This window comes from Nicotiana tomentosiformis, chromosome 10, assembly GCF_000390325.3.
Source record: "Nicotiana tomentosiformis chromosome 10, ASM39032v3, whole genome shotgun sequence".
NCBI classification, from domain to species: domain Eukaryota; kingdom Viridiplantae; phylum Streptophyta; class Magnoliopsida; order Solanales; family Solanaceae; genus Nicotiana; species Nicotiana tomentosiformis.
The window spans coordinates 51,230,954-51,303,042 of NC_090821.1; the positions used below are offsets into that span (position 1 = coordinate 51,230,954).

Sequence of the window (72,089 nt, forward strand, 5' to 3'; positions counted from 1 at the left end):
AGGTCCGATCAAGACCCTACACAAAAAGATCAAAACTGAAAACCCCTAAGGTTCCTGATTATCTCTAGGGGCAGTCTCTTCTCCATTGAGCTCCTCCCCGCTCTCAAACCCACTATTGCTCTCATCGTCATCATCATCATCATCATCTTAAGCCAAGGCTCCAGCATCAGCTTCAAGCTCTTTAGCCTTTATTATCTCTTCGGTAAGATCGAAACCTTGAGCATGGATCTCCTTGAGGGTTTCCCTCCGAGAATGGCATTTGGCAAGTTCAACAACCCAATGTGCTCGAGTTTGAGAGATCTCGGCTGCCTCTCTTGCTTGTACTTGAACGGCTTTTGCATCAGCCCGGTAGATGGCCACGACTACATCTGCCTAGGCTTTAGCCTTTGCAGCTTCAGATTTAGCCTTTTCAAGTTCGGAAGCCAACCGAGCTTCGAGCTCCACTATTTTGTTTTCCTGAGTCGAGCTCTTCTCTTTCATGCCTCGAAGCTGACTTTCGACCGATGATAATTGGGATAATGCAATATCGTTTTCTGCAGCAAAGCGGTCCATACCTTCTTTCCAACCCAAGGTCTCTGCCTTCATCGTATCGACCTCCTCGCGGAGCTGCCCGATCACCTCGATCTTCTGCTGCAGCTATGAGAGTGAAATGTTAGCCACCATTCCCGAATCGAGCCCGTGAACTTTTAAGATTTTTATTACCTACTCGATCAGGTCGAACTGATCTTGGTAAGCCTTGGCCAACTCGGCTCGGAGGTCCTTGATTTCCTTCTCTTTGCCTGTAGAGGAGTTTAAGGGTGTTTCTCTCCTCCGTAAGCCTTTGGAGGTTGGCCTTGTACCGACTCAGCTCAGGTCAAGACCGAGAACATGCTTCCCGATGAACTGCTAAGACCTACGCATAAAGAAGAAAAGAAGTTAGAAAATAAAAACAAACATAAAGGTAATACCAACAAAGGGATTTAAGGCTTACCCGATTCAGAGCTTGCTGCACTTCGTTGAAATGACTCGACGCCTCACCTGAGTCCTTCCTCGAGACCTCCAAATCGCTCAGGACAGTAGCATCTTCGACCCCAGTAAAATAATCACGGAAGGAATCTTCCCTTCCGTAGCCTCCTTCGATGGAAATGGTCTTCATGGACCGAGCCTCTCGAATCATCTCCTCGGAAAACGAGGGGAGCAGCAGGGAGCCTCCAATTTCTATTACCCCAAGTGAATCACTTGGTACGTTCTCTCCATCTCGAGGGACCTCGAGATCAGCCCCCGCAGCCGTACCCATAATTGGCTCATTATGGTGGGAGGTAGCCTCGATCCTTGACGACTCAAGGACTTCGACCAATTCTCTTCCCGGGACTCCCTCATCACGGGATGGAATCTCTGCAACCTTCATCGATTTAGTAGCCTTTGGGGCCTCGGTGCTCATTTTTACTTGGGCCACCAGCCCGGAGTCATCATCTTCATCCCTAAGATGCCGAACAGAGTCCTCGATCATGAGGGTAATATTCTTCCTCGACTTATGAACCGCCTTCTTCTTAGGTTTCGGATCCTCGGAGGTCGAGATATTTTTTCTCTTTTTGTCCATCGGTTTCGGTGCCAGGATCGAGGTATCCTCCTCACCAGATAAAGGCCTCATAACAGCATCTTTTCCAAGGCCTGCATAAAAAGAAAAATAAGTAAGAAATGCCTTACAAAGTCAACAAAGATGTGGGAAAGAAGCTTACCATGAGTTTTGGCCTCCCATCGGCCCTTTGATAAATCGCGCCAAGAGCGATTTTGCATACATAGAGGTCGAGGCAAGGTCCCGTACCCAACTCTTATGGTTAGGAATTTCACCAGGCATCCAAGCAAGCGCTACATCATGGAAAAGGATATCGGTGAGTAAGAAATGAAAGATCAAAACAATAAGAGCTAACAGTAGGATTGTACTTACATTTCATGTTCCGTTTCTCGGGAAATGGCATCTTCTCAACTGGGATAAGGTCGTAAGTCTTTATTCGAACGAAACGACTCATCCAACCTCGGTTCTTATCCTCATCTATACTCGAGAATAATACTTTGGTAGCTCGGCATTGGAGTTTTATTAGCCCACCTCGATAGAGACGGGGGTTGTATAACCTTATACGGTGGTCGAGGGTGAAAGGCATCCCCTTAACTTTGCTCATGAAAAATCGGAGCAGAATAATGATTCACCAAAAGAAAGGGTGGATTTGGCCTTGGTTATGTGGTACTGGCGGCAAAAGTCAACGACAATGGGGTCGAGGGTGCCCAACGTCAAAGGATAAGTATAAACACTTAAAAACGCTTCCACTTAGGTGGTGATAGCTTCTTTGGGAGCCGGGATCACCACTTCTTTGTTCCCCCAGTTGCAATCTTTCCTTACCTGCTTAAGGTATCTCTCAGTTATCGAGCATATATACCTCGATACTGGCTCGAATCGAATGGGAACCGACGAAGCTTTATCGGTCTTAAAATCAGAAGTGAGAACACACACCACGGGAATGCACTCCTCAGTTCGTGGCTCCATCGGTGTTTTGTCGCTGGCAGGCCGCGAAGAAGAAGTATTTTCTTTTTTAGGAATGGTTTTTGACCTTTTTGCCATTTGGGTTTGAAGATTGAAAATAGAGGGAGATGACAAGATTTGGTGTCCTAAAGAGAGATTTTGCAATGAAAATCACAGATTTGCAGTTGAAGAACTCAGAAGATACAAAAAAGAACTTAGAAGATTTGGTGATTGGAGATCTGAAAGTAAAAAATGGTGAAGAGGGGCTATTTATAGATTTAGCTATGACGGTTCAAAACCAGCAGTGGCCGACCATCGTCTGACACGCATTTAATTCGTTGGTAACTGAACCGACGGGACATCTATCATGTATGTCATGGTCGGGCTCGATGCAAACGTCAGTATTTATCTAGTCATGCCATTGGAAAATCATATCGTTTCTCGCCACATCCTTCCCGAGAAATGAAGGGACTATCTATATACGGTCAAAACCTATTTCGACCTTCGTATGATTAGTCAAGATTAGAACATAATGGACCGAGGTGGTCTTCATAATATCGAGATGAGATCTGAAGTCAGGTTATCGAGCTCGGGTCCAAATCGAACTATGCTATGAAGTGGTGTTATCAAGCTCAAGAGCCAGAGACCGACCAATACCGAGTCCGAGTCAATACCGGGCCCCGAGTCAATATCGAGCTCTAAATCTGGAGATCGATCAATACCAAGTCCGATCAAGATCGAGCTAAGGGACAAGAGCCGTTATCGCCGCACTAAGGGAGAGAATCTCGACGGAAATTAAGGAAAAGCCAATTAACTAATCTATTATGGGATCCCCACTATATATTTTTTATATCTAAAGTAGGGTTTTTTCCACTATAAGAAGAATGGCTATCATTTATGTAAAGGGCAGACATTAAGGCATCTACACACTCCCATATTGAAAAGATTATCGATATTCACAGAGAATACAGTAGAGGTTATCCTTTGTGGACTTTGTACAGTGATCCATCTTGTTTGTTTATAAATCTTTCTCCACCCAATTTGGTTGGTATTTCATTCTGTTTACAGTCAATATCCTATATATTTCTACATATTTTTTCGATTTGTGTCAAGTTATACCACGTATCCTTAGAACTACGTATAAATTAAACTCTATCCATTTTTCGGGTGAACAATAAATGACAAGCCTCAAGTCCTTTCTGTGTGTAATTTTATCTACTCGTACTAAGAAGGTAATTAGTTTGGGTTTGGTTTTTCCTATTTTACTCTTTCGGTCGTCAAATTTTTCTGCTAGTTTTTGTCTGTAAAAGCAGGCTAGATTTCTTTTTCCTAGAAGCTTCGTTCTTATTAAAAAGAAGCTTGCAGTGAAAAAGCAAAAGATTTTGTGTTTGTAAACACAGCACTACTACTATTACTGTTACTACTTTTGTTCTCTCTACAGATATTTCCCTTTAGGTATTTTCAGTTATGATTGTGTTTTTAAGATTTGAGCCAAAATGGCAATCATATAAACTTCTTGCGCTCCAAGACTTTAGAGCACAAATGTGTTGCAATTTTGATAATAAAACTTTTTACGTAATATCAGCACTTTATTTTGATTATTTATAATTTTCATTTAGAAGTTGTATTTGTTTTATCAGGGATTGGAAAATCGGAAAAGGAAATAATCGTAGAGATCTGAAAGATGGATTCCAATAATTCAACAAAACAGGGTTGCGTTTCAATTATGGCTGGGGTAGGCAATTTGCGACGTCAAAATAGGAAGGAGAACTGTCCATCTGTATCTATCCGAAATGAAGGAAAGATATTCAACGATCCTTCACGTTTGCCTAGGAGCAATAAACCATCTACAGACCGCGTTGCATCAAATCGAAGTAATAAACGAAGAAATAATTATAATGACCGATCACCAAACCAAATTCGTCAGGGTCCACCAATCCCGCCTCCATCATTTAGCAATTATAATTCATATTCAAATGATGAGGTGACACCGACACGTTCGGCAGGTGATCCTCCGGTATCAGGTGTTGCGGAAGCCAAATGTATATAGTGTGAATGAGTCGCAACTACTATACCAAAAATTATGACAACCACTAAATAATAAACAAGACAATAAGACAACAATAAAAGAACACTAGAATTTACGAGGTTCGACTAATTATGCCTACTTCCTCGGACACAATCAATATTTTATTCCACTCTAAAATTACAAGCGAAATAACACTAAAGAGAGAAGATACAAATGCCTTAAGAAGATAAAAAAGGTAAATGAGAGGCGTGCTTCAATCCTAAATATTAGGCCTTCTTTTATAGGGTGAAATTCCCATTCAAAATTGTCATCCACCGATGTGGGACTTTTGACAATTTCAACAAATCTCTACCTTGGCAAAATTTCACATCTTCAATTTTCTCTCAATAACAAATTTTGGTTGTGTCTTCATCTTCAATCTTTAGTGTTCAACAATGTTGATCAAATCCAAACAATGTTGAAACTTGACCGCAGTCACCACTTTTGTCAGCATATCAGCAGGGTTCTCCGTAGTATGAATTTTCTTCACCGTGACTCCACCTTCTTCTATGATTTCTCGTACGAAATGATACCGAACATCAATGTGCTTCGTCCTTGCATGATAAACTTGGTTCTTCGCTAATTGAATAGCACTTTGACTATCACAAAAAATTGTAATATTTTTTTGTTCAATACCAAGCTCCTTTAGCAACCCCTGAAGCCAAATTGCCTCCTTCACAGCCTCCGTAATAGCCATGTACTCTGCCTCTGTTGTAGACAAAGCAACTGTTGACTGCAAAGTAGACTTCCAACTAACTGGTGCCTTTGCAAAAGTAAACACATAACCAGTAGTTGACCTTCGTTTGTCCAGATCACTCGTAAAATCTGAGTCACAATATCCAACTACAGACCGATTGCCTTCCTGCTCAAAAACTAACCCAACATCTACAGTACTATGAATATACCGTAGAATCCATTTTACAGCTTGCCAATGCTCCTTTCCTGGATTATGCATATATCTGCTAATAACTCCAACGGCTTGTGAAATTTCAGGTCTCGTACAAACCATTGCATACATCAAGCTACCAACAGCATTTGCGTATGGTACCTTTGACATATACTCATGTTCAGTTTTATCCTTTGGCGACATAGTAGTACTTAGCTTAAAATGGAGAGCAAGTGGGGTACTAATTGGCTTAGTCTTCTTATCTATGCCAAAACGCTGTAGTACTCTCTTCAAATATTCTTTCTGAGATAAACAGAGTTTCTTTGAACGTCTATCTCTTATTATCTCCATGCCAAGAATTTTCTTTGCCTCACCCGGATCCTTCATCTCGAACTCCTCCTTCAGTTGAATCTTCAACTTATCAATTTCTTCCGAATTCTTGGAAGTTATCAACATATCATCAACATATAGGAGAAGATATACAAAGGAACCATCATTAAGTTTGTGCAAATACACACAATGATCGTATTTGCTTCTCTTGTACCCTTGTCGCAACATAAACTTGTCAAATCAATGTACCATAGTCTAGAAGATTGTTTCAATCCGTACAACGATTTTTCAAGTTTGCATACCATATTTTCTTTTCCAGCAACTTTGAATTCTTCTGGCTGAGTCATGTAGATTTTCTCCTCCAAGTTTCCATGTAAAAACGCAGTTTTTACATCCATCTGAACTAGTTCCAAATCTAACTGTGCTACCAAAGCCAACATAATTCTAATGGAGGAATGTTTTACAACTGGAGAAAATACTTCATTGTAATCAATTCCCTCCTTTTGAGCATATCCTTTGGCTACCAATCTTGCTTTGTAGCGAACATCTTCTTGGTTAGGAAATCCTTCTTTCTTTGCAAATACCCATTTGCACCCAATTGCTTTCTTTCCCTTCGGGAGATTGGCCAATTTCCATGTATGATTCTGATGAAGGGATTGCATTTCTTCATTCATGGCAATCCTCCACTTATCTTCTTCTGAACTTTGGATTGCGTCTTTATAAGTGGTAGGAACACCATCAGCTACAATTGAGGTTGCACAAGCAACCGTCTCTATGAGACGAACAGGTTTCGTTATTGTCCTTTTTGGCCTGCTGATTGCTATTGATTCAAGTTGTCGAGGTTCCTGAGTTGGAATCTCCCTCTCTACTGGCTCTTCTTCCAGAGGGTAATCTTCATGAGTTTCCTCCTCTGCTTCTTGTGTAGGAAAAATAAATTTTCCCTCAAACTCCACCTACTTTGATGCACCACAAGTTTGTTTGACATCTTCAACTGTCACTTTATCTGTTATGGCAGATTCATCAAAGGTAACATCTCTGCTGAATATAATATTCCTTGTCTCTGGACACCATAAGCGGTATCCTTTGACTCCAGAAGTAATCCCCATAAATATAGCCTTCTTTGCTCTCAGATCCAATTTTGACTCTTTCACATGATAGTATGCAATTGAGCCAAACACGTGCAAAGAGTCATAATCTATAGCAGGTTTTCCATACCATTTTTCAAATGGTGTCTTGCCATAAATAGCAGCAGATGGTAGACGATTAATAAGGTGGCATGCATATGTAATTACCTCAGCCCAAAATTCTTTTCCCAAGCCAGCATTGGACAACATACACCGTACCTTCTCCAGTAAAGTCCGGTTTATACGTTCTGCCACTCCATTCTGTTGTGGTGTATGTCTGACAGTGAAGTGTCGGACGATGCCATCATTTTCACAGACCTTATTGAAATGATCATTTTTGTATTCACCTCCATTGTCTGTGTGAATACACTTGATCCTCCTGCCTGTTTGATTCTTCACCATCGTCTTCCATTTGAGAAAAATTCCCAACACTTCATCTTTCCTCTTCATTGTATACACCCACACTCTTCGGGAAAAATCATCAACAAAGGTTACAAAATAGTGATTCCCACCCAATGAAGGTGTTTTAGAAGAACTCCAAACATCAGAGTGTACATAATCCAAAATGCCTTTAGTATTATGGATCGCTGTACCAAATTTAACCCTTGTCTGTTTCTCTTTGACACAATGCTCGCAAAACTCCAAGTTGTAAGTCTTTACACCTTTTAACAATCCTTGATTAGATAGAGCTTTCAAGGATTTCCCTCCAGCATGTCCCAAGCGCATGTGCCATAGTCTGGTTGCTTCTGCCTCTTTGTCATCACTGGATGTCACTGTTGCTGTCCCAATAATTGTACTACCACAATAGCGGTACATGTTATTGTTCTTTCGATTGGCCTTCATTACTACTAGTGCACCGGAGCATATTCTCATCACTCCATTTTCTGCAATAATTTTGAACCCTTTTGATTCTAGGGCTCCCACAGAGATGAGATTCTTCTTCAAACCCGGTACATATCAAACATCTGTTAATGTTCTGATCATTCCATCATGGCTCCTTAATCTTATTGAACCAATGCCATATGAGGTAAGAGGGTTGTTATCCACTATGTGGATGACTCCATATTCTCCTTCTTGAAAATTCACGAACCAGTCCTTGTTGGGACACATATGATAGCTACAAGCCGAGTCCATCAACCATATGTCTGATGATGTTGATAACTCTGTTGTAACTAATGAGAAGTCTGAATCATCACAATCAGCTACATTTGAATCCATAATGGCCTTTCCATTGTTATGTTTGGCCTTATTCTTCAACTTCGGACAGTCTTTCTTCCAATGCCCCTTTTCTCGACAAAAGGCACATTCATCTTTACTGGGTCTAGATCTCGACTTGGATCTTCCCTTCTTAGTCCTCGTTTGATTTTGAGGACGACCCCTCACAATTAGTGCTTCTCCTTCTCCGCCCTTCTATTTTTCTCCCTTTCTTTGTTCATAGCTGTACAAAGCCGAACAAACTTCTCTGAGAGAAATTTCATCATTTCCATGGAGTAGAGTAGTTTCAAGGTGCTCGTACTCATTAGGAAGTGACCCCAACAACATCAAGGCCAAGTCACCATCATCAAAAGTTGCATTCATATTTTGCAAATCTGTGACCAACTTATTGAAACTGGTGATATGTTCATTCATTGTGGTACCAGGAACATAGGTGAAGCGAAATAGTCTCTTCTTCATGTACAATTTATTTTGACTGTTTTTCTGCAAAAATTTATCCTCCAGTGCTTTCCATAATTTACTTGCAGAAGTTCCTTTGTGTATGGATATTTCTGCTCTCTAGCAAGGTAGGATCGAATGGTACCGCAAGCAACACGATTGATAATTTTCCAATCTTCTTCTCCAATAACATCTGGCTTCTTTTCTTCAATGGCAAGATCTAGCCCTTGTTGTAAAAGAACATCTAGAACCTCGCCTTGCCATATCCCAAAATGTCCTGACCCGTCAAAAATTTCTACCGCAAATTTCGCATTTGACACAATTCTTGTCATAAGCGAAGATGCCAACGATGACGTATTATTGACATTTGATGTAGATTCTTCTTGTTTATTGTCTTCCATTTTGACACAAATATTATTTAATAGCTGATGACACAAATCAAGATTATTTCCTTTCTGGTGTGGAAGATCAGACTAAGCTGCAACCACAGAGCATACTCAGACAGAAGCTTGACTCAGTTACCAAGATAGATCTTTTCTGATGTGGAAGATCAGACTATGCTACAACCACAGAGCATACTTAGACGGTACCTTGGCTCTGATACCAATTATTGCGGAAGCCAAATGTATATAGTGTGAATGAGTCACAACTACTATACCAAAAATTATGACAACCACTAAATAATAAACAAGACAATAAGACAACAATAAAAGAACACCAGAATTTATGAGGTTCGGCCAATTATGCCTACTTCCTCGGACACAATCAATATTTTATTCTACTCCAAAATTACAAGTGAAATAATACTAAAGAGAGAAGATACAAATGCCTTAAGAAGATAAAAAAAAGGCAAATAAGAGGTGTGCTTCAATCCTAAACATTAGGCCTCATTTTATAGGGTGAAATTCCCATTCCAAATTGTCATCCACCGATGTGGGACTTTTGACAATTTCAACATCAGGGTCCAAAAATTTCTATTCCGTGATTCCTTTTATCATTGTCTTCTTTTTTATCGTCTTCAAGTTCTTTATGTAGAAATTAACATTTTACTTTTCGCACGAATTGTTGCTTTTATTTAGAAATAAATAAAATATTGTAGCCCCACACTAGAGGAAGAGGGCAGTTGTCCATGGTGCAATAGCTTACTGGTCAAGTTTTTCATTTCGAAGTATGGTGTTTAATTATGTTTTGAATTATTACTCTTGCGCAAATTTATTTTTAAATAAACCACCCATGCACCTCTAAAGGAAAAGCAAAACGGTCGTTGCAATAATAATCCAACTAAGAACCCATGTCTAACCACAAGAAATTAAAATAGATGTTATGGTAGATATCTAAGAATGAGACTAAGTATACCTTAAATTAGCTTTCAGAGTGACTAAATCTAAGAATTATGCTAACTAATAGGCAGAATAGCCTAGGAGACACCCGCACTTATTCCGGTTTGACATCCCGACCCCTGTACTCCACAAAGTTTTATCCAAACACCTCAACTCGACCAAAACTAATATTTTAAACGCTTTTTACCATTGACCAAGCTTATGTGGCATTAAATCTGCTGAGTTGGACGAAATGTGTGAAATATACGCGTATAAAGCGAGTGAAAACAATGAATTTGATTTTAAAAAATGATTAAATAAAAAAAATTAAGAAATTATTATTTTTATTATTTATGTTCGGCCAAAATGCTATAATTTTAATACATTACTCGCCCTATATTTTGTTGGTTTACTGATTAATTGTGCGACATTTGAGCTAAATTATGTTATTTTATGTGTAGGAGCACCAGAAGAAAGAGTCAGATGAAAGTTGCACAAAAAGAGGACAAAAATACAAGAAAAGAGCACAAAAGCATCAAGTACCCAAATCGTGCTACATACCAAATACAGTCAGCTCTATAGCCTGCTTTACCATGCTATAGACTAAGTAAAGCCAGCTCTATAGCCAGCATGACCGTGCTACAAGCCAGCTTTGTAACCAGGCTGACCGCGCTATAAGCCTTTCCTCGCGAGGTTTATAACCCAGTAATTAAAAGTTGCGAGTTAAAAGATTCTAACCCGGATTTAGAAAAAGGGATTTCGGCCCTAAAAGAAAAATACTCCCTTAATGAGTTGAGAAAGTGTTGGACACTATTTTGGAGAAGAAAAAGGCTACGGAGCACCGTGGAGCGAGAATCAAACGAGTTTTCCCTCTGTTTATCTCCTTCTTTGTAGTTTAATGTCTTTGAACATCATGATGATTGTTGATACATTTATGAGTAGCTAAACTTTCTAATCTAGGGTTTGATGGAACCTATTGGAGGATAAGTTTCTACTACCTTTAATATAGATTTGTGTTTGATGTTTCTCTACTTGTTCAACTACGTTTACATTGTGGTTGATTGAATAGCTCTCAATTGGTTGTGCCTATTTAGTGTATATTGCTTGAAAAAGGATACATATTTTGGTAGTTGTTGAACAACATCACTCCTAACGTATGTGAGGAATCAATACGGAGGGTTTAAAAGTGGGATTAGGTATAACGAAACCTTGGTGCGCTCTTAGTGAACGGTGAATTAGTGTCAGCTAGTGTAGTTCGGAAGAATACATCTAGTAAATTGTGGTAGTTACTTGTAAGAGAATTACGACACCTAAAGTACTCACGATCAGTAGAGAATACTTAGGCAAATTGATAGGAAATGTAGCGGAGAGGACAATAGGGGAAATCATAACCCTAGACTTTTCCAAATCATGTCCACGGCGTTTTCTACGTTAGTTATAAATTATTACATTTTAATTACTTTGATATTAGTTAGTAAACATTCAAATCGTTGTTTAATATTTCTGAAAGTTGATTACTTGAATTCGTGCGAAACTAGTGGTTGTAATTAGTAGGTTAATTCCATATGGGATTCGAATCCGGACTCGTAAACCGAATTATATTTGCAATGACTGCTAGAACTCTTAGGAGGCATAGTTGGGCAGGATCAAATGTTGGCGCCTTTGCAGGGGAATTAATGTGTTATTAATTACGCCTAAAAGAATTGTTAGAATTCTTAGTTTAGTCAGCTTTCTTATCTTGAAATTCATTATATTTAAACTCTAATGTTTGTAGTCTTGTGTGTTACATGTGCATGTCTAGAAACTCCTGAAGAACTGGTGAATTGTATGAAGCATTACTGGACCCTGAGAAAGCTTTCACGGCACTAAATCGAGCAAATTAGAAAGACAAACGATAACAGAACTCAACAGAACGAATCAAACTAGACATAAGTGACGTAATAGACAACCAAAACAATGTGAATGAGTCGAGAAATCAGGGTGTGACACCTCTTGTGCCAGAAACAACCTTGTATGATTGGGCACAACCCACCGATGAAACCTGACAATCGCAATTGGAGTCCCTTCGATACAAGCAGAATCATTTTATATTACAAATAGCATGCTACATTTGTTGCATAACAAGGGACTGCTCTCGGGGTCTAACATTAAAGATCCACAACTACATCTGAAAACTTTCTGGTCAATTTGTGTCACGCAAAGGAAACTGAATGTGACATTGGAAGCAATAAGACTGTTGTTTTTTCCATTCTCAATGACATGAGAGGCTCAGGCTTGGCTCAATTCTCTCCCCATAAACTCCATAACTACTTGGGAGGAATTAGTTAAGTAGCGTGATGACCCAAAAGGTCTTCTTATGTTTTAAAACTTGAATTTACGCTCTTAAGCCTTAAAAAATCTCATGTTTACCATCCTCGATTTGCGTGCACAGTACGGGCAGGTTTCCAGAAAGCTTTTATGTTGAAAACTAATGAAAATAAGAATTTTGGCCTTAAAAGTTAATTTTAATTGACTTCGGTCAATATTTTTGGTAAACGGGCCCGAATCCATGATTTAACGGTCCTGGTAGGTCCATATCAAATTATGGGATCTGGGCGTATGCCCGAAATCGAATTTGGAGGTCCCTAGCTTGAGTTGTGAATTTTTAATGAAAATTAAAAGTTTGGAAATTATTTATTTTTAAGAATTGATTGATATTTGGCATTGTTAGTGTCAGGTCCGTATTTTGATTCCGAAGTCCGGTACATGTTTGTTATGATATTTAAGACCTGTCTGTGAAATTTGGTGAAAAATGGAGATGATTTGACGTGATTCGGACGTCCAGTTGAGAAAATAGAAATTTTAAAGTGTTCTTGCGAAATTCATTTGATTTGGTGCTAAATTCATAGTTATAGGTATTATTTTGGCGATTTGATCACGCGAGCAAGTTTGTATGATGTTTTTAGACTTGTGTGCATGTTTGGTTTGGAGCCCCGAGGGCTCGGGTGAGTTTCAGATAGGCCACGGGATATTTTGGACTTGGGAAAAATCTGGTTTTCTGCAGATTCTGGTGTCTGGCATATCCTTCTTCGCGTTCACGAAGGTCTCTCGCAAACGCAAAGCGATGGGGGCGTTACCCTTGCTAACGCGACAAGCCCATCACGAATGCGTAGTGTTAGGCATTGGGGTGGGGGAGGCTGTCGTTCCTTCATCGCAAACGTGAGCAATGCCTCGCGAACGCGAAGGCCAGGGGGGAGTAACCATCGCGAACGCGAGCAGTATCTCGCTAACGTGAAGGCTTGGCAGCCAGTACCTTTTGTGAATGCGACAGTGGCCTCGCGAACGCGATGCACACTGTCGCCCAGTGCATAAAACAGAATCAAACACGAGCTTAAGCCATTTCTTCAATATTTTTCAAGAACCAAACGGGTAGAGGCGATTTTCATGAGTCATTTTCTTCCCCAAATTGTTGGTAACTGATTCTAAACCATTTTATTTCAATTACCCATTACATTCCTTGATTTATCAACCAAAAATCGAGAGTTTTCATAGTAGAATTAGGAGTTAGGGTAGGAACTAGGAATTTCAGAAATTTTAGGATTTAGACCCCAATTTGAGGTCGGATTCCAAAACTAATTACATATTCGGGTCGGGGGTGAATGGGTAAAAGGATTTTGGTCCGAACCTCGGGTTTTGACCAAGCAGGCCCGAGGTCGATTTTTTGACTTTTTGGAGAAAAATTTGAGAAATTTAATTTATAAAATATAATTGATTCCTTTAGCAATATTTGATATTATTGAGTCATTTTTGAATAGATACGAGTGGTTTGGAGGTGAATTCCAAAGAAAAAGTTGTGATTGAGAATTAAGTGGCCTTCGGAGCAAGGTAAGCGTCGTGTCTAACTTTGGCTTGGGGGAATAGGTATTATGTGTTCATTTGCTACGTGTTTGGTTGTTAAATACGATGTATAGGTGAGGTGACGAGCATCTATGCGTCGTTGTCGAGTCATAGCATGCGAGTGAAATTCTATTCTTGTCTATTTTGTAGCCTTAAATTCTACTATCCATGCTTAGCGGGTTATTCGAAATGTTGGGTGACTCATATCTTGTTTCACTGAGATTTGGTAACTTTTGAATATTGATTCATGGTTGAGATTACATTGTGCTATTGATTATGGGTAAAATACTAGTTTCTTTGTGATACTCTTATCTATCCGTTGTTATTGATTTTGTGATTGGTGGGGAGGAGTGTAAAAGCACAAAGGGTGATGTCGTGCAGTTTTCTTTGCTGTTTTAATTGCTCAATTCATTTAAGTATTTTCGGTTTAATTCTATATTTTGATTATTCTTACTCTTATGTTGTATTCCCCTACTGTATGTCCCCTTCCATTATTTCTGCGTTATTTTTTTATTTACTGTTGTTGCCACTAGTATGATTATACTGTTCAGGTCATATATGGGTGTCTTATCCTAGCCTCGTCACTACTTCGCCGAGGTTAGGCTCGACACTTACCAGTACATGGGGTCGATTGTACTGATGTTGCACTCTGCACTTTCTGTGGAGACTTTGGTACCGGCTCAGGTTGATCAAGATTTTGTTATTGGTCCGCTATCCGGTGACTCAAGGTAGATCTGTCGGCGTTCACAGACCTTGAAATCCCCGTCTATCTTTTATGCCATACTATTTTCTTTCATTTAGATAATTGTATTTCTTTCAGACTACTACTTGTAGTAAATTCTAGATTATTTGTGAATTATGACTCCATATCCGGGTGGTAATAATCAATACAATTTTATAATACTTCGTACTTATTATATTTCATCTTAGTTAATTATTGATATTTACTGAATGGAAATAAGGAGTTGATTTAACGATTTTCTAACGTTGACTTGCCTAGCAAGTAAAATGTTAGGTGCCATCACAATCCCGTATGTGGGAAATTTTGGGTCGTGACAGTTGGTATCAGAGCACTAAGTTGCCTAGGTCTCACGATTCATGAGCAAGCTTAGTAGAGTCTGGAGTATCGGTACAGAGAGATCTGTGTTTATCTTCTAGAGGCTATAAAGTTTAGGAACAAGTTTCACTTCTATTCTTCTCAATCGTGCGATTTTTCTTTCTCAATACTGATTGAACTCTTATACTCATATCCTGTCGCAGATGGCGAGAACACGTATCGCTTCCTCAGCTGAACAGCAGCCAGAGCCTCCAGTGGCAGCTCCTACGCGGGGCAGAGGTCGAGGCCGAGGCAGGGGCAGGGCTCAGCCTAGAGCCCGAGCAGCAGCCCCAGTAGTGGAGCCCCAGATAGATCTTGACGAGGGGGTTCCAGCCCAGACTGTTCCTGCCGGACCAGCTCAGGTTCCGGAGGGGTTCATTGCTAGCCCAGTACTTCAGGACACTTTGGTCCGTTTGGTGGGCCTTATAGAGAGTGTGGCCCAAACCGGCGCATTTCTCACGGCACCAGCAGTCTCTCAGGCTGGAGGAGGAGCCCAGACTCCTACCACTCCCTCTCCGGAGCAGATAACTCCCCAGTATAAGGCTCCAGCAGCTCAGCTAGTCGGATTAGTTCAGGCAGTTATTATGGCACACGTCGGAGATGGGCCAGCTATTTCTTCTGAGGCTTTATGGAGATTGGACAGGTTTGTCAAGCTCTTTCCTGTTCACTTTAGTGGTGCTCCTTCATAGGATCCCCAGGAGTATCTTGACAGTTGTCACGAGGTTCTACGGAACATGGGTATAGTAGAGACCAATGGGGTCGATTTTGCTACATTTCAGATGACTGGTTCTGCCAAGAAATGATGGAGAGATTACTTGTTGACCAGACCAGCTGGGTCACCTGCTCTTACGTGGGACCAGTTCTCTCAGCTCTTCATATAGAAGTTTTTGCCTATAACATTGAAAGAGGAGCGTCGCCATCAGATTGAGCGTCTCCAGCAGGGCAATATGACTGTTACTTAGTATGAGACCCATTTTGTGGATTTATCCTGTCATGCTATTCTTCTACATCCCACCGAGAGAGAGAGAGGGTGAGGAGGTTTATTGATGGACTTGCTCAGCCTATCAGATTGCAGATGGCTAAGGAGACTGGGAGTGAGATTTCTTTTAAGGCGGCTGCTAATGTTTCCAGACGAGTCAGAATGGTTCTTACTCAGGGAGGTCAGGGCTCTAACAAGAGACCTCGTCATTTTAGTGAGTTCAACGGTGCCTCATCTAGAGGTAGGAGTACTTTTGGTAGAGGCCATCCTCCTAGGCCGTTTAATTCAGAGCTCCAGGCATCCCACGATGCCTCAGGTGGTCGTGGCCCTCAGATGAATTATTCCGATCAGCTAACCTACAGTGCACCACCAACCCCTATTAGTGCACCTCCACTCCAGAGTCAACAGGGTAGTTATTCAGGTCGACATGGTCAGTTTCAAGGTCAACAGTCACAGCAGCCGAGGTTATGTTATACTTGTGATGATTCGAGGTATATTGCTAGATTTTGCCCTCGGGCAACGGGCAGCTCGCAGCATCAGAGTTCTCATGCTATGGTTCCGGTATCAGTTGCTGCACCACCTGCTCAGCCAGCTAGAGGCAGGGGTCAGGCAGCCAGAGGTAGGGGCCAGACAGTTAGAGGTGGAGGTCAGGCCGTTAGAGGTGGAGACCAGCCAGCTAGAGGCTATCCCAGGGACGTAGTTCAGGGTGGTGGGGACCAACCCCGGTGTTATGCTTTCCCATCCAGGCCTGAGACTGAGTCGTCTGACGTTGTTATCATTTGTACTGTTTCACTTTGCAGTAGAGATGCTTCAGTTCTATTTGATCCGAAATCTACTTACTCCTATGTGTCATCCTATTTTGCTTCCTATTTGGTTGTGCCCCGTGATTCTTTGAGTGCTCCTGTGTATGTGTCCACACCAGTGGGAGACGCTATTGTTGTAGATCATATTTATCGTTCGTGTGTGGTCACTATTGGGAGTCTTGAGACTCGTGTAGATCTCCTACTTCTAGACATGGTTGATTTTGATGTCATACTAGGTATGGATTGGTTGTTACCTTATCATGCTATATTAGATTATCACGCCAAGACAGTGACCTTAGATTTGTAGGGGTTGCCTCGATTAGAGTGGAGAAGGAATCTTGGCCATTTTACCAGCAGGGTTATCTCTTATATGAAGGCTCGACATATGGTCGAGAAGGGGTGTCTAGCTTATTTGGCTTAGGTCCGCGATTCTAGTGTGGAGGTTCCTTCCATTGATTTGGTGCCGGTTGTTCGTGAGTTTCCAGAGGTGTTTCCTATAGACCTGCCGGGGATGCCACCCAACAGGGATATTGATTTCTGCATTGATTTGGCTCCGAGCACTCAGCCTATTTCCATTCTGCCATATTGCATGGCCCTGCCAAAGTTGAAAGAATTGAAGGAGCAGTTGCAAGATTTGCTTGATAAGGGCTATGTTAGACCTAGTGTCTTGCCCTGGGGTGCACCTGTGTTGTTTGTGAAGAAGAAAGATGAATCGATGAGGATGTGTATAGATTATCGGCAGTTGAATAAAGTCATCATCAAGAACAAATATCCATTGCCGAGGATTGATGATTTATTTGATCAGCTTCAGGGTGCCAAGGTGTTTTCAAAGATTGATTTGAGATCTGGCTACCATCAGTTGAGGATTATGGCATCCGATGTTCCTAAGACATCTTTTCAGACTCGGTATGGGCAATATAAGTTTCTAGTGATGTCATTTAGGCTAACAAATGCCCCAGCAGCATTCATGGATTTGATGAACCGGGTGTTCAAACCCTATTTAGATTCCTTTGTAGTTGTGTTTATTGATGATATCTTGGTCTACTCCCACAGTCGAGAGGAGCATGAGAAGCACCTTCAGATCGTTCTTCAGACTCTGAAAGTCAGCCAGTTATATGCTAAGTTCTCAAAATGCGAGTTTTGGTTGAGTTCAATTGCTTTCTTGGGTCACGTTGTATTAGCAGAGGATATTCAGCTGGATCCTAAGAAGATTGATGCAGTCTAGAACTAGCCTAGACCCACATCAGCTACAGAGATCTATAGTTTCCTAGGTTTGGCGGGCTATTACCATCGATTTGTGGAGGGGTTTTTATCCATAGCAGCCCCGTTGACTAGATTGACCCAGAAGGGTGCCCCGTTCAGGTGGTCAGCCGAGTGTGAAGAGAGCTTTCACAAGCTCAAGACAGCTTTGACTACGGCACCGGTATTGGTGTTACCCACAGGTTCAGGATCTTATACAGTATATTGTGACACATCTCGTATTGGTCTGGGTGCGATATTGATGCAGGGTGGAAAGGTTATTGCATATGCTTCACGACAACTGAAGGTTCACGAGAAGAATTACCTTGTTCATGATCTAGAGCTAGTAGTCATTGTTCACGTGCTGAAGATTTGGAGGCACTATTTTTACGGCATGCCATGTGAGGTATTCATTGATCGTTAGAGCTTGTAGTATTTGTTCAGGCAGAAGGAACTCAATTTGAGGCAGAGGAGGTGGCTGGAGCTATTGAAAGACTATGATATCACCGTATTGTATCATCCTGAGAAGGACAACATGGTGGCCGGCGCTTTGAGTAGAAAGTCAGTCAGTATGGGTAGCCTTGCATATATTCCAGTTGGTGAGAGACCGCTTGCATTCGATGTTCAAGCATTGGCCAACCAGTTCGTGAGGTTCGATGTTTTTGAGCCCAGCCGTGTTCTAGCTTGTACAGTTGCTCGGTCTTCTTTGTTTGAGCGCATCAGAGATCGGCAGGATGACGATCCTCATATACTTGTCCTTAGAGACACAGTGCGGCATGGTGGTGCCAAGCAGGTTACTGTTGGAGATGATAGAGTTTTGAGGATGCAGGGTCGTATTTGTGTGCCTAATGTGGATGGACTTCGTGAGTTGATCCTTGAGGAGTCCCACAGTTCCCAGCATTCTATTCATCCGGGTGCCGCCAAGATGTACCAGGACTTGAGGCAGCATTATTTGTGGAGGAGAATGAAGAAGGACATAGTTGCCTATGTAGCTCGGTGCCTAAATTGTTAGCAGATGAAATACGAGCATCAAGGACCCGATGATTTGCTTCAGCAGATGGAGATTCCTGAGTAGAAGTGGGAGCGTATCACTATGGACATTGTTGTTGGACTCTTACGGACTTAGAGCAAGTTTGACGCCATGCGGGTTATTATGGATAGGCTGACTAAGTCAGCGCACTACGTTCATGTGGCAGTTACCTATTCCTAGGAACGATTAGCAGAGATTTATATTCGTGAGATCGTCCGCCTTCACGGTGTGTGTCTATCATTTCTGATCGAGGTACGTAGTTTACCTCGCACTTTTGGAGGGCAGTTCAGCGTGATTTAGGTACGCGGGTTGAGTTGAGCACAACATTTCATTCTCAGACAGACGGGCAGTCTGAGCGTACTATTCAGATCTTGGAGGATATGCTTCGCGCTTGTGTTATAGATTTCTGAGGATCATGGTATCAATTCTTGACCCTTGCAGAGTTCGCCTACAACAACAACTACCAGTCGAGCATTCAGATGGCTCCCTATAAGGCATTATATGGTAGGCGGTGTCGGTCGCCAGTTGGGTGGTTCGAGCCTGGAAGGCTTGGTTGTTGGGCATATACTTAGTACAAGATGCCTTGGATAAGGTCAAGATTATTCAGGATCAACTTCACACAGCTCAGTCCAGTCAGAAGAGTTATGTCGACCGTAGAGATCGTAATGTTGCATTCATGGCCGGAGAGAGTGTGTTACTTCGGGTATCACCCATGAAGGGTGTAATGAGGTTCAGAAAGAAGGAAAAGTTGAGCCCTAGGTATATCGGACGTTTTGAGATTCTGGAGATAGCGGGATAGATGGTTTACAGGCTTGCGTTGCCACCTAGTTTAGCAGTTGTTCATCCGGTATTCCATGTGTCCATGCTTCGAAAGTATCACGACGATCCGTCCTATATGTTAGATTTCAGCTCTGTCCAGTTGGACAAGGATTTGACTTACGAGGAGGAGCCGGTGGCAATTCTAGCCCGGCAAGTTCGCCAGTTGAGATCAAAGAGTTACCCTTCAGTTTGAGTGTAGTGGAGAGGTCAGCCTATTGAGGCAGCTACTTCCGATTCCGATATGCAGAGTAAATATCCCCACCTTTCACCAGCCTAGGTACTTTTCTATGTCCATTTGAGAACGAACGGTTGTTTTAGAGGTGGAGAATGTGATGACCCAAAAGGTCATTTTATGTTTTAGAACTCGAATCTGCGCTCTTAAGCCTTAAAAATCTCATTTTTATCCTCCTCGATTTGCGTGCATAGTCCGGGCAGGTTTTCGGAAAGCTTTTATGTTGAAAAGTAATGAAAATAATTATTTTTACCTTAAAAGTTGATTTAAATTGATTTTGGTCAATATTTTTGGTAAACGGGCCGGATCCGTGCTTTGACGGTCCCGGTAGGTCCTTATCAAATTATGGGGCTTGGGCGTATGTCCGTAATCAAATTCGGAGGTCCCTAGCTTGAGTTATGAATTTTTGATGAAAATTAAAAGTTTTGAAATTATTTGTTTTTAAGAATTGATTGATATTTGACATTGTTAGTATCGGGTCCCTATTTTGGTTCCGGAGACTGGTACAGGTTCGTAATGATATTTAAGACCTGTCTATGAAATTTGGTGAGAAACAGAGCTGATTTGACGTGATTCGGACGTCCAGTTGTGAAAATATAAATTTTAAAGTGTTCTTGAGAATTTCATTTAATTTGGTGCAAAATTCATAGTTCTAGGTGTTATTTTGACGATTTGATCGCGCGAGCAAGTTTGTATAATATTTTTATACTTGTGCGCATGTTTGGTTTGGATCCCAGAGGGCTCGGATGGGTTTCGGATAGGCCATGGGATGTTTTGGACTTGGGAAATATCTGGTTTTCTGCAAATTCTGGTGTCTAGCATATCCTTATTCACGTTCGCGAAGGTCCTCTTGCGAACGCGAAGAGTAAACTGATGAGGCAGGGATTTCTTCTTCGCGAACGCGAAGGCTTGGTAGCGAATGCGAAGCGATGTGGGCGTTACCCTTCGCGAACGCGACAAGCCCATCGCGAACGCGTAGTGTTAGGCATTGGAGAGAGGGAGTCAGCCATTCCTTCATCGCAAACGCGAGCAAAGCCTCGCGAACGCGAAGTCCAGGGGGAGTCACCATCACGAACACGAGCAGTTTCTTGCGAACGCGAAGGCTTGGCAGCCAGTACCCTTCGCGAACGCGACAGTGGCCTCGCGAATGCGATGCACACTGTCGCTCAGTTCATAAAACAGAATCAAACACGAGCTTAAGCCATTTCTTCAACATTTTTCAAGAACCAAACGGGTAGAGGCGATTTTCAAGAGTCATTCTCTTCCCCAAAGTGTTGGTAAGTGATTCTAACCCATTTTCTTTCAATTATCCATTACATTCCTTGAATTATCAACCAAAAATCTAGAGTTTTCATGGTAGAATTAGGGGTTAGGGTAGAAACTAGAAATTTCGGAAATTTGAGGATTTAGACCCCAATTTGAAGTCGGATTCCAAAACTAATTATATATTCGGGATCGGGGGTGAATGGGTAAAAGGATTTTGGTCCGAACCTCGGGGTTTGAGAAATTTAATTTATGAAATATAATTGATTTCTTTAGCAATATTTGATATTATTCAGTCATTTTTGAATAGATACGAGTGGTTTGGGGGTGAATTCCAAAGTAGAAGTTGTGATTGAGAATTAAGCGGCCTTCAGAGCATGGTAAGTGTCCTATCTAACTTTGGCTTGAGGGAATAGGTATTATGTGTTCATTTTCTACGTGTTTGGTTGTTAAATACGATGTATAGGTGAGGTGACGAGTATCTATGCGTCGTTGTCGAGTCATAGCATGCGGGTGAAATTCTATTCTTGTCTATTTTGTAGCCTTAAATTCTACTATCTATGCTTAGCGAGTTAAGCATGAAGGGTGATGTCGTGCATGCATTATTTATATCGCGAGGAAGAGTGTAAAGCACGAAGGGTGATGCCGTGTATATTATGAGATGTTTAAAGAATGAATGGTGATGCCGTGTATATTATGAGAGGTTTAAAGCACGAAGAGTAATGCCATGTATATTATGAGAGTGTAAAGCATGAAGGTTGATTCCGTACAGTTTTCTTGCTCTTTTAATTGCTCAATTCGTTTAAGGATTTTCAGTTTAATTCTGTATTTTCATTATTCTCACTCTTACGTTGTATTCCCCCACTGTATGTCCCCTTCCCATTATTTCTGTGTTATTTCTTTATTTACTGTTATTTCCACTAGCATGATTATACTGTTCAGGTCATATGTGGGTATCTTGTCCTAGCCTCGTCACTATTTTGCCGAGGTTAGGCTCGACACTTACCAGTAAATAGGGTCGGGTATTTCTTTCAGACTACTACTTGTAGTAAATTCTAGAATGCTTGTAAATTGTGACTCCAGATCTAGGTGGTAGTAATTAATACAGTTTTATAATATTCCATACTTATTATATTTCATCTTAGTTAATTATTGATATTTACTGAATGGAAATAAGGAATTGGTTTAACGATTTTCTAACGTTGGCTTGCCTAGCAATTGAAATGTTAGGCGCCATCACGGTCCTATCGATGGGAAATTTCGAGTCGTGACAAGCAGTTTTTGAACAAATTCTACCCACCCAGTAAGACTTCTAAGCAAGTTGACAAGATATTAAGGTTCACGCATAAACCAGCTAAAACACTACAAGAAATATGGGAGAGGTTCAAGGGGATGCTGGTCAAGTGTCAACACCATGGTATTTCTGATCAGATATTGGGGCAAAGGTTCTACATAGGTTTGGCAAACAGCTTGAAGGCCAATGTTGATGCTTCAACAAGTGCAGCATTTTTGAGCAAATCATTCAGAGAATGTAAATTCTTACTTGATAAAATGGAACAAAACTTGGAATGGATAACAAGAGAATCTACAATCACTCATTTAGTTCACTTAGTAGCTCTAGATGTACTCATAATAATTCATTACAATTCATTACTTTTTTAGCTACCTATTTTCTCCCCCTATTGTTGGGATCACCAACACATATCCCTAACCTTATTTAGGGATCCATCTTTGCGTATTGTAGTGAAACAATTAAATCATATAGCACATTCATATTTCTAGATGGAAATTATTTGGTTCCTGACCCTGAACCGATTGTGATAGAGAGAACTTATCATAACTTGGCTAGATGCGTACAAGTGCTGCTGTATATTAAATAATACATCACATACTAAATTTTATTTTGGCAGTTTTGTTCTCATAACCAATGATTTAGCTATAATTGGAGGCATACAATTTCTACTAAACCAACTTAGATTTAAACCAGTATTATCAAGATAAATCATCATAATTTATATTCTGGAACTGTGCTCTAATAATTTGAGCAATCAATCTTGCAAAAGTCAAACTGCAAGTTGATAGCAAATGCACATGTGACTATAGAATAGATCCATCTATTAAAATTATATAATAGTAAACGGTCCACATGGCAGGTGACTGGACCCATATATTTATCACCTTTTATTTATTTCAGAAATCAAGGGATCCATCCCAACCTTAACTGGTATATCATGAGAATAAGCAGCACAAGCGAATTTATGAAGAATCTTCTATTTTTTCAATGTATGCCAATGTAATTCTCAATTAATTTTTTGCATTATAATTGAACCGCGATGGTCAACCGGTCATGCCAACTAATATTTGTTTCAGTAAACCTCTAGTTTACTTGTGACATATGAGTCCATCATCATGCTTATATTTGTGTAGTATAGATAGAAAGAAAATCGGGTAACCTTTCATATTTACCCGTTATGACTATAAAAATATGAAGATATTCAATATTCCTTTCATTTATAGTCTCAATATGCCAACAACTTTGACTTATACATTTGAAATTCAAAAAGTTTCTTTTGAGACTTTACGATATCAATGTCGTAAATAATTTTATTCATCCGGGTAGTAATAAATTAATTTTTCCAGAGCTCTTAAAAACTTTTGTAATACAAGATCTTTTGTCACACCATTCATATGGTAAATGTCTCCTTCACAGATAAAAGTATATCATAATAAATTGTCATGGTCAAAATCATCATAAGCAAAATCATTTCTTGCTTTAATTTTTTCTTTAGTAACCTTTTATAAGGCATAATAAAATATATTTTGGCGTATCACATGTACGCGACCAATGCCATATTCATGTAACCACGCAATAATATTTATTCTCTTTATTTCACTCAAACCTCCCTTAGAGGTGAGTTGTGTGGTATTCATCTAATCATGCATTGCATGTCTTTATTCATTACTTTTATCACATATTGCCACAATCACCTTTAGGAATGGGTATGCATTCTCAATACTTATCACAAGTCACATTCTCTTAACGGAATGGATCATAATTATCGACGTGCTTTATTATTTTTCATACCAATTTTATGGTAAACATTGCCTTCACATTTTGAAGGACTATTTTGAGAATCCTTATTGTTCTCCTTTTATAATCATATTGATTATTATTATTATTTTGATTTTTGGAACACCCACGTTCATTGTTCAACCACTTCTTTTCATTTATACTTACTATGCGCTGCTACCACATTCACTTCAAGAATGAAGCAAATCAAGTGGTACAATATTCATACCTTTTCATAAAAAATATATTATTTTTCTTTAGTCATCATTATATTATCAATATGGTACATTGTGACTCAAACCCAGTGTCTTACTAATATAAATGCATGTTAGGCCATAATGAATTTGGGACTCAAACCCAACTTTTATCATCATGGAGCTTCAGGACTTGATCATGATGTCTTACCCTCATGGTGCATTACGAGTTAAATCCGATATCTTATTCTCATAGTGCATTGGGATTTGAACCCACCGTCTTACCCTTAACCAATGTCATAATAGACCAAAATGCAGTATGACTCACCCTTGATCCTTTAAAAAATATTACCACTCTGATTGGTCCATAATGATGTAGATGTAGATCTCTACCCGATCTTGTGTCCTGATATTCTTGATTTTATTTACAATGATGTAAGTATGTAGTAATCTACATGCACTAGATTAATATTAATAAGAATATGCCACAGCTATATAGCATAATAATTTCACGAATGAAATAAAGGTTCATTGGTTGCTTACTTATAAAGAATAAACTTTGACCATAGTCAAATGTATATATATAACAAGCAGAATTAAAAATGTGCATGTAAACTCTTATTTCTAAGATTGATTTGAGTATAAATGAGCAAATCTCAATCCTAACCAATACTTTCATTTTTATTTTGTCAGATCTCTCCTTCTCAGGCATTAATTACCAATTTTAAAGCCATGTTAGTAAGAGACTTACTTAAAGATACTTACAACATATCTTTAGCTTGAAATTATAACTAAAGAGAAAATTTCTTCCTGTGTTTTCGTTAATTATTTCTAGTAAATTTTCTCTTTAGAAAGCTAAAATATAACTTCCAAATATGATGATGTCGCACTACAAAATTCTGAAAATTTTAACCACAATACCTACTATTAAAAATAGATGTATGTATTTCAAACTAAAGTAGAAAAACATGCGATATCATTTTCTAAGGTGTCTTGGCAAGAATTTATGAACAAAATTCAAAATTAATTTACTTGCCAACAAGAGAGATGAACAATAACTTACAAAGAGGTTCCTGAATAGATTGGCAATTCATGCAATGACAACGAACATAGGCATCAATTAGCAAAAGAAAGTATCTACTTATCTTTTATTTTCCTTGGATATCACGTGCTCCTGCACTACTAGAAATCAGAAAAAAATCGACCAAAAAAACGGCCCAAAAAAACCGATCAAAGTTGATCGGTAATGGCCAATAACCGACCAAAATATGATCATTTACGTGTTGACGGTATTTTAGGAGTCGGAAAGGAATACCGACCAAAGTTGGTCGGAAATTACCGACCAACTTTGGTCGGTCAACTAAATTCAAAAACAAAATATTGCAAAACAAAACCGACCAAAGTTGGTCGGTATTTTAATTATGTAATCAAAAGATTCACCATCTGAGAATCGAACTAGGGTCTGTACTGTGGCAGGTTACTATTCTACCACTAGACTATTGGGGCATTTTGTTTTAAGACTGTCTTTTATTTGATTTATACTCTTTAATTGTATTTTCGCACGAAAATAACCGACCAAAGTTGGTCGGTTTTATTAAAAAGTAAAATTACCGACCAAAGTTGGTCAGTTTTTTTAAATGACCGGCCGAATTAACCGACCAATTTTGGTCTGTTTTTTTAATATTAATTTTTATTTATTTTATTTGAAAAACCGACCAAAATTGGTCGGTTTCTTGAAAAATAAATTTCATGGGACTCAAAGAAGACCGACCAAAGTTGGTCGGTCGACCTTGGTCGGTTTTTGCCGAATTTCTAGTAGTGATAGTTGAGACTAAAGTTTTATTACTTATGCAAAGTAAACTAGGAATTGGTGAGTTAGTAAGATTAGCGTGTTATGAAATATAGCTCAAAGTAACAATATAGAACAAGGAAAAACAAGCTAATAGATATAGATAGAAAGAGAGGAAGAGAGATTCTTATTTATTCTTCAATTGTGTGTATTTTCTTATTTATTACAAGTCTTTTATATAGACATGAAAAGTGAAGAAACATATATCATTGGATATGTCATTAAGCATAGAAATATGTCATTGAATATGTGCATTTGAGAAGATCATGGAGGAAAAGTAGATATTCACCATAATTTGATTTTTCTTATAACAATGTTAATATTATAAAGGTTAACATAGGTATTTTAAAAAAGTCAACTGAGAAATGGGGGAGAATGATAATTATTATTTAAAGTAGAAGGTGAAGTTTGATTTTTAAAACAAGGTTGGGTGTAGATGCTTTTCGCCCTTCGTGGAAATTTCCCAAAACATAAAAACATCTATTTGCACCATAAACGTAGGACCATTTTGTTTTTTTTTTAAGGGAATAACTCGGACTTCAAACAAGGATGGCGGAAATTTTTCGCACTCCTTATTCCGTATCTCGTCCTTTTTTTCCCTTTTGTTTTCGGTCAAGTCTTTCGTTGTTTCGTAAAGCCAGATCTGACACTATAAATGCCAAGCCTCAAGTCCTTTCTGTGTTAATTTTGTTGACTACTCATACTAAGAAGGTAATTAGTTTGGGTTTGGTTTTTCCTATTTTCTTCTTTCGGTCCTCAAATTTTTCTGCTAGTTTTTGGCTGTAAAAGTTGGGTTTGGTTTTTCCTATTTTCTTCTTTCGGTCCTCAAATTTTTCTGCTAGTTTTTGGCTGTAAAAGCAAGCTAGATTTATTTTTCCTAAAAGCTTCGTTCTTATTAAAAAGAAGCTTGTAGTGAAAAAGCAAAAGATTTTGTGTTTGTAAACACAGTACTTACTGCTACTACTTTTGTTCTCTCTACAAATATTTCCCTTTAGGTATTTTCAGTTATGATTGTGTTTTTAAGATTTCAGCCAAAATGGCAATCATATAAACTTCTTGAGCTCCAAGACTTTAGAGCACAAATGTGTTGCAATTTTGATAATAAACTTTTTACGTAATATCAGCACTTTATTTTGATGATTTATAATTTTCATTTAGAAGCTGTATTTGTTTTATCAGGGATTGGAAAACCGGAAAAGGAAATAATCACAGAGATCTGAAAGATGGATTCCAATAATTCAACAACACAGCTTCCCCAATCAATTATGGCTGGGGTTGGCAATTTGCGACATCAAAACAGGAGGGAGAACTGTCCATCTGTATTTTCCCAAAATGCAGGAAAGATATTCAACGATCCTTCACGTTTGCCTAGGAGCAATAAACCATCTACAGACCGCGTTGCATCAAATCGAAGTAATAAACGAAGAAATAATTATAATGACCGATCACCAAACCAAATTCGTCAGGGTCCACCAATCCCGCCTCCATCATTTAGCAATTATAATTCATATTCAAATGATGAGGTGACACCGACACGTTCGGCAGGTGATCCTCCGGTATCAGGTGTTGCGGAAGCCAAATGTATATAGTGTGAATGAGTCACAACTACTATACCAAAAATTATGACAACCACTAAATAATAAACAAGACAATAAGACAATAATAAAAGAACACTAGAATTTACGAAGTTCGACTAATTATGCCTACTTCCTCGGACACAATCAATATTTTATTCCACTCTAAAATTACAAGCGAATTAATACTAAAGAGAGAAGATACAAATGCCTTAAGAAGATAAAAAAAGGTAAATGAGAGGCGTGCTTCAATCCTAAATATTAGGCCTTCTTTTATAGGGTGAAATTCCCATTCAAAATTGTCATCCACCGATGTGAGACTTTTGACAATTTCAACAAATCTCCACCTTGGCAAAATTTCACATCTTCAATTTTCTCTCAATAACAAATTTTGGTTGTGTCTTCATCTTCAATTTTTAGTGTTCAACAATGTTGATCAAATCCAAACAATGTTGAAACTTGACCGCAGTCACCACTTTTGTCAGCATATCAGCAGGGTTCTCCGTAGTATGAATTTTCTTTACCGTGACTCCACCTTCTTCTATGATTTCTCGTACGAAATGATACCGAACATCAATATGCTTCGTCCTTGCATGATAAACTTAGTTCTTCGCTAATTAAATAGCACTTTGACTATCACAAAAAATTGTAATATTTTTTTGTTCAATACCAAGCTCCTTTAGCAACCCCTGAAGCCAAATTGCCTCCTTCACAGCCTCTGTAATAGCCATGTACTCTGCCTTTGTTGTAGACAAAGCAACTGTTGACTGCAAAGTAGACTTCCAACTAACTGGTGCCTTTGTAAAAGTAAACACATAACCAGTAGTTGACCTTTGTTTGTCCAGATCACTCGTAAAATCTGAGTCACAATATCCAACTACAGACTGATTGCCTTCCTGCTCAAAAACTAACCCAACATCTACAGTACTATGAATATACCGTAGAATCCATTTTACAGCTTGCCAATGCTCCTTTCCTGGATTATGCATATATCTGCTAATAACTCCAACGGCTTGTGAAATTTCAGGTCTCGTACAAACCATTGCATACATCAAGCTACCAACAGCATTTGCGTATGGTACCTTTGACATATACTCATGTTCAGTTTCATCCTCCGGTATCAGGGTCCGAAAATTTCTATTCCGTGATTCCTTTTATCATTGTCTTCTTTTTTATCGTCTTCAAGTTCTTTATCTAGAAATTAATATTTTACTTTTCGCACTAATTGTTGCTTTTATTTAGAAATAAATAAAATATTGTAGCCCCACACTAGAGGAAGAGGGCAGTTGTCCATGGTGCAATAGCTTACTGGTCAAGTTTTTCATTTCGAAGTATGGTGTTTAATTATGTTTTGAATTTTTACTCTTGCGCAAATTTATTTTTAAATAAACCACCCATGCACCTCTAAAGGAAAAGTAAAACGATTGTTGCAATAATAATCCAACTAAGAATCCACATCTAACCACAAGAAATTAAAATAGATGTTATGGTAGATATCTAAAAATGAGACTAAATATACCTTAAATTAGCTTTCGGAGTGACTAAATCTAAGAATTACGCTAACTAATAGGCAGAATAGCCTAGGAGACACCCGTACTTATTCCGGTTTGACATCCCGACCCCTGTACTCTATAAAGTTTCATCCAAACACCTCAACTCGACCAAAACTAATATTTTAAATGCTTCTTACCATTGACCAAGCTTATGTGGCATTAAATCTGCTGAGTTGGACGAAATGTGTGAAATATACGCGTATAAAGCGAGTGAAAACAATGAATTTGATTTTAAAAATAATTAAATAAAAAACAAATTAAGAAATTATTATTTTTATTATTTATGTTCGGCCAAAATGCTATACTTTTAATACATTACTCGCCCTATATTTTGTTGGTTTACTGATTAATTGTGCGACATTTGAGCTAAATTGTGTTGTTTTATGTGTAGGAGCACCAGAAGAAAGAGTCACATGAAAGTTGCACTAAAAGAGGACAAAAATGCAAGAAAAGAGCACCAAAGCATCAAGTACCCAAATCGTGCTACATACCAAGTAAAGCCAGCTCTATAGCTAGCTTGACCGCGCTACAAGCCAGCTCTGTAGCCAGGCTGACCGCGCTATAAGCCTTGCCTCGCGAGGTTTATAACCCAGTAACTAAAAGTCGCGGGTTAAAAGATTCTAACCCGAATTTAGACTAAGGGATTCCGGCCCTAAAATAAAAATACTCCCTTAACGAGTTGAGAAAGTGTTGGACACTATTTTGGAGAAGAAAAAGGCTATGGAGCACCGTGGAGCGAGAATCAAACGAGTGTTTCCTCCGTTTATCTCCTTACTTTTTAGTTTAATGTCTTTGAACATCATGATGATTGTTGATACATTTATGAGTAGCTAAACTTTTTAATCCAGGGTTTGATGGAACCTATTGGAGGATAATTTTCTACTACATTTAATATAGATTTGCCTTTGATGTTTTTCTACTTGTTCAACTACGTTTACAGTGTGGTTGATTGAATAGCTCTCAATTGACTGTACCTAGTTAGTGTATATTTCTTGAAAAAGGGGTACATATTTTGGCAGTTGTTGAACAACATCACTCCTAACGTATGTGAGGAATCAATACGGAGGGTTTAAAGGTCGGATTAGGAATCATGAAACCTTGGTGCACTCTTAATGAACGGTGAATTAGTGCCAGCTAGTGTAGTTCAGAAGAAAACATCTAGTAAATTGTGGTAGTTACTTGAAGAGAATTATGAAACCCAAAATAGTCACGATCGGTAGAGAATACTTAGGCAAATTTATAGGAAGCGTAACGGAGAGGATGCCGACAATAGGGAAAATCATAACCCTAGACTTTTCCAAATCATGTCCACGGCGTTTGCTATGTTAGTTATAAATTATTGCATTTTAATTACTTTGATCTTAGTTAGTAAACATTCAAATCATTATTTAATATTTCTAAAGGTTGATTACTTTAATTCGTGCGAAACTAGTGATTGTAATTAGTAGGTTAATTTCCTGTGGATTCGACTCCGGACTTGTAAACCGAATTATATTTGCAATGACCGCTAGAACTCTTAGGAGGCATAGTTGGGCAGGATCAAATATTGGCGCCTTTGCAGGGGAATTAACGGTGTAATTAATTATGGCTAAAAGAATTGTTAGAATTCTTAGTTTAGTCAGCTTTCTTATCTTGAAATTCATTATTTAAACTCTAATGTTTGTAGTCTTATGTGTTACAGGTGCGTGCCTAGAAACTCCTCAAGAACTGGTGAATTGTACGAAGCATTACTGGACCCAGAGAAAGCTTTCAGGGCACTAAATCGAGCAAATAGGAAAGACAAAGGACAATAGAACTCATCAGAGCGAATCAAACTAGACATGGGTGATGTAAGAGACAACCAAAACAATGTGAATGAGTCGAGAAATTAGGGTGTGGTACCTCTTGTGCCAGAAACAGCCTTGTATGATTGGGCACAACCCACCGCAGAAACCTGACAATCGCGTATGCAGTCCTTTCGATACAACCTAATTCATTTTAAATTACAAATAGCATGCTGCATTTGTTGCATAACAAGGGACTGTTCTCGGGGTCTTACATTGAAGATCCACAACTGCATCTGAAAACTTTTCTGTCGATTTGTGTCACGCAAAGACAACCGAATGTGACATTGGAAGCAATAAGACTGTTGTTTTTTCCACAAACTCCATCACTACTTGGGAGGAATTAGTCAAGCAGTTTTTGAATAAATTCTACCCACCCAATAAAACTTCCAAGCAAGTTGACGAGATATTAAGGTTTAGGCAGAAACCAGTTGAAACACTGCAAGAAACGTGGGAGAGGTTCAAGGGGATGCTGGTCAAGTGTCAACACCATGGCATTTCTAATCAGATGTTGGGGCAAAGGTTCTACATGGGATTGGCAAACAGCTTGAAGGCTAATGTTGATGCTTCAGCAAGTGGAGCATTTTTGAGCAAATCATTCAGAGAATGTAAGTTCTTACTTGATAAAATGGAACAATATTCAGGATGGATGACAAGAGACTCTACAATCACTCATTTAGTTCACTCAGTAGCTCTAGATCCAAATAAATCCATGGCTGAGAATATGACTACTATGATGACGTAATTGAGTATCCTAACAAAAAGGATTAATGAGTTAGGCCAAAAGCAGGAGCACATAGTTGACATGACCAATGGAGGCTTATGCACACAATGCATTAACCAACTATGTGTGTGCTCGTGGAGTGGTTAATATGAAAGTGACATTCAAAATTATCAAGAGAATATAAACTATGTGGGAAACTATGGAGGCCAAAGGCAAGGTGGTCATAATTGGGGGCAGTAGAATTAACAGTATAGACCAACATAACAATAGTATATTAACAACAACAATACTGGAGTTATGCGACCTCAGAGTCAAGTCGTGCCTTATCAAAGGCAACATGGACATAATCAGCAAAATCAGCAACTAGCTTATCAACAGCCTCAACAACAACAAATAGTGAGACAAGATGATTGGTTGTCTGAAATTAAAGAAATGTTGCAATAGCTGATTGGGTCCAATGGAAAATACAAGATAAGGTTGAAGCACATGACTCAGCAATAAAAGGCATTGAGATTCAATTGGTGCATATATTTATGTCTCTAAATAATCGTCCTCAAGGGACGTTATCTGTGGACACACATGTCAATCCAAAAGAGCATGGACCGAAGAAGATTATGGCGGTGAGTGTGAGAAATGGTAGGGATCTTGATATAGAGCAAGAAACTGCTCCTGAAAGCTGACCAACTGAGATAATCATCCCAGTACCAATTGAGGTAGAAGAGTCAACTGAGCTAACAAAAGTAAGAGTGCATCAAGCTCAGGAGGAACTAAGAAAAGAGAAATAGGTTGCAAAGGAGACTGAGAAAGTGCAAAAGAAGGCATTATAAAAAGTTCCTGAGTAGGATCTAACTCAAGTCACAGGAAGGGAGCGACTTCCAGCACCCTTCCCGCAGAGGTTGGCCAAATATCAGAAGGATTAGCAGTATAAGAATTCATGGAGATGTTGAAGTAGATTCAGTTAAACATTCCATTGATTAATGCCTTGAGAGAGATGCCCGATTATGCAAAAATGATGAAGGATTTGATGTCTTGGAAGTTCGAATTTCAAGACTTGGAAACTGTGACACTGACTCAGACCTGCAGTGTTGTCATGACAAGACCTATATCTATAAAGTTATCTGACCTAGGGAGTTTCATAACTCTGTGCACCATAGACAGCTATGCTTTTGCCAAAGCATTGTGTGATTTGGGGGCAAGCATAAACTTGATGCCATTGTCTATCTATAAAAGCTTAGGCATTGGAAGGGCAAGACCAACATCCATGTTACTACATTTAGTCGACCGAACGATGAAAAGGCCATCAGGTATACTTAATGATGTACTTGTGCAGGTTGGAAATTTTGTGTTTCCATTAGATTTTGTTAATCTAGACTTCCAGGTCGATGAAGAGATTTCCATAATTTTGGGAAGGCCATTCTTGGCCACAAGGAGAGCTTTGATTGATTGTGAAATTGGGGAGCTATAGATGAGACTAAATGATGAAGAAATAACATTCAATGTGTAGAAGTCTATGTGGCGACCCAGTGAGTTTGCTAATTGCTCTATGATCGAAGCTATGGATGTGATTCTGGAGGAGGAAGACGAGGCACTGAATGCAAAAGTTCCCTTAGCAGCCTGTCTGATGAACTTAGAAGAGGTAGATAGTGAGGATTTAGCGAAGTTGGTTTTGGGTCTTGAAGACCAAGGGTACTGGAAACGAGAGCTCGAATTTGAGTCTTTACACTTAGAAGAAAGAAATACTCCTCCAGCTAAGCCAATAATTGAAAAACCACCACAGTTGGAGCTAAAGTTGTTACTGTCTCACCTCAGGCATGCTTTCTTGTGACCTAGCTCAACCTTACCTATTATTATCTCATATGGTATGTTAGATGTACAGGTAGAACAACCTTTGTAGGTTCTGAATGAATGCAAGACTACAATTGGGTGGACCATTGCAAACATAAAAGGTATCAGCCTAACATTTTGTATGCATAAGATTCTACTAGAAGATGCACAAACCTTCCAGAGAACATCAAAGAAGGTCGAATCCCAACATGAAAGAAGTGGTGAAGAAAGAAGTGATCAAGTGGTTAGATGCATGAATCTTCTTCCCTATCTATGATAGAAACTAGGTCAGCCTAGTTCAATGTGTGCCAAAGAAGGGTGGAATAACTGTAGTGCAAAATGAGAACAATGAGTTGATCTTAACAAGAATAGTCATGGGATGGAGAATCTGCATGGATTACAGAAGATTAAACAAGGCCACCCGAAAAGACCACTTTCTGTTGCCATTAATTGATCATATGCTAGATAGATTGGTTGGGAGGTCCACCCTTTGCTTCCTGGAAGGATACTCAGGGTCTAACCAGATCTCTATTGCCCCGGAGGATAGAAAGAAAACGTCGTTCACTTGTCCATATGGCGTCTATGATTTTTGGACAATGTCGTTTGGCCTATGCAACACACCCGCCATATTCCAAAGGTGCATGATGGCCATCTTCACAGATATGGTAGATGAAATAATGGTGGTTTTCATTAATGACTTCTCTGTGGTGGGAAACTCATTCGACGATTGCCTTATGCACTTGAAAAGCGTATTGAAGAGATGTATGGAGACTAATCTGGTACCGAACTAGGAAAAGTGTCATTATATGGTACATAAAGGTATAGTGTTGGGACACCTAGTGTCAAGTAAGGGAATTGAGGTGGACCGTGCTAAGGTTGATATAATTGAGAATTTTCTTCCACCCACTTCCGTCAAGGCCATAAGAAGTTTCCATGGCCACGTTGGCTTCTACATGCAGTTTATATAATGTTTTTCCACAATTGCTAACCCTTTGTTTAAATTGCTTGAAAAGGATCACCCATTTGTATTTTCTAATGACTGTAGGGTAGCTTTTGAGGAGTTGAAGAATAGACTGGTGACTGCACCAATCATAGTGGCACTTGACTAGAAACAATCTTTTGAGCTGATGTGTGATGCAAGTGACTATGCTGTGGGAGTAGTTCTAGGGAACATAAAAGATAAATATATGCATCCAATCTACTATGCAAGTAGAATCTTGAGTGGTGCGCAACTGAATTATACAGTGACAGAGAAAGATATGCTAGCAGTGGTGTACGCATTTGACAAATTTAGGTCATACCTGATAGGCTCGAAGGTAATTGTTTCTACTGGCCATTCTTGTCTCAGGTACCTAATTGAGAAGAAGGATTCAAAGTCGCACCTTATTCGATGGGTGGTATTGCTGCAAGAGTTCGACTTGGAAATTCGTGATCGAAAGGGAACGGAAAACCTAGTTGCCAATCACTTGTCCAGGCTTGAAGGAGCTGAAAAGAGGGTCGATGTGGAAGATATCATGGAGTCTTTCCTAGATGAACAACTATTAGCCACGATCCTTAAGGTAGCGCCACGGTATGCATATATTGCAAACTACCCGGTGAGCAGTATTGTTCCCTATGATTTGTCCTATGTAGAGAAGAAAAAGTTCTTTTGTGATTGTCGAATGTATTTCTGGGATGAACCATATTTGTTTAGGATTTATATTGATAACATGATCCAGAAATGTATTCCCGAGATAGACCAAGCTTTTATTCTGCAGGCATGTCATGGTTCGCCTTATGCATGCCATTTTGGAGGAGTAAGGACAACTGCTAAAGTGTTGGAGTCAGTCTTTTATTGGCCGACATTGTTTAATGATGCACACTTTTGGGTAAAGAGCTGTGATGAGTGCCAATGGGCGGGAATATTTCCCGTCGACATGAGATACCCATGAACCCAATTCAAGAGGTGAAAGTATTTGATGAATGTGGAATCGATGTTATGGGACCATTTGTCATCTCACATAGCAACAAGTACATATTGGTAGCGGTAGACTATGTCTCAAAATGGGTAGAAGCCGTGGCACTTCCAGAAAATGATGCAAAGGGAGTTATTTGTCTTCTAAGAAAAAATATCTTCACCCGATTTGGTACTCCAAGAGCGATCATCAGTGATGGAGGAACTCACTTCTGCAACCGAGCCTTCACAAAGTTGTTGTAAAACTATGGCGTTCGCCATAAGGTTGCCACTCCGTATCACACACAAACAAGTGGGCAAGCGAAGGTGTCAAATAGAGAAATCAAGAGTGTTTTGACCAAAACTGTAAATGCTACTCGGACTGATTGGGAGAGAAAATTGGATGATTTTCTATGGGCTTACCGCACTGCATTCAAAACTCCGATTGGTATGTCACCATACAAATTGGTATTTGGAAAGGCGCGTCACTTACTGGTAGAGTTAAAGCAATTTGGGCGTTAGGCAATTAAATCTTGACTTGGAGGTTGCTGGAACGAGTAGAGTTATAATGCTGCATCAACTTGATGAGTTCCGTTACCATGTTTTTGAGAGTACGAGGCTATATAAGGAAAGAATGAAGATGATGCATGAGAAAAATATTCTTGAGAGAAATTTTAAAACCTAGAGATGTGGTATTTCTATACAATTTGAGATTAAAGTTATTTCCAGGCAAGTTGAAGTCAAGATGGTCAGGACCATTCGGTATGGTAGAGATGAATCCCGAATGAGCCGTAGAAATTGCATTAGAAGATGGCTCTCGCAAGTTTAGAGTCAATGGGCAAAGGTTGAAACATTACTTTGGCATGGATGAGGAAAGGGTTGTATCGCTGATTCATTGGAATGAGCCTCAAATGTTGAGTGAACCTTAAGTTCGACACGACGTTAAATCAGGCGCTTCGTGGGAGGAAACCCATTGTAATATTGTATTCGTCATGCAGTGACTCTAACTGAGGCGCTCGTTAGGAGGCAACCCAATTCGTAGTATATTTTAGCTTAACTAGAATTTTACTTTTGTTTTTAGGCACTAACAAGTTTTTAGTTAACTTGGTGTTTAAACATGTACTAGAGCACGTTGGGAGGTCATTGCGCTTGGAGTCAATCAAAAACAGAATAAAAAACACATGAGTATGCTCCAGACCTCACTGCCTACCTCGTGCTGCACAACCTAAAGCACAGTGGACCTGGGAGCAAACCTCGCGTCACCCAGCTCCTAGTGCGCTAGTTCGTGCTGCTTCTCTCGCGTCGCCAGGTCCCCTACTCGCTGCAAAGCTCAAGTAGCCTGGTCTCTTGCTTGCTGACTGCCTCGCATCGCCTAGGCTATAGCGTGATCCACCCCGCGACGCCAGGTAAGTTGAATTTTTTTTCTTTTTTTTCTTCTTGTTTTATTAACACACACACAACCCCTCCCCCCCCCCCAAATTAAAACTAATCGCCCAGTCCCCAGCCCATTATAAACCTATTTCCCTACCCCTGTTTTCCTTAACACCACACTGTCAACCTTTTCCTTGACTCTTCAAAGTGTTCAAAATAGCATTGCCCGCCCTACTTCGCCCCTCTTACTCACAAACTCCATTAAATTCATACATTCCTCTACTAACGCACCACTAGCAACATCAATTGAAGAGCAACCCCCCTCCCAAGCATCTAAGGTATGATTTTTAACTCTTTATTTTGTCAATTTTGAATTGGGTGTAGTAATAATTCAGACAACGTTTGGATATGTTCTTCATAGTAACAATGTGCTTGTTTGTACTAACCCTGTAGGAATGGTATTATTTTTTATTACGAAGGTAGTAGCACAAAATTTCCAAGTCGATTTGGGAGGGTGAGGCAATCTCTCATTCCTACAAGCACTTCCATGGCAATAATGCACACTAAGTGTTTGTCAAAATGCCTCAAAGGCATTCTTTGTCCCCATAGGAGATCCCAGTGGGTATTCAGGTCCCCAGGGCCAGACTCTTAGTCAGCAGCCCATCACACCAAAGAGTTGTTATGAGTGCGGGGATCCGTGTCACATGCAGAGTTTTTGCTCCAGGCTTTGGGGTAGACCAGTACAGCAGGGTCAATAGCCTGTGCTTACCGGACCAGTTGCTCCACGAGTAGTCCGACCACCAAGAGGTGGAGGCGGGTAGGGGTCGTCCTAGAGGTGGAGGTCATCCAGTTGGCGCTCCAGCTCGGTTCTATGCTTTTCTGGCTAGACCAAATGCAGAGGCCTTAGATGCTGTGGTTACATGTATTATTTCTGTTTGCGGCAAAGAAGCTTCAGTATTATTTGATCCAAGATCCACATATTCATATGTGTCATCTCTATTTGCTCCCTCTTGGGTGTTTCTCGTGAGTCCATGAGTACTCCTGTTTATGTGTCCACTCCTGTAGGCGATTCTGTTATTGTGAACCGTATCTACCGGTCTTGTATTAATACATTATGTGGTTATGAAAATAGAGCAGATCTCTTATTACTCGAGATGATCGATTTTGAAATTATTCTGGGTATGGACTGGTTATCTCCATATCATGCTATTCTAGATTGTCATGCCAAAACTGTTACCTTGGCTATTCCATCTTTTCCTAGGCTGTGGTGGAAGGGTTCGTCGGTTAGTTCATTTAATCGGGTTATTTCTTTTATAAAGGCTCAACACATGGTTGAGAAGAGTTGTTTGGCTTATCTAGCCTATGTTCGGGATACTACTGTAGAGACTCCGACTATTGATTCAGTGCCAGTAGTTCAGGAGTTCTCCGATGTATTTCCTTCAAATCTTCCAGGTATGCCACTTGATCTGGATATTGATTTCTGTATTGACTTGGCTCCATATACTCAGCCTATATTTGTCCCACTGTATCGCATGGCTCTAAAAGAATTGAAAGAACAACTTGAAGAGTTACTAGCCAAAGGGTTCGTCAGACCGAGTGTATCGCCTTGGGTTGCACCGGTATTTTTTGTGAAAATGAAGGATGGAACAATGCGGATGTGTATTGATTATCTCAAATTGAACAAAGTCACTATTAAGAACAAGTATCCGTTATTGCATATTAATGATATATTTGACCAGTTGCAGGGTGCTAGGGTATTCTCTAAAAGCAACGTGAGGTCGGGGTATCATCAGTTGAAGATTCGAGATTTGGATGTTCTGAAAAGTGCTTTCCATGGTAGATATGGTCATTATGAGTTTCTGGTAATGTCTTTCGGTTTGACTAATGCCACGACATCGTTTATGGATCTGATGAACAGGGTATTCAGGCCATATATTGATTCGTTTGGCATTGTCTTCATTGATGACATTTTGATCTACTCGCGCAGTAAGGAGGAACATGAGCAGCATATGAGAGTAGTGCATCAGACAGAGGCGATTGGTTCTGATTACTCGATTATGTGTTTATGAGTTCTGAAGAATTTATCATGGTTATGACCACAATCAGATTTGATGTTTCTACAAGTATAGGAGCTATATTGCGTGTGGTGGTGTTCTCCTGGATTTAGTTAAATGAAAGACTCTCGGTTGGCGAGGTGTTAAATTTGCTTATGGTTCAGAGTTGACTATGAGACTTCGTAGTGTTGCGAGTTAGCATGTTAGAGGCGATGCGCCGTGTGGGGGTTGAAAAGTTAGATGTACAAGGTTGCAGTTAGTTTTGGAGGGAAGGATATGAGGTTTTAATGACACAGACGATTTCGGGTGTTTAAGGTTTTGTTGGCACTATATATTTCCACTGGAGGAGAGTTTGCCTGTGTAACGACCAGACTTGTCATTTTAGAATTAATGCCCCGTTCAACAACTAAAGGTCCCGAGCAACTTCGTAATATGTATTATGACCCGCGGGTGTGGTCGAGTTTGATTTTCGGAAGATTTAAAATTTAATTGAAAGAGAAATTCTCATTTATTGAAACTTAAATAGAAAGAGTTGACCAGAGAGTTGACTTTTGAGCAAACGACCCCGGAATAGAATTTTGATGATGTCAATAGCTTCTTATGGTGATTTTGGACTTAGGCGTATGTTTGGATTTGGATTTTGAAGTCCGTAGGACAATTCGACGCATTTTGGCGAAAGTTGGAAAATAGACGATTTTCGGAAAGTTCGATCGAATGTTGAATTTTTCATAAGGAGGTCGGAATCCAATTCTGGAAATTGGAACATGTCAGTTATGTCACTTATGACTTGTGTGCAAAATTTGAGGCCAATCGGGCTTGATTCGATAGGTTTCGGCATCGGATATAGAAGTTGGAAATTTCATAATAGACTAAAGTTTCAAGTGAGTTCGCACAAGACCTAACTTCAAACGATCATACCTCTCTTGATATGAAGAGTTATATGGTGTGTTAGATATAAAAAGAAAGGTCTATGTGTCTAGTTTCCAACTCTTCAAACCATTCGTCATGTGAACATTCCTACAAGAGGTTATGACCAAATTACCAAAGGCTAAAAAATGCGATTCTGCGACCAATTCTGCGATCGCAAAACCATTATGCGATCGCAGAAGTAGTTATGCGACCGCAAAAGGGTCGCAAACCTGGCCATAATAGCCTAGTTTTGGGCACCGATTTTGCGGTCCATTGTGCAATCGCATAACTGAATTCGGAGAGTTAATTTTCCTATTTTCATTACCCAACCCCATTTTGATAAATAGGCTTTGGGGTTTATTTTGGGAAAATTATTTGAGGTTTTTTAGAGAGAAGTGAGAGTGTTCTATAGAGAGAAAGTAGATGAAGTGTTTTGTTCATCAAGATCTTGTCCAAACTTTGAAATTCAACAAGGAAATCTCATAAGTTCTTCATCTAAAGGTAAGGTTCCATACCCTAATTTTCAATTTCGAATTTGGGTAGAAGATGGTTGATTAGGAGTATGATTCTTGGGTATGAGAGTATTAATTATACATGTATGTACCTGTAATGACCCGGTCGTTTCGAGAGTTATAACCCCGTTTTCCCCATTTTTATTTCTTTTTGTGTAATTCAGCTATATTATGTTATATCGGGTTAGTTGGTTCGGGACCAGAGTGGTTTCAGAGTGAATTGAGACACTTAGTCTCTTAAGTAGAAACTTAAGTTGGAAAAGTCAACCGGATGATGACTTATATGTAAACGATCTCGGATTTGAATTCTGATGGTTCTGTTAGCTCCGTTAGGTGATTTTGGACTTAGAAGTGCATCCGGAATGTGAGTTGGAGGTCCGTGGTAGAATAAGACCTGAATTGGCAAAATTGGAAATTTGGCGATTTCGGTTGGCAGTGGAAAATTTGATATCGGGGTCGGAATGGAATTCCGGAAGTTGGAGTAGGTTCGTAGTTTCATTTGTGACGTGTGTCCAAAATTTGAGATCATTCGGACATGGTTTGGTTGATTTCGGCATCGTTTGCCGAATTTTGAAATTTAGAAATTATTAGGCTTGAATCTAAGGGTAATTTGGCGTTTGGATGTTGTTTTGAGTAATTCGAAGGTTCTACTAAGTTTGTATGTTGATATATGACTTGTTGGTATTTTTGGCTGAGGTCCCGAGGGCCTCGGGGTGATTCCGGGTGGTTAACAGATTTGTCGAAGCTAGACTTTGCAGCTGGAGTTGCTTCTTCTGTTATTTCCGCGCCTGCGGAAGAAAGGGTCGCAGGTGCGAGGCCGCTGGTGCGCGTGAGGAGTGCGCAAGTGCGGGAGACTCTGGGCCAAGGCTGGAAACGCAGGTGTGAAGAATTGGCCGCATCTGCGAGCCCGCAGGTGCGAGGCCTTGAGCGCAGATGCGGAGATGAGGAGTTTGGGATGGTTTCGCAGATGCGCACCAGGGACCACAGATGCGAGTCCGCAGGTGTGAGGAAGGTGTCCGCATGTGCGTAATCTTAGGGATTAAGTGAGTTTCATAGGTGTGGCTCCTTAGACAGCAGGTGCGGTCACGCGGGTATGAGAAAATGGCCGCAGGTGCGAAAAACCTGGGCAGAAACTGTAAATAGAACCCTTCACAAATTTGGTTCATTTCCACCATTTCAATTAGGTTTTTGGAGCTTTTGGGAGAGATTTGAAGAGCGAATCAAGGGTATTTCGTTGAGGTAAGTTACTTGAGCCCTAATACTTGTATATATGGTGATTTTCCATTGTTAAATCATGGTAATTAGTGAAAATGAGGGGTTAGGGCTTGGAATTTTTGGAGAGCAATTTTAGGATTTGAAGGACCAAACGATGTCGAATTTTGATGAATTTAGTATGGTTAGACTCGTGAGTGAATGAGATTTCTAGTTTTGTAAATTTTGTCAGATTTTGAGACGTGGGCCCGGGGGCCATGTTTGAGCCAATTTCATGTTTTGGTCTAATTTTGTAGTTTTTCTTGTGGAATTCATTCCATTAGCGCGTATTGATGGTATTGTACTGATTGTGAATAGATTCGGAGCATTTGGAGGCCGAGTCCAGAGGCAAGAGCATTGCGGGTTTGAGATTTTACCGGTTTGAGGTAAGTAACAATTGTAAATCTAGTCCTGAGGGTATGAAACCCCGGATTTTGTATCATTCTAAAATTTTTAGTGTCGCACATTCTAGGTGACGGGCGTGTGGGCGTGCACTGTTGGGGATTTGTGACTTGGTCCGTCCCGTAGCAACTATAAAGTTGCATACTTTATTGAAACCATATGATACTTATATGTTTTAGAAAGAATTTCGGTAAATTGGGCCGAATGCCATGTTTGGGCCTTGCGCCAATGCTGTTTGGACCCTTAGGGGCTGTTTCTTACCATCCTCTCATTGTCTTCAATTGAAAAATCTATACCCAGTCATGTTTATACTTGTTTACCGCATAATTGAGTTTTATGACTCTATTTTGATGCATATAAATATTTTGGGCCGAATGCCCTATTTTACTGAAATGCCCGAGGGGCTTGAGAGGTTCATGACTGAGTGAGGCCGAGGGCCTGGTTTGTGAGGATGAGTGTGGATCGGGCTACCCGCCTGCAGCATACTTTATTATTATAGCATGTGAGTTGTCCGTGCATATTTTAGCGCTTGGGCTGAAGGAGCCCTTCCGAAGTCTGTACACACCCCCAGTGATTGTGAGGTATGCCCGAGTGGCAAGAGTGACTGTGAGGTTTGCCCGAGGGGTTGTATATGAGTGATGTTTTGCCTGAGGGGCTGTTTATGATTTCATCATTTTTTCTCACCTTTGCATTGAGCCTTTGTTTGAAAAACTGTTGGAAAAATATCTTTAAATGTTTTTTACTGGAACTGGGTTTAACCGAGACGTTTGATTCAAATCCTGATTTTAAAAGCATATGGTATTTCACTAAGATTTCCTGATATAAACGTTATACGCTTTATGGCTCGTCACTACTTCTCAGCCTTTATTTATTGTTGTTACTTACTGAGTTAGCTTTCTCACGTTACTCCCTGCACCTTGTGTGCAGATTTAGGTATAGCTGGACACGGTAGCGGTTATTGAGTATTCTGGTTGCAGATTTTCTTAGAGATAGCAAGGTAGCTGTTTGGCGATCGCAGCCCCTACTCTTCTCCCTCTTAACTTCCTCTAGTTGTATTTAGCTATTTTCCAGGCTGAGTTAGCCTTGATATTGTTAGACAGATTGTAGTAGATGCTCATGACAAGTGACATCCCGATGTCGGGCTTTTCTTTTTCGCACTTCTATTTTCTTTTATTTGAACTCCTTGAATGAAGGTTTTATGTTAAATAGTATTGAAATTATCTTTTAAATGAAAAATATTATTTTTTTTGGAAATGAGTCAGCTTGCCTAGTTCCACGATAGGCGCCATCACATAGACCATCCACAGGATTTCATAACATAATATACCTATGCATTTCATAGACCGTACACAGGATTTCATATCACAATATACCTATGCGTTTCATAAACCTTCCATAGGATTTCATAACACAATCTACCTATGCGTTTCATAGATCGCCCATTGGATTTCATAACACAATATTCCTATGCGTTTCATAGACTGTCCATAGGGTTTCATTCATTATTCTCGTTTTGGCAAATGACCACAATTTATGTTCATACTATCGCTTACTTGCACTAGCCGCGGATGATCATAAAACCTTAATGACATTATTATGTGAAGGAGATAAAACACATCTCATAATGTTCACACATTCTTTCATTTCATTGGCACTATTGGCCACATATGTAATTCTCATTCTGGGCACGATGGCCACATTTAGTGTTCCATACTCACCCTTTTCACTTTTAAACATCATCAACAACAACAATAACAACAAGGCATTATAAATCAATATTTTTATACACATGTGGGAAATTAAGAGTCTTAGGCACATAGCGTTTTTTCACAAAATTTGGCATAATATCCTTCATTTGAACTTGACTTGAAGTCGCAATATTATTAAAGCACAACCCATACTTTGAAAGTAATCTCAAATGACAACATAACATGATAAAGCCATTTTGGGATACCCATTGAACATATATCTTTCCACACAAGCTTATTCGGAATAGCCACTTTCATAATGAACAATTTGGGACTTATATAGATTACATGGATACCATGGAATTCAATTCTAGGAGAAAGGTTTGGCTAATATACCTTGCTTTGAGCTTTCCTTAAATTACAACATCGTTCCAGAAATTCTAGCAATCCCAATATATTTTGAGACATAACAAAATTGAGCATAAATTAGGAAAATATTCACGGTTTCAGCTCATTTGAGCATTTTATCAAACACTAGGTGTGCAAATTTAACCACAATGTTCTTCTACAAGATTTCCTTCACTACATAACCCAATCCTTACTTATTTAAGCTCAACAAACTTCCCACAAACCTTATTGGTACATATATGTATATATAATAATCTCACACCCAAGAATCATACTTCTCAAGGCCTACGTTTAATCAAAATCGCATGACCTTATGCGGTCCGCGGAACAGGTTTGCGGTCGCGAAATTGATCCCAGATCCAGCCTTTGGTACTATTGTCATAACCTCTTGTAGGAGTTTTCAAATGACTAACGGTTTGAAGCATTGTAAACTAGACACATATCCCTTTATTTTGATAGGTAATACACTATATAACCCTTCATATCAAGAGAGGTATGCTCGTTTGAAGTTAGGTCTTGTGCGAACTCACTTGAAACTTTATCCCATCATAAAATTTTCAACTTGACTTAGCCTTGGGGCTCTTCTTAGACCATAAACCATTCTTAATGCACCTCATACATATGTTATCATGATCAATTGATATAATTATTATAATAGCCCTTGTCTACACACAAAATAATATAATTAATGCACATCAACTTTCTTAATAGAGCTTAAGCACTTCGAAATTTTCTAGGGTGTTACAGACCGGACCCAGTCCCGTCCTTTATACAGTTGTACACTCTATTAGAGGTCTGTAGACAGTTATGTATAGTTGGATAGCATGTGACCTTGTCGGCTTCCAGTTTTGGATACATAGTTGTTTATAGCATCCTTGTCGGCTCACCCCCACCGTATTATGTATGTATATGTATATATGTCTTTTGGACATGTTTCCCTCGCGTATGTTATTCACGACCTACCCTTAATTCATGTTTATATCTTAGACGCATGCTTAGGGGTGTTCAATATGTAGGACTCGGGCACTCGTCATGGTCCATCGGTTTGGGTCATGACAACATCGACGAGGACCGAGACTGAGGTTGGCAGGAGAGGTTCATTTGGATGAAAACTGAAGACCTTATCCCTTCTGAGTTCTTGCCATTCCCCGAGCAGTAGAATGTATACCGTAAGTATTGTCTTTCTTGAGTATTCCTTTTTATTTTATTTTATTCTTTCTATAATTGCCTGTGCTTGTGGTCGTGTAGTTATTTCCCAAGTTTCAGATGCAATCCCCCGACTCAAGGAGTGGATCGAGCGGATCTGCAAGCAGGTGCCGTACTCCAAGCACGTATGGCTCAATCTTTCGAAGGCCAAATGGGAGGCCCATTCTCAAGGTGAGGCTCTTCCTTGAATAATCATCATCATTCTCTTAACTTACATATTGCTAAATTTTTCTCTTTTCTTATATGTTTGCCTAAGACCACCGAACTTAGACCATTGGATGAGGACGAGGATCTGCCCTCGCTTCTCGAGTTCTCTGTTTTGGGACTGCCGCGAAGGAGGAGAAGAAGAATAAGAAGAAAAGTCCTCAACTTCCCCGGACACCGAGGCTAAAAGGAAGAAAAGTGTGGCCATTCGAGGCTGGAGGTTCAAGAAGAGCACCAAGTCCCGGGTACCAGACCCTGATGCTCTCTACCAGCTCAGCCATGATTCTGAAGATGATAACCTGTTCGTCACTCATGGGTCGACCCTTAATAAGGGGGAGCAGGCCACGACCAAGAAAAAGGATCATGAGGTCGATCCCCCTCTAACTCGGGAACCAGAGGGAGAGACAGAGGTTGTGGCCTCCTAGGAAGCTGCCCCTGCTCCGAAGGAGGCAACCACTGTTATTCACCTCGTAGAGACACCCTCATATACCTAGTCTATGATCGAAGAGGCCCAAGCTGGCAAAGAGAAGTCAAGCGAGGGAGCGCAGGGCCCAGACGATGCCCTCAACACATTTTTTGATGGCATGGATATGGCCACACTGGACAATTTTTCTAGGCTTGGTCACCTGGAGGTCCTGAAGAAGGATTAGCCCTCGGGAGCTGGCGGGCCGAGTTCGAGCCCAAAACTATTAAAGCAATTTTTTTCTCCGAGCGTGGGCCTTGAGCACAAGAGAATAGTTGTTCTTTAAATCCCTGAGGATGCCCGAAATTTGTATGCTTTTGTGGGTGTAGCCATCTACCTCTGATGCCTGGTGACCTAGGAGTACCAGACAAAGATGAACGAGGTGGGCACATTGAGCCTCTTCAATGAGGCGCAACAGGCACTGAACCGGGTAAGGCATCAACCCCTTTGTAAATCTTACTTAGGTTTTTGATGTCTTCTGCTAACTTCATTATGTTTCAGGCTTCAGGGCTTCACCATGAAAGCTTCCTCCGGTACCTCTTGGAGGTTAGCTAACTCGAGTTCGAGCTCAAAGGGCAGGTCTGGAAGAATGACTTGTGTAGAGCTCTTAGTGAACAGTAGATCGAGGCCTTTAAAGACCTCCCGATTCTCCAGGCTGAGATGGAAAAAGCTGAGAAGGAGGCCTCGACCCTGGTTGATAAGGTAAATATTTTTAGGCTAAAAACGAGCATCTAGTCGTGGTGACTAGCGACACAACTTCACATTCCCAACAGAAGATAGACCGAATCGACCAGCTCCGGGCCGAGATGGACAAGGTCAAATCCACGACCAAAGTATGGAAGGGCAGGATGGACCTGCTGCCTTGGAGAAAGAAGCTATGAAGGCGGAGCTGGAATCGGTCAAGAACCAACTCTGGGTGGCGAAGGACAAAGCAGATAGGTGGTCTCAGCTAAATGATGATCTTCGGTCACAGCTGAGCTCGGCTATCATGGAATGGGATGCCCTTGGGCAAGAATATGCTGCAATGAGGTCTAGACTAGATGCGACCTCTGCTGATGCCGAGGAAATGGTGGCCCAGTACAAGGCTGATGTGGAGACGGCTGAGACCCGGTTAAAGATGAAGCTGAGTATATAAAGCGGCTATCCCGAAGAGAGACCCTCGAAGAGATTCATGCCTGAGGCTTTGACCTACCGGCTGAGATTGAAGAAGTTAGGAGACTCAAGGCCGAGGCAAAAGAGCTCTATGAGCCCGAGGATCCCAAAGGCTCCGAGGGTTTCGAGGGCTCTGAGGGCTCCGATGGTTCTGGCGATGAGTCGGGCCCCGGTGAAGACCAGGCATAGATGCCTTAGTATTTTTTTTAGTTTTTCCTTATGTATTGTTTTTTTTATTTTGAGGTCGTTTTGTTGGGCCTTTGTAAATTTATTTTGGAGTATATAATTTTTTTCCTTTTCTGGCAATACCATGTCTTTTCTTTTTAGCATCTTCTTGCAATTTCTATTTGTGTATTGGTTTTGATGCCTTAGCATAAAATTAGACTTCGATGCCACTTTGGTTTACTTGTGGCTTCGAACCCTCGGTGAGATCGAAGGTTTTTAAGATGCTTAAGTGTCTTTAGATGATTTTTTTGTCGAGGGTAACCATTTAGTAGGTTTCGAATTTCGTAAGGGCCTTACTTTCTGGTCACGGACTTCGGACAACTCCGAGCCATTTTTAGGGTGGCCGTAGCCTTTTATATTTGGTCATTGCCTAATGGTTTTTTTGCCTCTCGAATTCGGTAGCCTGGGTCATCCGAATTTTCATCGGGCAACAGTCCCCGAGTAGGGGTAGCCCATGGGCTTTAGGATCCGGAATCAAAAAATGCATAGTAACAAAGCGTAAAGGAAGTAGAAATTTCTTTCATTGCTTAATATGCAATGTACACAATTGAAGGCGCATAAAATCTTGTGCCATGACTAGAGTGGACTAATCATCATAGCCTTCAGTATCTGTTCAAACAAAAAGATCCTAATTTGAGGCAGAGAAGATGGTTGGAGTTGTTGAAAGACTATGAGTAGAAAGGCTGTGAGTATGGGCAGTCTTGCGTATATTCCGGTTGGAGAGAGGCCATTAGCTGTAGATGTTCAGACTTTGGCTAATCAGTTCATGAGGTTAGACGTTTCAGAACCCAATCGGGTTCTAGCTTGCACAGTCGCTTGGTCTTCTTTATATGAGCGCATTAGAGAGAAGTAGTATGATGTTCCTCATTTACTTGTCCTTAAGGACACGGTGCAGAACGGTAATGCCAAACAGGTTGCTGTGGGGGAAGATAGAGTTCTACGAATGCAGGGTCATATTTATGTGCCTAATGTTGACGGGCTTCGTGAATTAATTCTTGAAGAGGCACACAGTTCTAGGTCTTCTATTCGTCCAGGCACCACCAAAATGTATCAAGATTTGCGGCAACATTATTGGTGGAGGAGAATGAAAAAGGATATAGTTGAATATGTAGCTCGGTGTCTGAATTGTCAGCAAGTTAAGTACGAGCATCAGAGACCTGGTGGTTTGCTTCGAAAGTTAGAAATTCCTGAGTGGAAGTGGGAGCGTTTCATTATGGATTTTGTAGTTGGGCTCCCATAGACTTAGATAAAATTTGATGCAGTTTGTGTCATTGTGGACAGGTTGACCAAGTCAGCACATTTCGTTCCAGTGGCAGTTACCTATTCTTCAGAAAGGTTGGCTGAAATTTACATTCGTGAGATTGTCCGCCTTCACGGTGTGCCCGTGTCTATTATTTCAGATCAAGGTACGCAGTTTACCTCACACTTCTAGAGGGCTGTACAGCATGAGTTAGGCACGCAGGTTGAGTTGAGTACAACATTTCATCCACAGACAGACAGATAGTCAGAGCACACCATTCAGATATTGGAAGATATGTTTCGCGCTTGTGTTATAGACTTTGGAGGTTCTTGGAATCAATTCCTGCCACTTGCTGAGTTTGCTTATGATAATAGCCACCAGTCGAGCATTCAGATGGCTCCATATGAGGCATTATACAGAAGGCGATGTCAATCGCCAGTTTCTTGGTTTGAACCGGGAGAGGCTCGGTTGTTCGGTACCGATTTGGTACAGGATGCCTTGGATTAGGTTATGATTATTCAGGATCGACTTCGCACAGCTCAGTCTAGGCAAAAGAGTTATGCCGACCGTAAAGATCGTGATATTGCATTCATGGTTGGAGAAAGAATATTACTTTGGGTTTCACCTATGAAAGGTGTAGTGAGGTTCGGAAAGAAGGGCAAGTTGAGCCCTAGGTATATTGGACCTTTTGAAATTCTTGAAAAGGTGGGTGATGTAGCCTACATGCTTGCATTACCACCCAGTTTATCAGCGGTTCATCCGGTGTTCCATGTGTCTATGCTCCAAAAATATCATGGTGATCCGTCCTATGTGTTAGATTTCAGTTTAGTACAATTGGACAAAGATTTGACTTACGAGGGGGAGCCGGTGGCTATTCTAGCCCGGCAGGTCCGGCAGTTGAGGTCTAAGAGTTATCCTTCAGTTCGAGTGCAATGGAGAGGTCAGCCGGTAAAGGCATCTACCTGGGAGTCCGAGTCGGACATGCGGAGTAAATATCCACACTTATTCACCAGCTCAGGTACTTTTTCTAACTCCGTTCGAGGATGAACGTTTGTTTTAGAGGTGGAGAATGTGAAGACCCAAAATGTCATCTTTAAATTTAATAAGTAATTCTTTGTTCTAAGACCTCGAAAAGCACTATTTATCATTTCTCGACTTGCGTGCGCTGTCCGTATAATTTTCGAAAACGTTTTTGTGTGATGCTTCGTATATCAGTTTTTTTTTTTTGTTATTTCCCTTTCGTAATCGTAGCTCTTTTTGGTGTTTTACTGAAGCTGCTAATCCATATCCAAGTCTCGAGCAGGTGCAATTTGTTTTTCACTCTGAAATTAGTTTGGCTTTTCAATTTCAATACTAAGAAAAAGTTGTTTTTGCCCGTCTTCTGTTTGATGAAATTCCTCTGAGAACCTCTCTCTCTCTCTCTCTCTCTCTCTCTCTCTCTCTCTCTCTCTCTCTCTATATATATATATATATATATATATATATATATATATATGTGTGTATTTTGATGGTGAATTGCTTCCAATTGTTTCTGTTTTCTGCAAATTCTTATGAAAATCAACCATTGAGATTGAATTGTAAATACCTTTTCCTTCCTTTTTGTCCCTCTATTGCAGTGTGCTTATTGTAGGCAGAAGAATATAAATGGACTGGGCATTTGTGCATAAAATTTGGGAGAAATGGATTTCGAGCAATGTTGGTTCAGGTCAGTGAATGTAACACTTCTGAAGAAGTTTATCTGTTCTTGTTTAACTTTAACATGTATAGTTAGCTGAAATAGATTATCCCTCTTTCAGGTCAACCATTAAAGGCTGCTTTGCTGTTAAACTACGACCCCAATGGCCCTTCTCGTCTGATATCTACCATGTAAGTGAAAATGTGGAAAAACCATTTAAAGCTCTTACCTTTTTCTGTTAATGTGCGTTTTCAGATAGCTAACTGGTTATTTTGAACAATGCAATTGCCTTTTTTCTAGTAGGAATTTTTTATGACGATAATAAGTTCAGAAAGTTGGCCGCATCAAAAAAGATAAAAGTTCAGAAAGTTGATCAAAACCCTTTTCCCTCAAATACCACCAGTACTTTGATATTAGTGATCTTTTATCTTCTTTTACTATAATGAAAATGATCTTTTCTGATAAAAGTGATCTTTTATCTTTTATTTATTTTTATTTTTTGATAACCATGATGTTCGGGCCAGCTTTTCCGCACCTCGACTAATTACTCGAGGTGCGTGCTACCTCCCACCATCACAGGTACCTCGTAATTCTATCCACCAAGGCCTGGATAGATGGGAAGAAATCACCTAGTGTTTTTGCCCGCGCTAGATTTTGAACCTGAGATCTCATGGTTCTCAACCCACTTCATTGACTACTAGACCACACCCTTGGGTGCAGTCTTTTATCTTATTTTACTATAATGAAAATGATCTTTTTCGCTTCAGTATAAGAAACTTTCCTCCTTATTCTCAAGCCTTTCATTTTGGTGTGACTTCAGATTTTAGTGTAATTTTAGCTGCCAAATAAACTTATAAACCTGAGAAACATAAAACAGAAGACTGTCCAACCATTCTCCTTGCTCTTATAGTGGAAGCCTACACATGGTTAAAGATTTTGCTTTATGGGTTGGTGAAATACTGAAAAGTTGAAGTTCAAGTGTCATTTTCTTGAGTTGGTGAAATAAGTACTGGTGTTCTACTTGTGCTTTTCGATTAGTAAAGATATGCTTATTGACAAAAGGGGAAGACCCAGTATTTGCTTTGTACACGAGGATTGAATTGCTCTAGCAAAAAGATGCTTTTTACAAAGTTAATTGAATCGTCTGTACATATATGAACATCACAAGTACTCCAAAATAGACCAAGTATGGTGCTCTGCATTTCTAGGAAGGTTCTCTCAGCCTCCCACATATATAGCTGCAGTGCAAAAACAACCAGCAGTCATGCTTTAGTTGTGAAGTAACACAAGAAACTTTACTTACTCGAGTTACTTCCATATGGGGCAATAGATGATGAGATAAGAAGCAAAAGAAATTTCTTTTTGGAGACTTTATAGTAGCCAATATGTGCAAAACAGTTTTCTTTTTCGCTTTGCTTTGCCCTTATGGAAAAAGGTGTAGTTTTAAAGCCTAATGTTTATGCCTGTAGTGCAGAGCAAGAGGGCATAAAGGGAGATCCAACTGAAATGTGTGAACTTGTCAGTTTCGTCAAGAGAAACAAACTGCAGACTGAGAGCTTCTTCATTGGACAGAATCAATGTGAGTTGATTGCTGTTTACAAATAAAAATATATCATGCGTAAACTTTGGATTTCGGGAACTATGTTATTTTTTAGCCCGTCATCTGAACTGTATGTCTTGGATTTGGCACTTTGGTTGGAATGTGTAGAAGATAGTGATGTGGTACTTACAGTCATGTTCGTACTTTGCCTCTCCCACCTATGTGATATTGAGAAGTAAATGCAATATATCTATTTTTTCCATATAAAAGTTTTTCTGGGTGGTTGGGCTGCTTCTAGGGTTTGACAGCGTCATTTAAATTAAAAAAAATTAATTTAGTCCTTTTCTACTTTTGATTATTTTGGTTAGCTCCCTGGGCAGGTTTATTGTAATGGAGCTAACATTGATCCTTCTTGTAACTTTGCATCTTCTTGATGCTTACAATGAAACAACTTATTTCATAAAAAAAAAAAAAAACAGAAAAAAAAAAAAGCGTTTGACAGCATTGTTTGTGCACTCAGTCAATAATGCAGAGCAAACACAAACTGTGATGCCTCAGTACTTGTTTATGCTCGTTGTAATTGCTATTCTTTAGAAAGGATCACTAAGACCAGAACAACTGGTTTGTTTTTGGAAGTAAACACTACCTAAAAGCTAGTTTTGCCATTTTGTTGACAGATCTTGTAACGACAATTCATGAGAGTTGGTTCAGTGCAAGATGCATGAGTACTTCAAAACCTGCTGGTGAAGGTGCTATTCTGATGCACACTGGAGCGTTCCTCTTGATTGGATTGTAAGTGTTCCTTACTTAGGTGTACAGTTGGCCAATCTACACCCACCATTCTCCGGGGTACTCAACAACTAGAGTCATCTCCCTTTCTCCTTTTAGCTTTAGTCAGTCTATGGTGTAGTGACTAACCAAATTGCTTTGAAACATACCACGACTCTTTAGGTTTGAAGCATGGAAAGAACATACTTGTTAATTAATGTCAATCTTTCTTTTTAGGAACTACTAAAATTTGAAGAAATGCTTTTATAAATAACAAGAAAATTCCATCAAATTCCTTTGTTGATTGTTAAGATTCCTGTAAATTCCTTCAGAGCTCTTTGTTGATCTTTTCTTGAATTCATTCAAGATTTTCCTAAATTAAGGTCTTCAGAGAATCACTTTTTGGACCTTCTCTTATATGTATATTCCAATTTTTTCCTTCTTTAATCTCTCTCAGTACTTCAAATTTTCATTTATTGGAAGCTAGCTCTTTTTGTCGAATCTACAAAGAAATTTGTCTTATACCCCCTTCCACAAAACCATATGTGAGTATGTAAATTCTCACAAAGATATAGGGTTGGTTCCATTGGCTTCTCCATCCTCACTTGGTTCAGAACTCCACAGAGCTAAGTAATTGTTAATTGCTTTGATCTAGAAACCCCTGCAAAATCTGCCCAAAGCTTCTATTATTTCATCGCCTTGTTGTAGGTTTATATCCCTCTTTCTACTTGTCTAAAAGGAAAAAAAAATCCTCTTTCTTCCTACATTAGTGGGACTCTGATGAAGCCTATTCTTTTCCTTCTGTAGTCATGCTTGAGTTTAACCGTGTACATCTTCTCTGGTTTAGGGTTGCGTTTGGCTGTGAAGGTCTCTCAGAAGACCATCGTTTTTTACTGTGGGACACATGAACCTCTTTGTCTATCTACATTAGTTCGAGTCTGTTAGCTATTGGATTCAATGCACAGGGACCTTTGTAAATGAGGATTTTATGCATCCAGTTAGATAAGGTCCCAAAATCAGAGTTTGCTGTTAAAGTATGTAATTCCACATTTAAACAGAACACATGCAGCCTGCAGACTTTTTTAGTGACTATGCTTAAACATGCTTACTTGAAATTGAGATTTGACTCACTGGAACCATGAATTTACTATTTGTTCATACAGATATGATGGCTCGATTGGTTCAGCATGCCGTGCAATGGTAGCTCTCGATCAGTTTGCGTGGCAACTTAGTCGAAGAAATCATTGATTGCTTCATATGTATGTCAAAAGATGTTACGTTTCTATTGGATTGCTCGGGTTTTTCTTTATTTACCATTTTGTTCTTTGCATAGATCCATGGTCTCTGCATTTTGTTGAATCAATATTTCTTGAGCTGCAAACTGGTAGCGTATTGGATGTCTTTATACAAGCTCAGTACAAAATTCAAGGCGGTTCACCTAAACTAGTCGAGGGCATTTTTTTGATTACACAGACACTGAAATTCTAGTTGATCATTTGGTGATGCTTTCACCTGAATGTGGCAAGGCAGAGTGAAGGAGCAAACTACGTGATGGATTGTCAACTAAGCTGAGTAGCAAGATGGATATAGTAGTTTAGCTCTAACTATAGGCATGTAGAACTAGTGTTATATATGAACATATCTTCTTCAAATTAATTTTAGCGCTTCATTTTGGGGTTATTATTTTTAAATGGTAACCCAGTTCCTTATTTGGATAAGGACAGGCCTATCCTTATACAAGAAATATCAAGGAGATAGAAGTGATAATCTCACAATGTAACATACATATAACATAGATAAGCTTCAAACTAAAGTTCTTAATCCGTTGGTAACTTGTATCAACGCATGCTACCTAACCAGGGCAAGCTAGGAGATATTCACTCTAACTATTGAAATTAAAGTATTTAGAAATCCTTTATCATTATGTGGGCACGGTTCATACAATCGTTTGGCCCTTATAAAAAATCCTAACCACCAAGGTTTAGCTTTTAGTACATAAAATTTCATACTTCCCTTGCAACAGATCTTAATCTGGGGGTGACGGCCCCCAGTATTCAAGGTTGAACTCGCGAGGGCTCGAATACTATTGACCTGAAGCAAACGATCATTGATTTTGGTTTGAAACTGGTCTTCAAATATAAGGTAGCACATTTTACTGTTACCTCGTTAAAAACCTTGTCGGAAAACCTACTTCGGGACAAAATCGGTTCAAGAAAAAAAAAGTGCAACACATGCTTTCAGACCTAATAGCCACAGTCGTCCTTGGCTGATTACCTGCATAAGTTTGTCCGATTTTTAACATGATTAAAAAGTAATTGAGTTTGTCACGTTCGAGTTGTTTGGTAGTTGCACGCCGTTTCCCGCTTCGAGTTTATATGAGCATTTGTCGGTTATTCCGACGATTCGATATGGTCCTTCCCATTTCAGGCCCAGTTTTGCTTTGTTCGGGTTCATGGAGTGTAGTGTTACTTTTCTCAACACCAGGTCCTCGACTTGAAAGTGTCTGAGGCTGGTTCTTTGGTTGTAATACCTTTTTATTCGCTGCTTCTATGCAGCCAACCGGGATATGGTGGCCTCCCGCCTTTCATCCAATAGTTCCACGCTCGTGATCATGGCCTTACCATTTTTCTCTTTAGTCCCGTATTGGAACCTGAGGCTTGGTTCTCCCACCTAGACTAGCATTAAGGCGTCGACTACGTAGACAAAACAAAACGGGGTGGCCCCGGTGCTCGATTTCGAAGTCTTACGGTGATAAGTGGGAATTATGACTACTTATTAGCGCCTTTTAGCTTTCGTTTTAGTCCAAAAGCGTTTAATGTGTTCCTGACAATTGATGAAATATGCTTAATTGCAGGAATATTAGAAAATGAGCCACTAAGATGAAATCCAACTAAATAAGGAGTGATCTAAACTCAAGGACAAATACAGGCACAAAAGCTCAAAGCGCAGACCGCAGAATATCATCTGCGACCACAGATTGTGAAGACAAACTTATCAGAGGACTGTGAGAAGTGCGGTCCGCACATGAAATGTGCGTCCATAGAAGCTAAGAAAGAGCAAAAGTTCAGAGAGTTTGCATATCAAGTTCAAAAGTAGTGCGGACCGCATAATTATTGTGTGGCCGCAGAAGATCAGCTACGCGGCCACAGTTACATTCGTGCAGTCCGCAAAAGAGCCATGTGCGGCCGCACTAAGAAATGTACAGACCGTAGAAAAAGAGAGATGATGCCACAATTCAGAATTGTGCAGCTGCAAGATTCAAATCATGTTAAGCTGAAGCAAAGTGCGGACTACACATGGAATTGTGCGGTCGGAGAACCTCTGAAAGGGCATTTTTGTCTGAAAATTATAGCTTTCTATAAATAGAAGAGTTTTACTTTTTTAGGTCAAGTTTTGAATATCAGCAGCCACAGTAGACGCTTTTCTTTACACTCTTTAGTAGTTTTTGCCATTTTGAGCTTTTTGAACATAAATTTCATTATTTTAATTATTAATATGAGTTTAATTATCATTTCTTCTTCAGTTTATTCAATTTTAAGCATGAGTAGCTAGATTTTTACTAGGGTTGTGACCCAACCCTAGAGTGTAAACTTGATGGGGTATTTGATTTATTGCTTGTTTATGGTTGGGTATTTATTATTTAGCCTTGTTCTTGCTTTTAATTGTAGAATTAATGGTTGTAAATATTAGTTCATGCGTATTTGACTTGGTCTCTACTTGAGAAAGAGAGACTTAGTCAAGAAAAAGTTGGCTAACAAGAAATTGGGGTAAATCAAGAGATTGAAGGTCCCAATTAAGGGTTGAATCTAGAGATAGTAAAACCCGACTTGAGCTTTATATCAACCATTTTGCTCAATACCCATTTGGACCTGAGAAAGCCAAATTGGGAAAAACCACTCTCTTACCGAGAGGTATTGAGTGGGTACTCGAGTGTTGATAGCTATAATACACCCCAGCCAATAAATCAAGCTTTAAAGATTTTAACTCGTTAGGAAAATACCTAGGTAAAGGTCATAGCTCTAGGTCTTTTACATCATTTGAAAAACAACAAAAACGGTTTACTAGTTTAAATTCTTAGTTGTTAATCTTAGTTTAACTTAGACTTTGAAACAACCCAATTTTGTGGAAGTGCAATTTGAGATAATTCAAGGTCATTCACTAAAATATATACTCCTAAGTCCCATTCATATCTCCCTGTGGAAAATTGACCCCGACTCCTTGTTGGGTATTACTATTGCATCGACTGTTTCATCACATCAAATAGAGGCGTAACATAGACGAGATCAATATTTGGCGTCGTTGCCGGGGAGCTAAATACGGATTTAGCATATATTTGGTTTTGTGTGAATTGTCTTTTTTTTCCTTCCGTGTTACTGATTTTTGTGAATCAATTGTAGGTGCAACAATGTCCCTCAACAATGATCAACTCGGAAACATGCCTTTGGGGGATGTGGACGTGGAAGATAACCAAGTTGAAGAGGTTCCTCTTGAGCCTCAAGCAAATATAAGAGGCCGTCAGCCTCAAGACAACATTCCAGTTCCACCCCCACCTCCACCAAGAGCAGCGCCACACCGGGTGTTGCAATATGAAAGGTATGCAAGTGCCATAGTCCCGCCCCACATTAAGGCAGGCAACTTTCAAATCATGAATGTAATGCTCACATTGCTAGAGCAACGGGGATTATTCAGCGGGGCTCCGAGTCAAAATGCATACAAACACTTCAAGGGGCTTGTGGACACTTGTTGGGGGAGTAAACAGACAAGTCTCCAAGGATTCTTTAGGGTCGAGGCTATTTCCTTTCTCTCTACGGGGGAAAGCCTTGGATTGGTTAGAGAGATTGCCAAACCATTCCATCCATATATGGGATGAATTGGCAGAGAAATTTATTTCAAAGTTCATTTCTCTCGGACATATGGCTACTCTTAGAGAAGAGATTCTAGCATTCAAACAAGAACCCAATGAGCAGTGACATAAAATATGGGAGAAGTACAGAACTATGGTCAAAGAGTTCCCCAATAATGACATGACGGAGGCTATGATTCAACAAACTTTCTATCGGGGGATCAATACAACCAATAAATGTATGGTCAACCAACTTGCCGGTGGAAATTTCATGACAACGCCGTATGCGGAAGCTTGTGAGATTTTAGATGAAATGGCGGACACTTCATCGGCATGGAAAAGTAGAACAAATGTTACTCAAGGTGATCCGAACGTGATTCACCTACATAAAGAATTGCATGAACATGGGCAAGCCATTGCCAAGTTGACCACTACAATGAATCAATTAGCCAAAGCTCAACTTCAACAAGTGCAAAATCCTAAGCAAGTCAATACCATGGAGTGAGTTAGTATGATGGTGAATAAGAGAAGGAAAAAGGGTCCACTAGTGCAAAATCATGTGGAGAATTATGTACAATAAGATAGTGGGTTTGATCAAGATGAATCTTACAATGAACAAGAGGAGGAAGTGCAATATGTGAACAACTTTCAAGGGCAAAGAAAAAACTCTCAAGGCCCGAATCAACAACAATGGAGACCTCATAGTAATAAAGGGAATTGGAATTCTAACAACCAAGTTAATTGGAATGGTGGCAACAATCAAGGGAATTGGAATAGTAATAACAATCAAGGAAATTGGAGTGGTGAAAATAATCAAAGCAATTGGAGTGGCAATAATCAAGGATATTGGGGAGGCAACAACCAAGGGGGATGGAACATTAATCAAGGCAATCGGGGGTCGGGGTTTCAAAGGCCCCCGATGTATCAACAACCGAGTAACTCGCCTCCTTATCCTTCCCATGGTCCAAGTTCTTCCAACAATGAGATTGGATGAATTGAGAATATGTTTAAACAAATGATGGAGAAGAATGCTGACTCTGATGCCCAACTAACCTCACACAACACATCAATTCTCAACTTGGAAGTTCAATTGAGGAAAATCTCTCAAGCTCTAAACACTCGTCCTAACGGGGCACTACCAAGTGAAACGGTGGTGAGCCTAAAGGATGGGAACAACACGGGACATGCCATGGCCGTTACTACAAGGAGTGGAAAAGGTGGGGATACACCGACCTCGAATCAAATGAAACTTATGGATAATGAGCAAGTGGTACAAGAAAATGAGACCCCATACAATGTGGTGAAAGTAAATGAGAAAGTGCGGATTGATATTGATGACAATGTGGAGAAAGCTCAAGAGGAAGTGAACCCGTCTAGGGATCACATTGTTGACATACCAGAACCGGTAGTGTAAAAGGCCAAGGAACCAATGCCAAGGCCTCATCCTCTGTATCCTCAAAGTCTTGCCAAGCAAAATGGCAAGAATCAATTCAAAAAGTTCATTGACATGATGAAGAGCCTATCTATCAATGTGCCATTGGTTGAAGCCTTGGAGAAAATACCCGGCTATGCAAAGTTTATGAAGGATTTGGTGACAAAGAAGCGATCGATGAATTGTGAAACTATAAAAATGACTCATCAAGTGAGTGCAATTTTACATTCCATGGCTCCCAAATTGGAAGATCCTGGTGCTTTCACAATCTCTTGTACCATTGGAAGTGTCGAGTTTGCTAAAACACTTTGTGATCTTGGGGTAAGTATCAACTTGATGCACTATTCGATTTTCAAGACTTTGGGAATTTGGCAACAAAGACCCACATCTATGAGATTTTAAATGGCCGATCGTACCATGAAGTGACCATTGCGAGTTATTAAGGATGTATTGGTTCGTGTTGATAAAGTCATTATTTCGGTGGATTTTGTCATTCTTGATTGTGAAGTTGATTATGAGGTGCTGATTATTCTTGGTAGATCTTTCCTTGCTACGGGGAAGGCTCTAGTTGATGTTGAAGCCGGAGAACTTACTTTTCGGGTTGGTGATGTGTCACGACCCAAAATTTCTCACCGACGGGACCGTGATGGCGCCTAACATTTTACTTGCCAGGCAAGCAAACGTTAGAGAATCATTAAACCAATTCCTTATTCCCATTCAGTAATTAACAATATTTAACTAAGATGAATTATATTAAGTGCGGAATATCATAAAACTGTATTAATTACTACCACCCGGATCTGGAGTCACAATTCACGAGCATTCTAGAATTTCCAACAAGTAATAGTCTGAAAGAAATACAACTGTCCGAACGAAAGAAAACAGTAATATATAAAGGATAGACGGAGACTTCAAGGTCTGTGGACGCCGACAGATCTACCATGAATCTCCGGACAACGGACCAGTATCAAATCTCGATCAACCTGAGCCGGTATCAAAATCTGCACAGAAAGTACAGAGTGTTGTATCAGTACAACCAACCCCATGTACTGGTAAGTGTCAGACCTAACCTCAGCGAAGTAGTGACGAGGCTAAGACAAGACACCCACATATAACCTGAACAGTATAATTATGCTAGAGGCAACAACAATAAGCAAAACAGTAATGCAGAAATAATGGGAAGGGGACATACAGTGGGGAAGACAACATAAAGAGTGACAATAATGAAAAGACAGAATTAAACAGAAATTCCTTAAACGAATTGAGCAATTAAAATAGCAAAGGAAAACTGCAAGGCATCACCCTTCGTGCTTTTACTCTTAACCTCACCAAGTAACAAATTAGATTGCACGGCATCACCCTTCGTGCTTTTACTCTCTTCCTCACAATATAAATAATTCATGCACGGCATCACCCTTCGTGCTTTACACTCTTCCTCACAATATAATTAAATTATGCATGGCATCACCCTTCGTGCTTTAAACTCTTTCTCACAATATAATTAAATTATGCACGGCATCACCCTTCGTGTTTTACACTTTTCCTCATAATTCAAAGAATCAATAACAACGGATAAAGAGAAGTTTCACAAGAAATCAATATTTCATCAATGATTACTTCCACAATTTAACATCTCGACCTCTAATCAATATTCACAATATTATCGACCTTGGTGGAACCGGATACAAGTCTTCCAACATTTCAACAACAACAATAAGCATGGATAACAAGATTTAAGACTACTATTTGCAAGAAATGGAAATTCAATTGCATACTACGACTTGACCACAACGTATAGATGCTCGTCACCTCAACTATGTGTCGTATTCAATAACAAAACATGTAGCAAATACTCACACAATACCTATTCCCTCAAGCCATAGTTAGACACAACACTTACCTTGCTCCGAAGACCACTTAATTCTTAATCACAACATTTCCTTTGGAATTCACCTCTAAACCACTCGTATCTATTCAAAAATGACTCATTAATATCAAATATTGCTAAAGGAATCAATTATATTGCATAAATTAAATTTTTTAAATTTTTTCTTCCAAAAAGTCGAAAAATGACCCCGGACCCGCTTGGTCAAAACTCGAGGTTTGGACCAAATTCCATTTACCCATTCACCCCCGAGTCCAAATATATAATTGGTTTTGGAATCCGACCTCAAATTGAGGCCTAAATCCCCAAATTTTCGAAATCCCTAGTTTCTACCCAAAACCCTTAATTCTACCATGAAAACCTTAGATTTGTGGTTGAAATCTAGTAAAATGTAGTGAAAGATTGAAAGAAACCAGTTTAGAATCACTTACCTATGATTTGGGGAAGAGATGGTCTCTGGAAAATCGCCTCTTGTGTTTTAGGTCTTGAAAATTTGGGAAATGAATGAAAATTCCCGTCCAAAAGTCATTTTGTTCAGCTGCAGACATCGCATTTGCGACCTGAGCTTCGCAAATGCAAAGCTCAAAATTGCGAAGAGGCTATCGCAATTGCGAAGCCTTCACAATCTTGCTGCCCTTCGCAAATGCGAGGAAAGTGTCGCAATTGTGATCACTGACCTCACAAATGCGGACAAAATATCGCATTTGCGATCTATACCCCTCCCAGACTCCCTTCGCAAATGCGAAGAAAAGTTCAAAATTGCGAACACCGACTGGCCCAGCTTCTCTTCGCATTTGCAATGAGAAGCTCGAAAATGCGACCTCAACAGTGATCGCAAATGCCAACCCTGACCTCGCATTTGCAAGGTCTGAGGCCTGCAACCCACCTGAAGCACACCAACTATTTTTCTAAGTCCAAATCACTCCGTAGCCTATCCAAAACTTACCCGAGCCCTCGGGGCTCCAACCAAACATGCATGCAAGTCTAAAAATATCATACGAACTTGCTCGCATTATCAAATCGCCAAAATAACACCTAGAACTACGAATTTAGTACCAAATCATATGAAATTCTCAAGAACACTTTAAAATTTCTATTTTCTCAACCGGACGTCCAAATCACGTCAAATCAACTTTGTTTCTCACCAAATTTTACACACAAGTCTTAAATATCATAAGAAACCTGTACCGGGCTTCGGAACTAAAATACGGAACCGATACTAACAATGCCAGATATCAATCAATTCTTAAAAATAAATAATTTTCAAACTTTTAATTTTCATCAAAAATTCATAACTCAAGCTATAGACCTCCAAATTCGATTCCGGGCATACGCCCAGGTCCCATAATTTGATACGGACCCATCGGGACCGTCAAAGAACGGATCCGAGCCCGTTTACCAAAAATGTTGACCGAAGTCAACTAAAATTAACTTTTAAGGAAAAAATTCTTATTTTCATGAGTTTTCAACATAAAAGCTTTCCAGAAACCTGCCCGGACTGCGCACAAAAATCGATGAGGGTAAAAATGAGATTTTCAAGGCTTAAGAGCACCGATTCGAGTTCTAAAATATAAGATGACCCTTTTGGGTCATCAAATTCTCCACCTCTAAAACAACTGTTCGTCCTCGAACAGACATAGAAAAATACCTGGGCTGGTGAAAAGGTGGGGATATCTACTCCGCATATCGGACTAGGAGTCCCAAGTTGCTGCCTCGCTAGGCTGACCTCTCCACTACACTCGAACTGAAGGGTAATTCTTTGACCTCAACTGACGAACTTGCCGGTCTATAATGGCCACCAGCTACTCCTTGTAAGTCAAATCCTTGTCCAACTAGACAGAGCTGAAATCTAACACGTGGGACAGGTCACCATGATATTTCCAGAGCATAGACACATGGAATACTGAATGAACTGAGGATAACCCTAGAGGCAACGCAAGTCGATAAGCTACCTCCCCCACTCTCTCGAGGATCTCAAATGGCCCGATATACCTAGGGCTCAACATGCCCTTCTTCCCAAATCTCATAGCACCCTTCATGGGCGATACCCGAAGCAATATTCTTTCTCCAACCATGAATGCAATATCACGAACTTTACGGTCAGCATAACTCTTTTGCCTAGACTTAGCTATACGAAGTCGATCCTGTATAATCTTGACCTTGCCCAAGGCCTCCTGAACTAAATCTGTACCCAATAACCGAGCCTCCCCTGGCTCGAACCACCCAACTGGCAACCTACACCGCCTACCATATAATGCCTCATAGGGAGCCATCTGAATGCTCGATTGATAGCTGTTATTGTAGGCAAACTCCGCTAACGGCAAAAACTGATCCCAAGTACGTCCAAAGTCAATAACACAGGCGCGGAGCATATCCTCCAAGATCTGAATAGTACGTTCGGACTGCTCATCTGCTTGAGGATGAAATGTTGTGCTCAACTCAACCCGCGTACCCAACTCACGCTAAACTGCCCTCCAAAAGTGCGAGGTAAACTGCATACCTCGATCAGAAATGATAGACACGGGCACACCGTGAAGACGGACGATCTCCCGAATATAAATCTTTGCCAACCGCTCCGAGGAATAAGTAACTACCACAGGAATGAAATGCGCTGACTTAGTCAGCCTGTGCACAATGACCCAAACTGCATCGAACTTCCTCTGAGTCCGTGGGAGTCCAACAACAAAGTCCATAGTGATACGCTCCCACTTCCCTTCAGGAATATCTAACCTCTGGAGTAAACCACCAGGTCTCTGATGCTCACACTTTACCTGCTGGCAATTTAGGCACCGAGCTACATAGGCAACTATGTCTTTCTTCATTCGCCTCCACCAATAATGATGCCTCAAGTCTTGATACATCTTGGCAACGCCCGGATGAATAGAATACCAGGAACTGTGGGACTCCTCAAGGATTAACTCACGAAGTCCATCAACATTAGGCACACAAATACGACCCTGCATCCTCAAAACTCTGTCATCTCCAACAGTAACCTACTTGGCATCACCGTGCCGCACTGTGTCTCTAAGGGCAAGTAAATGAGGATCATCATCTTGCCGATCTCTGATGCGCTCAAATAAAGAAGACTGGGTAACTGTACAAGCTAGAACATGGTTCGGCTCAGAAATATCTAACCTCAAGAACTGGTTGGCCAAGGCATGAACATCCAATGCAAGTGGTCTCTCACCAACTGGAATATATGCAAGGCTACCCATACTGACTGACTTTCTACTTAAAGTATCGGCCACCATATTGGCCTTCCCGGGATGATACAATATAGTGATATCATAGTCTTTCAATAGCTCCAGCCACCTCCTCTGCCTCAAATTAAGTTCCTTCTGCTTGAACAAATACTACAAGCTCCGATGATCAGTGAATACCTCACATGGCACGCCGTAAAGATAGTGCCTCCAAATCTTCAGCGCGTGAACGATGGCTGCGAGCTCTAGATCATGAACAGGGTAATTCTTCTCGTGAACCTTCAGCTGCCGTGAAGCATATGCAATAACCTTGCCACCCTACATCAATACCGCACCCAGACCAATACGTGATGCGTCACAATATACTTTATAAGATCCTGAACCTGTGGGTAACACCAATACTGGTGCCGTAGTCAAAACTGTCTTGAGCTTCTGAAAGCTCGCTTCACACTCGTCTGACCACCTGAATGGGGCACCCTTCTGGGTCAATCTGGTCAACGGGGCTGCTATAGATGAAAACCCCTACACAAATCAACGGTAATATCCTTCCAAACTCAGGAAACTACGGATCTCTATAGCTGATGTGGGTCTAGGCCAGTCCTGAACTGCCTCAATCTTCTTAGGATCCACCTGAATACCCTCTGCTGATACAACTTGACCAAAGAAAGCAGCTGAACTCAACCAAAACTCGCATTTTGAGAACTTAGCATATAACTGCCTGTCTTTCAGAGTCTGAAGAACAATCCGAAGGTACTGCTCATGCTCCTTTCGACTGTGGGAGTAGATCAAGATATCATTAATAAACACAACCACAAAGGAATCCAGGTAGGGTTTGAACACCCGGTTCATCAAATCCATGAATGTTGCTTGGGCATTTGTCAACCCAAATGGCATCACTAGAAACTCATAATGCCCATACCGAGTCCGAAAAGCTGTCTTAGGAACATCGGATGCCCTAATCCATAACTGATGGTAGCCAGATCTCAAATCAATCTTTGAAAACACCTTGGCACCCTGAGGCTGATCAAATAAATCATCAATCCTCGGCAATGGATATTTATTCTTGATGGTGACTTTGTTCAACTATCGATAGTCTATACACATCCTCATCGATCCATCTTTCTTCTTCACAAACAACACAGGTGCACCCCAGGGCGAGGCACTAGGTCTAATGAAGCCCTTATCAAGCAAATCTTGCAACTGCTCTTTCAATTCTTTCAACTCTGGCAGGGCCATGCGATATGGCGGAATGGAAATAGGCTGAGTGCCCGGAGCCAAATCAATGCAAAAATCAATATCCCTATGGGGTGGCATCCCCGACAAGTCTGCAGGAAACACCTCCAGAAACTCACGAACAACCGGCACCGAATCTATGGAAGGAACCTCCGCACTAGAATCGCAGACGTAAGCCAAATAAGCTAGACACCCCTTCTCGACCATATGCCGAGCCTTCACATAAGAGATAACCCTGCTGGCAGAATGGCCAAGATTTCCTCTCCACTCTAATCGAGGTAACCCCGGCAAGGCTAAGGTCACTGTCTTGGTGTGACAATCTAATATAGCATGAAAAGGTGACAGCCAATCCATGCCTAATATGACATCAAAATCAACCATGTCGAGAAATAGAAGATCTATACGAGTCTCAAGACTCCCAATGGTGACCGCACACGAACGATAAACACGATCTACAATAATAGCATCTCCCACTGGTGTGGACACATACACAGGAGCACTCAAAGAATCACGGGGCACAACCAAATAGGAAGCAAAATAGGAAGACACATAGGAGTAAGTAGATTCCGGATCAAATAGAACTGAAGCATATCTACTGCAAACTGAAATAGTACATGTGATAACAGCATCAGATGACTCAACCTCAGGCCTAGCTGGGAAAGCATAACACCGGGGCTGGGCCCTACCACCCTGAACTACGTCCCTGGGATGACCTCTAGCTGGCTGGTCTCCACCTCTAACGGCCTGACCTCCACCTCTAATAGTTTGGCCTCTACCTCTGGCTGCCTGACCCCTGCCTCTGGCCGGCTGAGCAGGTGGTGCAGCAGCTGGTGCCGGAACCATGGCACGAGAACTCTGATGCTGTGAGCTGCCCGTTACCCCAGGGCAAAATCTAGCAATGTGCCTCGAATCACCACAAGTATAACATAACTTCGGATGTTGTGACTGCTGACCCTGAAACTGACCTTGTCGACCTGAATAACCATCCTGATGACTTTGGAGTGGAGGTGCACTAATAGGAGCTGGTGGTGCACTGTAGGCTAGCTGGTTCGAATAATGCATCTAAGGGCTACGACTACCTGAGGCACCGTGAGATGCCTGAAGGCTGAATGAAATGGCCTGGGAGGATGGCCTCTACCAAAAGTACTCCTGCCTCTAGGTGAGGCACCGCTGAGCTCACCGGAATGACGAGACCTCTTGTCAGACCCCTGACCTCCCTGAGTAAGAACTATCTCGACTCGTCTGGTGACATTAGCAGCCGCCTGAAAAGAAATCTCACTCTCAGTCTACTTAGCCATCTGCAATCTGATAGGTTGAGCAAGTCCATCAATAAACCTCCTCACCCTCTCTCTCTCTCTCTCTCTCTCTCGGTGGGAAGCAGATGAATGGTATGATGGGCCAAATCCACAAAACGGGTCTCATACTGAGTAACAGTCATACTGACCTGCTGGAGATGCTCAAACTGATGACGACGCTCCTCTCTCAATGTGATAGGCAGAAACTTCCCTATGAAGAGCTGAGAGAACTAGTCCCAAGTAAGAGCAGGCGACCCAGCTGGTCTGGTCAACAAGTAATCTCTCCACCATTCCTTGGCGGAACCAGTCATCTAAAATGCAGCGAAATCGACCCCATTAGTCTCCACTATACCCATGTTCCATAAACCCTCGTGACAGCTGTCAAGATACTCCTGGGGATCCTCTGAAGGAGCACCGCTGAAGTGAACAAGAAAGAGCTTGATAAACCTATCTAATCTCCATAAGGCCTCAGAAGACATAGCTGGCCCCTCTCTGACCTGTACCGCAATAACCGGCTGAACTAATCCGATTGGCTGAACTGCTGGAGCCTGATACTGGGGAGCTATCTGCTCCGGGGCGGAAGTGGTAGGATTCTGGACTCCTCCTCCAACCTGAGATACTGCTGGTGCCATGGGAAATACACCAGTCTGGGCCACACTCTCTATAAGGCCCACCAAACGGACCAAAGCGTCCTGAAGTACTGGGTAGAAATGAACCCCTCCGGAACCTGAGCTGGTCCGGTAGGAGCAGTCTGGGCTGGAACCTCCTCGTCAAGCTCTATCTGAAGCTCCACTGCTGGGGCTGCTGCTCGGGCCCTAGGCTGAGCCTTGCCCCTGCCTTGGCCTCTGGCACGGCCTCGGCCTCGACCTCTGCCCCGCATAGGAGCTATCACTGGAAGCTCTGGCTGCTGCTCAGCTGAGGAAGCGGTACGAGTTCTTGCCATCTGCGAGAGAATAAGAGTAGAAGAGTTCGATCAATATTGAGAAAGTAAAATCGCACGACAGAGAAAAATAGAAGTGAAACTTGTTCCTAAATATCATAGCCTTTGGAAGATAGGCACAGACGTCTCCGTACCGATCCTCTAGACTCTACTAAGCTTGCTCGTGAATCGTGAGACCTAGGCAACCTAGTGCTCTGGTACCAACTATCACAACCCGAAATTTTCTACCGACGGGACCGTGATGGCGCCTAACATTTCATTTGCCAGGCAAGCCAACGTTAGAGAATCATTAAACCAATTCCTTATTCCCATTCAGCAATTAACAATAATTAACTAAGATGAATTATATTAAGTGCGGAATATCATAAAACTGTATTAATTACTACTACCCGGATCTGGAGTCATAATTCACGAGCATTCTAGAATTTACAACAAGTAATAGTCTGAAAGAAATGTAACTATCCGAACAAAAGAAAACAGTAAGACATAAAGGATAGACGGGGACTTCAAGGTCTGTGGACGCCGACAGATCTACCTTAAATCTCCGGACAGTGGACCAGTAGCAAATCTCGATCAACCTGAGCCGGTATCAAAATATGCACAGAAAGTGCAGAGTGCGGCATCAGTACAACCAACCACATGTACTGGTAAGTGTCGGACCTAACCTTGGCGAAGTAGTGACGAGGCTAAGACAAGACACCCACATATAACCTGAACAATATAATCATGCTAGAGGCAACAACAATAAGTAAAACAGTAAGGCAGAAATAATGGGAAGGGGACATACAGTAGGGAATACAAAATTAAGAGTGAAAATAATAAAAAGACAGAATTAAAGAGAAAATCCTTACACGAATTGAGCAATTAAAATAGCAAAGGAAAACTGCACGGCATCACCCTTCATGCCTTTACTCTCAACCTCACCAAGTAACAAATAAGATTGCACGGCATCACCCTTCGTGCTTTTACTCTCTTCCTCATAATATAAATAATTCATGCACGGCATCATTCTTCGTGCTTTACACTCTTCCTCAAAATATAATTAAATTATGCACGACATCACCTTTCATGCTTTACACTCTTCCTCACAATTCACAGAATCAATAACAGCGGATAAAGAGAAGTTTCACAAGAAATCAATATTTCATCAATGATTACTTCCACAATTTAACATCTCTACCTCGAATCAATAGTCACAATATTATCGACCTTGGTGGAACCGGATATAAGTCTCCCAACATTTCAACAACAACAATAAGCATGGATAACAAGATTTAAGACTACAATTTGCAAGAAATGGAATTTCAATTGCATACTAAGACTCGACCACAACGTATAAATGCTCGTTACCTCAACTATATGTCGTATTTAACAACAAAACACGTAGCAAATACTCACACAATACCTATTCCCTCAAGCCAAAGTTAGACACAACACTTACCTCGCTCCGAAGACCACTTAATTCTTAATCATAGCTTTTCCTTTGGAATTCACCTCTAAACCACTCGTATCTATTCAAAAATGACTCATTAATATCAAATATTGCTAAATGAACCAATTATATTGCATAAATTAAATTTTTTCAAAATTTTCTCCCAAAAAGTCAAACAATTGACCCCAGGCCCGCTTGGTCAAAACCCGAGGTTCGGACCAAATTCTATTTACCCATTCACCCCCGAGTCCAAATATATAATTGGTTTTAGAATCCGACCTCAAATTGAGGTCTAAATCCCTAAATTTTCGAAATCCCTAGTTTCTACCCAAAACCCCTAATTCTACTATGAAAACCTTAGATTTTTGGTTGAAATCTTGTAAAATGTAGTGAAAGATTGAAAGAAACCAGTTTAGAATCACTTACCTATGATTTGGGGGAAGAGATGATCTCTGAAAAATCGCCTCTTGTGTTTTAGGTCTTGAAATTTGGGAAATGAATGAAAATACCCGTGCAAAAGTCATTTTGTTCAGCTGCAGACGTCGCATATGCGACTTGAGCTTCACAAATGCGAAGCTCGAAATTGCGAAGAGTCTATCGCAATTGTGAAGCCTTCACAATCCTGCTGCCCTTCGCAAATGCGAGGAAAGTGTCGCAATTGCGATCACTGACCTCGCAAATGCCGACAAAATATCGCATTTGCGATCTATACCCCTCCCAGACTCCCTACGCAAATGCGAAGAAAAGTTCGAAATTGCGAACACCGACTGGCCCTACTTCTCTTCGCATTTGCGATGAGAAGCTCGCAAATGCGACCTCAACAGTGATCGCAAATGCCAACCCTGACCTCGCATTTGCGAGGACTGAGTCCTGCAACACAGCTGAAGCACACCAGCTATTTTTCTAAGTCCAAATCACTCTGTAGCCTATCCAAAACTCACCCGAGCCCTCGGGGTTCCAAACCAAACATGCACGCAAGTCTAAAAATATCATACGAACTTGCTCGCGCGATCAAATTACCAAAATAACACTTAGAACTACGAATTTAGTACCAAATCAAATGAAATTCTCAAGAACACTTTAAAATTTTTATTTCCTCAACTGGACGTCCAAATCACGTCAAATCAACTCGTTTCTCACCAAATTTCACAGACAAGTCTTAAATATCATAAGGAACCTGTACTGGGCTCCGAAAAATAAATACGAACCCGATACTAACAATGCTAGATATCAATCAATTCTTAAAAACAAATAATTTCAAAACTTTTAATTTTTATCAAAACTTCATAACTCAAGCTAGGGACCTCCAAATTCAATTTCGGGCATACGCCCAGATCCCATAATTTGATACGGACCCACCGGGACCGTCAAAGTACGGATCCGGGCCCATTTACAAAAAATGTTGACAGAAGTCAACTAAAATTAACTTTTAAAGCAAAAATTCTTATTTTCGTTAGTTTTCAACATAAAAGCTTTCTAGAAACTTGCCCGGACTGCGCACGCAAATTGAGGAAGATAAAAATGAGATTTTCAAGGCTTAAGAGCGCCAATTCCAGTTCTAAAACATAAGATGACCCTTTTTGGGTCATCACATGATGAACAAGTGGTTTTCCATGTGTGTAAGTCTATTTGGCAACCCAATAGAAATAAGGTGTGCTCATTCATGGACTTGGTGACCGATGTGATTGTGGATGAAACAAGTGTTGTGATGAATGTTGATGATACATTGGAGGCCGTCTTGCTCAACTTTGATGATGAAGAGATGGAGGGTTTCGTGGAATGTGTGAACTCTTTGCAAGGAATGGGGTCGTACACTTATGAGCCCCGCAAATTGTCCTTGGATCTTGAAAATAGAACAACTCCTTCAACAAAGCCTTCAATAGAGGAGCCTCCCATCTTGGAGTTGAAGCCATTGCCTCCACATATTCGGTATGAACTTTTTGGCCCTTCTTCTACTTTACCGGTTATTCTTTCATCTTGTTTGACTAACTTGCAGGTAGATTCTACATTGGCGGTGCTACAAAAGAGGAAGAAGGCTATTGGATGGACATTGGCGGATATTTGGGGGATAAGCCCCGCATTTTGCATGCACAAGATTAACTTGGAGGAAGGTGTCAAGCCATCTATTGAACACCAAATGAGACTCAACGAATCCATGCAAGAGGTTGTCAAAAAAGAAGATCATCAAGTGGTTGGATGCCGGGGTTGTTTACCCCATTTTTGATAGATCGTGGACTTCTCCGGTTCAATGTGTCCCAAAGAAAGGGGGCATGGCGGTGGTCACCAATGATAAGAATGAGTTGATTCCTACAAGAACGGTGACCTAGTGGAGAGTGTGTATGGACTACCGTAAGCTCAACAAAGTCACAAGGAAGGACCATTTTCCTCTTCCTTTCCTAGATCAAATGCTTGATAGATTGGTCGGCCGTGCTTTCTATTATTTCCTTGATGGGTATTCCCACTACAATCAAATTCTTATTGCTCCAAAGGATTAAGAGAAACTACTTTTACATGTCCTTATGGTACTTTCGCCTTCTCGTGGATGTCATTTAGGTTATGCAATGCACCGGCGACTTTTCAAAGGTGTATGATGGCGATATTTACGGACATGGTGGAGGATTACCTTGAAGTCTTCATAGATGAATTCTTGGTGGTCAGGAATTCTTTTGATGATTGTCTCGCAAATTTGGATAAAGTGTTGGCAAGATGTGAAGAAACAAACTTGGTGGTAAATTGGGAGAAATATCATTTCATGGTTGAGGAAGGCATTATCCTTGGCCACAAGATCTCAAAGAATGGCATTGAAGTCGATTAGGCAAAGCCTAGGGTGATGTATAAACTTCCACCTCCAACTTTAGTGAAAGGCGTGTGGAGTTTATTAGGCCACGCGGGATTTTACTGGTGTTTCATCAAGGATTTCTCTAAAGTGGTGAACCCATTGTGCAAGCTTTTGGAAAAGGATGCTATGTTCCATTTCAATGATGATTGCATGAGATCCTTTGA

General features: G+C 40.4%; 2 protein-coding genes, 2 long non-coding RNA genes and 1 other non-coding gene across 8 annotated transcripts; 4 read left to right on the forward strand and 1 right to left on the reverse strand.

The window, feature by feature from the left end:
• The first annotated feature begins 3,661 nt into the window (after positions 1-3,661).
• LOC108946041 (uncharacterized) lies at positions 3,662-10,608 on the forward strand. The gene is made up of 4 exons (XR_011411733.1): positions 3,662-3,729; positions 4,138-4,521; positions 9,520-9,726; positions 10,339-10,608. It is a non-coding gene; the product is annotated as an uncharacterized lncRNA (long non-coding RNA).
• A 16,219-nt stretch (positions 10,609-26,827) lies between these two features.
• On the forward strand, positions 26,828-29,232 carry LOC138900571 (uncharacterized). The gene is made up of 3 exons (XR_011411679.1): positions 26,828-27,038; positions 27,507-27,890; positions 29,026-29,232. It is a non-coding gene; the product is annotated as an uncharacterized lncRNA (long non-coding RNA).
• A 2,436-nt stretch (positions 29,233-31,668) lies between these two features.
• Positions 31,669-31,775, reverse strand: LOC117281184 (small nucleolar RNA R71). Its single transcript, XR_004511803.1, has one exon. It is a non-coding gene; the product is annotated as a small nucleolar RNA R71 (small nucleolar RNA).
• Positions 31,776-33,010: 1,235 nt separating this feature from the next.
• LOC104115050 (uncharacterized) lies at positions 33,011-33,466 on the forward strand. The gene has a single exon (XM_009625624.1). The coding sequence runs from the start codon at positions 33,011-33,013 to the stop codon at positions 33,464-33,466; it is 456 nt and encodes a 151-aa protein (XP_009623919.1).
• Positions 33,467-50,030: 16,564 nt separating this feature from the next.
• Positions 50,031-54,506, forward strand: LOC104102598 (uncharacterized). 4 transcript variants are annotated; one of them, XM_070187572.1, is made up of 7 exons: positions 50,031-50,146; positions 50,460-50,548; positions 50,640-50,709; positions 51,988-52,097; positions 52,736-52,850; positions 53,990-54,085; positions 54,160-54,506. In XM_070187572.1, exons 2-6 carry the CDS (start codon positions 50,488-50,490, stop codon positions 54,072-54,074), a joined length of 441 nt encoding a protein of 146 aa, XP_070043673.1. In that variant the 5' UTR covers positions 50,031-50,146; positions 50,460-50,487; the 3' UTR covers positions 54,075-54,085; positions 54,160-54,506. The 4 variants fall into 4 exon arrangements, with proteins under 4 accessions (XP_070043673.1, XP_070043674.1, XP_070043672.1 ...); XM_070187573.1 differs by having other exon boundaries at positions 53,990-54,083; positions 54,156-54,506; XM_070187571.1 differs by having other exon boundaries at positions 53,990-54,506.
• Positions 54,507-72,089: the final 17,583 nt, after the last annotated feature.

Bases quoted from the DNA above. Each gene is read 5' to 3' on its own strand.
- LOC104102598 (XM_070187571.1), top strand. From the start codon at position 50,488: ATGGACTGGGCATTTGTGCATAAAATTTGGGAGAAATGGATTTCGAGC. The intron at 50,710-51,987 runs GTAAGTGAAAAT...TTATGCCTGTAG, and splicing joins TCTCGTCTGATATCTACCAT to TGCAGAGCAAGAGGGCATAA. The intron at 52,098-52,735 runs GTGAGTTGATTG...TTTTGTTGACAG, and splicing joins CTTCATTGGACAGAATCAAT to ATCTTGTAACGACAATTCAT.
- LOC104115050 (XM_009625624.1), top strand. From the start codon at position 33,011: ATGATGAAGGATTTGATGTCTTGGAAGTTCGAATTTCAAGACTTGGAA.